Below are 72,089 nucleotides of genomic sequence, written 5' to 3' on the forward strand. Positions count from 1 at the left end.
GCTCATATTAGCATTAAACCTGACTTGAGACTGCATCATATTGCTTCATTCTTAAAGACTTGAAGGATTTCCATATTTTCTACAAGTTAATCTTAGGCAGTATCATGGCTCTTTTTTGTATATGATCAAATCACTTTAATTATGCCCCATTTTTTTCTTGTGATTTGAAAGCATCATGAAAACTTTTATACATGCAGGTTTATCTGTTACTACTATGAAGAATCAAAAAATTCCAAAGCCTTCTAGTTCAGAAAATGTTAGGCCAGATTCTGTAATCACCTATGTTAAAGAACAAAGCTAAAGAGCTAAATCAGGAAGTAGATAATAAAAGACAGATCACATTTAGACAAAGACATGGTTACTTTTTTATTTGAAGAAAAAAAAAGTATGTTTTAATAAATACTGCGGAAACATTGACCAAACAAACATACAAAGTGACTTCAACAGTTTAAAAAATGCAACAAAAGTTCTGCTTTATAACAGTTATAACTTATTTTCTTTTTACAATATTTAAATACAGAAAGCACTCGCCAGCTATTTTGTAATACTGCCCAAAGCATAATGCTGCATCAATCAAAGCATATTATGTTGGTAGAATGTCTGTATTTTATGGGAAATGACTGGAATCGAATTTTCTTGCACAGACAAAACAAAGTGCTTGTAAGACCTAGAACTGAGTGTTGTAATTACCTTAATCTCTCCTGCCACAATTTAAGGGGAGCACAGCTTCAACACTTCAAAAACGAAGCATTATCATGGGAAAGAAAGCTCGTTTTCAACAAGCGCCAACAATAAACAGGTCAGATCTGGTTTCTTCTCTGAAAGAATCTCTAAAAGGAACTGGTCAAAAATATCTGTAAACTATTTTAAATGCTTATTATTTTACATAACAACAGCGACCAAGTGCTGAACACAGACCTTGGCTGCGTCTGTTCAGTGAGGTTTTAGCAATCACACTCTAGAAATGCCCTAGTGTTATGTCAGGACTGAAAGTTTATCATATAATCTTCCACTAGGGATTCTCTAAAGCTTGGTTAAGTGGCATCTTCTCTCATCAATATTCATTTAATGAAAGTGAAATAAACCAACAGATCATCAGATGCTGCCAGTTTTGGAGCTTCAACCCAAAATAATAGTCCTTTTGCTTTGTATTTTTGGTAACTTAATTCCAGACAGCTTTACTCACAAACTGTGCTTTCTGCTACTATTCTTTCCTTCACTCATTATCTTTTCTGGTGAAAACAGTAACTACCTTTTTTCTCTCCTTGGACCATTCTATGACGTCAAACCAAGACACCTTTTATTTGACTTTGCATTTTTATCAACGATGGCAAAAAAAAAAAAATCACACAACTTCTAAACAGCGCACAAAAATATTACATTGAGCAATTTACCACTTTTTAATGACAACCACAATGAAGAACAGAACCATCAGACTGAATAAAAATCGACATTTTTTTTTCCTATTTGATCTATGCGATCTTCGTAGTGCTGGTCTACAAATCTTGCAAGATTGCAAAGGCTTTCCTTAGAACCATCCTACTCAGCTATCTTCAGGAAGGCAAGATTTCAAAGCCTCATAAAGTTTTCCTCTGGATATATCCCATGGGTCCTGATACAATTTCCATTTTAATGATGAGCTAGAAAGAAATTAGATCACATCCTCTAGAAAACTAAATGCTAAGGTCACAGTGCCAGTTCCCCTGTGAGGACGGTATATTAACGTATACTTTTTGTAAAGGAGATTAAAACATTTAAAAATTAAATCAAAGTAGAGATCCATGAATAGATTGTAACAAAAACAAAAACAAAAACAAAAATGCAAGCACCATTCAGAGTGTGGTTTTTCTTCTTGGAGGTACTCGCATCCCCCCTATCTTCCTCTAGCTCATTTGTATCTCTCATTTTTTGGCATATTTTTCAAGTCACACTTCAAAACTCTTCCATGTATTCACTTCTCATCACTTGGTCTACATGCCGAACCTAAGGTCAGGATTCCAAAAAGATGAGTATCCTCTCAAACGCCTCCTAAGCCTCTGGTATACATGACTTTGGCTGTGCACTTCATTTAGACTTCACCTTTTTGTTTGCTGTTGTTTTTTACACTAGATTCCTTTGTCTTCATTAAAGATAATGAAAGATTCACATCACAGTGCAGCTCTTCGCTTTGTCCTTTCGTAAGTCCGTAGCAACTGCCGAGAGTTCTGGTCTGCTAGGCATGTGTGAAATCCGCTTTGTGGCTCTCTGTGATTTGTTCCGCTTAACGTTTTTATTTGTCTTATTTACACATGCCAAGGTGGCAACGTGAAAAATGTCTCTGACGCTATTTTCCGACTGTAAAGCTGAGCATTCGATATAAGTAGCTGCTCCAATCTGTTTGGCCATATTTGCCCCCTGAGAAGCAAAGGAAGGGATTTTAATCAGCAATAAGACTTTGGGGGAAAGTTAGCTAGCATCTTCTAATACCACAAAATAATAACGCATTGCAAAACGTTTGCTGATATGTTAACTGAATTTTCCAAGTGTCACTGCAAAAAAAAAAAAAGTTGTTAAAATGTAAACTGCCTTACTTATTACTTCATAAATATTTGCAGTCAAGAGCCAATCCCTAAGATGCCCAACTCTCATGGCTCATTAGAGGTGTTAGAGCTCTGAATAAATGCTAAAGGCTGATCTTAACAAAGGAAGACCCTGGTTATCAAACACTTAACATGAGGTGATTCAAAGAAGTGTAGAGTGAAGCTAAGGAGGTGATTCATCTTCACTATCAACTGCAAGCAAGAGTTAACTGGTTATTCAGGCTTTCCAGGGTCACAGCAAGCATGGAATGGCCTAGAGAATCTTACTAGTGAAGTAAGTTAGCTGAAGGTCATGAACATAAACTCTGCATTTTCCACACAGCTCTGGCCGTGGCGATGTGGCCTTGAGAACCTGTTCCAGGGCCTCATGGCGCACTTCATTTCTCTTTTCTTGAGGGTAAATGGCATTCAAGACTAGTGACTAGGTTGTACCAAAAACATGGGCAATGAATGAAATTTAAAATCGATTTTGAAATGTATGTGATTGTGTCTTACTTAGGGCCAAAATAAGTTGAGGAAAGGAATAATACTATTGTGACATCTGTTACTTTATGAAACACAAAATATGTAATTTCTAAGTGTGAACCATACCACCAATGTACACAACAATAAGCATGTGCACATCAACCAAACCGACTTATTTAAAATACCAAATTTTTTGCTAATGAGAAATGGAAGACTAAGAAGACTGCAGTATTTAAAATGATGATTCTTAATAAAATTTTGGTATTTCAACCGAACTCTCTTTAGAATCTGGTTGTAGGTTTTATGAGAATGAGCTTTTGAAACTGATTCTCATTTCTAAATACTTGGGGGAAATGCTTACAGAAATGAAGACTCTCTGAAAGATGGTGTTATGGAGTGTTCCACTTTACTGGCAACAGCCTTATTATTGTGCTGCCGACTGTAAAATCAGATTACCTCTCTTAAAGAGTATTACTGATTTTGACCACATTCTCTCTTAAACCTATTTAACTTTAAACCTACTGGGAGTTGCAGAAATATACAAGGTTAGCATAATAACTGTTTATGTACCCAAATATCATGTAATTACACTAATAAATGACAGCATTTTAAATTTCACAACTGACCACTGGGTGAGCCCTTAGAAAAGCAGCTACTTTTTATTTTATTTATTATGAGTGATAGTCCATTTCTTTCACTCTTTCTAAAATCCAGTTTTGCACATGGGCAACATACATACCTGGTCATAGGACACTGGCGTCTGCCTGTGATTGGAGAGCTCTACTAATGTACTAACATCTGTCCGCAGATCAGACTTGCAGCCGACCAACAGCATTTTGGTATTTGGACAAAATTCCTGGATTTCACCTTTCCACTACGAAAGAAAAAAAAAAAAGATTAAAAATGAACAAAGTAACGGTATCCATATCATAAAAACCATTTCTCCACTGGCAGACATTAGAATGAAACTCAAAAAAGATGTTAAAAAAGGAGTGTCCCTTGAGATGAAGAAGCAAAGTTTGCATTTATCTCCTGAACAGATGTGAAGTTTTACAACTTTTTAAGCATTAGAGAATAATTATGTATATTATGATTGATTCTCTCCCTCTGTGACTCATCTGTTGCTACTGAAAGAGACTTGGTAGATGTTGTCCAAAGGTAGCTTCAGTAATGTCTTAATTATTGGTGTGTCTCTTAAAGATAAATGTGTCTTAAGAATAATTATATATCCTAACAAGTGACCACATCCTTCTATGTGTGTGGATCTGATCCTTCTTAACTAGAAAGCTGGGGATAAGGCAGAGGCAACACTAGCACAAGTATGCATTCCCTGATCCCATCATGAAACACTGAAGCATGCCACCACGAGCTGAGGCTCTATTTAAGTACCTGAGATAGTTAATAAAACAGAACATCCTGCCTTGAAGGAGCTTCTGTTCACATGGTTGCATCAACACAGACCATGACATTTGTAAAGGAACATCTCTTGGGTCATCGGGAAGGCAGCCCGTCCTGTAGCTCATATGCCTTCAAGTTAGTTTAAAACTATTTCAATCTATTCCAATTTGTCTAGTTGTTTCATGATCTAACAAGAATTATTAGAACCTTCAGCAATGCCTGGTTTGGAATTCCAACTGTCCTCTTTAAGAACAAGCAAGTGGCTTTTTGTGGCTTCATTTCCTCAAGCTTGAGCTCTGCAACAGCATGGGAGTCAAGGGTTCAGGGCGGTCACAGGAGATCTTTGGCCTTTGAGGGCAGGGCCTAGAGAGGCTGAGATGGGGAAGTGGCGCCTGACTCTTCCCACCCACATTCACAAATATGTAAGTGTTCTACTAAGTACTGTGGCAGTGACAATGATGATTAAGACATAGCTGTGTCTTCTGGAAAGAAATTCACAGAATACTGGGAGTGATGAAGTCATGTATTAAGTATAACACTAGATAAGAGGGACATCCAGCAAGAATAACTTAAAAGATCACTAGAGGAGGCATCTCCAAATCTAGGGGTGTACTTTGGGTAACAAACTCTAGTGCAAACTACACCAGTGGATTCAAAGGAGTAATATACTTTCCATAAGAGCCCATTTTGTCCACTTATTCCTGCCTGCCTTCCTGCCTTCCTTCCTTCCTTCTTTCCTCCCTCCCTTCCTCTCTCCCTCTCTCCCTCTCTCCCTCACTCCTTTCAGAATTATGTAGGAACACCTACCATATGCTAGGTGGCACTGGCATTAGAAGTGGAAGGTGAACTGGAAAAAAAAAAAAAAAGAAATCCTTCCTACTTCAAGTCATTCTAACCTCCTCTTTGATAGTGAAGGACTTAAAGGGTTCCATTAATCAAGACAAACCACAGGGGTTATCATGAGCCTTAAACCTCACAGGAATGTAAAACATACTCATTAATATCTATAAGCCCAACGTCACTATTCATTTGGTCTTAGAAGACAAAAGCAAAATAAAACAGGAGAAAGGCTTTTCATCATAAATTATGCATAGCCTGATACTACATCAAGTAAAATCTCTAGTAAATAAGCAACCCTTTTTATCTCCAGACAGAACTAGACATGTTGTTATGTTGCTCTTCAGCTGTGTAATGACTTTGGCCTCCCTCTGCATGTCTAGCAATTGTTTACAAGCATTAAAGACAGGAAAGGTGTATTCCTGCCTGGATTTGACAAGCATTAGCATTATTTGTGTTAGATATGTATTACTCAAAATTGAAAGGAGCTAAAAAGGAAAAAAGAGCCTTTGATCTATTAAGAAAGTCATATTTTATTGAACTCTGTTTGTAATATTTAGTAGAGACAGAAGGATTATTATACTTCAAATCCTGATTTCACAATGACACACACGCCAAGCAATCAAATATAATAGGGGAATGTAAACTAATAAAAACACACAAAATGCAAATAAATTCCACTAAAAATTAAAACCAAAAAAAACAAAACCAACCTAGCCACACCTGCATGTTTGTCTTTCTCAATCCATACCATACTCAGACTGGGCTGCATGGGTCACCCCTCAGTTGACACTGCCTTGCTCTCAGCCACATCCGGTGTTGAAGCCAGTGTGTGGAGGAGAGGGAGTGCTCCAACAAGGATCTGATTCTGAAACCCCACAGCACACAGGCCAGGGCTGAGAAAATAGCTAGTGGCTAATAAACGCTGATCCATGGACTAACACGGCATGTGTCTTCTACAACTACCTGGAGGCTGAGTCTCGACTGCTGGAGGTCAAGAAACGCCCCTTCCCCCCACTGGCCTCCCTAGTTCCTGTGACCCATCCTGTAATAGATCCTCTTCCTCTTGATCTCCCCCGATTCCTTCCATCCATAGCTTCCTTAGTTAGGTTCCTACGGAACCTGACTTACCTTTGCCTCCATAAACTATGTGTACGTTATAATATATAACATGTTTACAAGCACTGCTTCTATATTACTAGAAAGATACCTGATCATAATTACTAGACAGATACCTGATCATCAGACAATTCATATTGGACACATCCCTATTCCTCCTATACTAGTTCCATTTCTGTTTCTAATAACACCATAACTAAAACACAGCTTCTTTATTAAAATAGGCTTTATTGCATTCCTTTCACTATCTGACTTGAGGTCAAATGTAAATCTGTAAACTAAGATGCAATCTGTTGAGTCACTGAAAGAAGGAAGGAAGACATGAATATGATAGTAATCAAATATAACTGTTTTTAGCTGTACCATTTTCTCCCAAAGGACAAACATGAAGGCCCTTATTTTGTTTCAGAGCTTCATGAAATAAAATTTCAAGCAGGTTCATCATCAAAAAGTGGAAACCCCATTTTGGTGTTAGAGGGTTCTTTCTAGTGTTCAATTACAAACTGTAAGGCAAGGAATTGACTAGAGTCTTTGACCTCCCCAGCAAACCCCACGTTTCTATTTATACATCACCCAGTACTGAAGTGTGTCGTCATTCCCCAGCACTTGCCTTTTTGAGGACACTGTCCAGGGTCTCTGGTCTACTGATGTCAAAGCAAATCAGCACAGCATCCGAATCAGGGTAAGAGAGGGGGCGGACATTGTCATAGTAAGGAGAACCTGAGAAGAAACAAAGATACACAAATTTTCAGATGAGAGTCCCCTTGTCTGTCATGCATTAACTCTACCCTTTCAGGCTAAGTCCTTTGACTGTCACATCATGACCCGACTCCCAGCTTCCCCTAATTCTTGGAAAAGAATTCAAACAGACACACAAAAGCCTGCTTAGAAATATATGATGAATGAAGCCTCACATGTATCTGACATAAATTCAAGAAGAGGGCCAGGATCTTAAGTGAAATCTGTATGGTTCAAAGACTAGGGCCTGAAGTTACCTGCGTAAAGTAGGGAAGCACCTGGGGCCAGGTGGTCTTGAGTGTAAACCTGCCTCCACCACTGAAGAGGGAGGGGGCAAGGTAGCTTTAGGACTCTGTGCCTCTGATTCTTCACTCATAAAATGAAGATGCTGACAACATACATACCTGAGATTAAGTAAACCCGGGCAGTGCCTGACTTTTAGTAAGGGATCAGTACGTATTAACATGGGTATTATGGTTGTATTACCGCTGTTAAAAGCTGAGTGGTAGCAAGAATCATAAACTGAACTACTTCTTGGGAAAGAGACCAAAACTCAAGATCAATTCTGACAGCAGGATGGGGGTGAATGAGGGAGAGAGGAAGAGGGAGGGTTCAACTATGCAAAGAGAAACCACAGTAAACCACATCAGTGTTACCCATCTCTAAGATGTAAGTTTAGATAGGCCACTGACCTTTGAGCTTGCTTATTTTAACTTATCACCAAACCCTATATAGATTTTCTTCCTGTTACAACCAAGAATGTAATAAATGTCATATAGGATCATGTCACTTTTTTACAGAGTCCCATCTCTGAGAGTGACACTGAGGCATGATCCAAGAATCTTAACCTGAATTAAATCCAGGGTACCCTAAAGGTTCAAGGCACCAGCCAATTAATTTAACCACAGAACTCTCTAGTCAATCAAGGAAGTTTCTTCTATTTCTTTAAGAATTCCAAAGGATGGGCAATTACATGAGGCCTATAGTTATGAAATGATTGACTGGAAAACTAAATACAGCCTGCCAAATGCTGCTTGTTTAAGAAATCATTTTCCGTATGCTGACATTTCAGAAGCATCACATGAAAATGATTTTACTAGGCAAATATATACACACATATGTATCTGACCCCAGAGTAGAAAAAGAAAATCTAAACCACCAAACTCTTTTTAAAAGTCTATTTCATTTTGACATCACTTTCCATTTTGAGCAGAAAAACAGGACATGTTGTCCCCCGATAAATCAAAACCTCAATAGGCAAAGTCAGGAAGAGAGACTTAAAAAGCAGCTTTAGAAAAAATATCACTGTTTATATTTCTATCAAAACAACATTTGCTCGGAGGCTGTTCTTGTGATCTAAAAGACACTATAGTCAGCGGGCATCACCCTCTATTCACACAATACACTCTGGGTCCCTGGCATCCGCTGTGGAACCCCAGGCAACAGTGCAGCTTTTTCTCTAGCTCCTTTACAATGGAGAGTGACAACTTCAAGCCACGTGTGTCTGCTAAGCAAGGAAGAAAAGAATGTTACAAGAATCAGGAAGAAAAGTGTGAATAAATAGAGAATTAAGTCAGAGCTGTTCATGAGCTGCAGCAGCTGCCTACCCACATCTGGAACCAGGACCCTGGTAGAGCAGAGGCTGACAGCTGAATGATATTTCCCAGAAGCTTAAAGCGTTTAGAGTTTAAAAAGTCAAGTCATTTTAAGTATGAAGGTATATTAGAATGAGGCTGTCTCTGAAAATGACAAGCCGTGGCTGCCTTTTCAGTCGCTGAAAGTACTCTGAGGTGAAGAGAATAATTCACAAATAGTTCACTCATTTGAACATTCGAAAGGCATCAGAAATGAGATGGTTGAACACTATTTATGGCTACATTAGTATTTCCATATTAGTTCTGAGAAGTTCACACTTTCTCAACTAGAACCTTTCCTGTTTCTGTGTCCAAAGTCTAACTCTAGCACAGCACCTGCTGTAAACATTTGAATGACTCTTTCCAAACAGGCAGTCAGAAAATTCTAGATCATAGAGTGGAGCTCCAAATACTGGACATATAAATGAGAGTTTCCTCTGCTCCTCAAAGTCTGCAAGAGACAACCTGATCCCAGACCCAGGAAGGCAAAGCTGCCAACAGTTAGGATTGTCAGAAACCTAACGAGGCTTCAGAGATCTCCTTTCCCAGAAATCACTCACATTAGGAAAAACCACTCTCTCCCTGTGGAGAGCTTCCAGTACAAGCAGACCTAGTATCCTTAGAGAACTGTTCCAGGTACCTACCAGCTCCTTTCAGGATACGATTTGTATGATGCTAGAGTACTCACTGCTAATTCCAGATGTAATACTGCTCTATGACAATGGAGACCATCTTTTCCAAATAAAAAAATTAGGAAAAGTGATTGAAGAAATACAAAGAGGATAAAAGAGTTTAATTAAAATTGAGACTGCCAGGAAAATCCTGAGGAATGGTTTCAACATTCAGGCCACCGCATGACTGCTGGGAATACCCCTCCCTTTGTGGACTATGTTTCCTGTCCCCCACCCATTTTATGGCCACAAAGGAGATCTGGCTTTGTGCTCAGCCCTGTGTCACCTGCTGGAGACTGCTACCTACTAAAATCAAGTGGGCTGGCTTCTGTGCTTAGTGCATATATCTAAATATCTGCAAAATTTAGACTCTGGCCTGATTTTAAAATGAAACAGAGTTCTCCAGTTAAACCAGATTTTCAGGGAAGTTTGTATCTGCTTTTGTTTTTATCTGGTTAACAGTGTAAGCAAAAATACATATGTAGTGCAAAGGTTTATGAGAAATAAACCACTGTGCTTGTGGAGGTAGACAGGTAATTTTTAAGAGGTTTAACATGATCTAATTAGGGATGACACTTTGATCCCATTCTATTACTTTTGCTAATTAACAGTGCTGCTTTCAGATCAACACGAGTGTCCAAAGGTACTAGTAAACTGATTCCCATATTTCTTAGTTATAAGCATAATTTGACTGCCAATGACAAGAGTAATTTATTTAAAATAACAAGACCATTTATTCACTATATTTTTGATAGGTTAAGTTTATCTTGTCTTAGATAGAAATATCTATTGTCTCTATTTTTTCATAGTGAAAAATATTGATATAGAATTATCAAAGAACTGTCCCACCAGGAAAGATGTAACTCATTAGCTCAGCAGGACTTTCAGGATAAAAAAAAAAAAAGCAAAACAAAAAAACAAAAACACACACACACAAAAACACCTCCTGTGTAACTTTACAGTGTTTACTCTGTGTTTAAGCACTTGGAATTCTTCTTTTTCTTCCCCATAAAGCCCAAGAGACTGCACAAAGGAAGTAAGACAAGCAAAGCTGGAGAGGGCACGGTGGAATCACAGGCATGCGTGAGACAACGCATGCCGAAGAAAAGGAAGAGGAATTCCAGAAATGACTCTGTGAAGCGAGAAGCAATATAGAGGGGCAGAAATGACACCAAAGGAAGGAGCTGAAAGTAAGTGGGTAAAGCAGGAACAATACCTGCCCCTAACTCCTATATCCCTCCAGAAAAGTCTTAAAACACCCTGTGAAGCCAAACAGCAAAAAAAAAAAAAAAAACTTCTATAGGTGTTTTTAAAAGATGCACATGAAAAACTCCCAAGGTGCTAACTGTAGAACTAAACACAGCACAAGCAGGAGGGATCAACATCTTTTACTAAGTATGAAAGTATTCAACTTTAACTGCAGTACGTGGTAGGTATTGATACACATAGAGTATGTGCTCCAGTACCTAAGAATGGACTAAAGTCCAATAACATTTAGGGACTGCGTTTTGCTTGTCAAATGAAACTCTTTTTCAGCATGTGGAATAGGCTTCATGCATATGGAAATTCTCAGATGCAGCATTTCTCTGGTACTATATGAAACTTTAAGCTCACAACCCTATTCCAAGGTCCTTTTTAAGTAAACTGCCACACCTCTGAAGGAAAAACTTTGGGAAACTCTATATTGTAAAGAAACAACTACACTATATATGCAAAATGTGTACCCCCCTCACCCAGAAAATATAGTTGAAAGGCTTTGCTGGGGATAGATTGGAACAAGTGTACACTTGGGGTTCTCTGAGTTGCTCAAGTTTGGCAAACATCATCAAAGTTCTAGAGAGCTTTTGAAATTTCAGATCTACCCATCTTTGTATTCAAGATCATTAATTCCGGGTGACAGCAAAATTTCCAGCCAAAGAATAGTCACAACGTGCCTCACCCAGAAACTAATTCTTCAGACACATACCTGCCTGCTGAAGTCACCTTTTCACAAAGATAGAACACACCATATATGTACATAGTTAAATGTATACGTAAGAAGATTCATGCCCAAAAGAGAGGCTTTATGGAACCTTTTGCAAAGTACCAGTTTAAACACTGTGAGAGGCTTTAGAGGAGTTGGAGAACTGAAAACTCTTCTTGTTGAATATTTCATAAATATAATTTATTTAACTTGAACCTTCATTTGAAAAGCTTCCCTTTCCCCCTTAAGAAATTTTTACCAAGAAGAGTAAGCTACAGCTATTGCATATTTTTGGCAGAGAAAAGTAGATTAACTTTTGGTATTTTTAGTGACCACCATGAGCACATCTGAACGCTGCAGCATGTGAGAGGGCATGATCTGCCCAATTATTACAAGATTGCATTTCCTCATGCCATCTCTAATCAGAGTAAAAGGTTTAAATTAGCAGCAATCTCAAGAATGTGAATCAAGTCTGGGCAGAACTTTTGTATCTGACTCAGTATAAGACTGTTTAGTTCTTGTTTCAAGTAGTCTGCACAACAAATACCATGCCTGCAAATATGCAATAAACACTCCCAGGAAGAATATTTTGTTTATTTCTTCCATGGATTCAGATAATAGGAACTATGAACAGATCTTATAAAATTTTGTGGGCATTTATGTGTTGCTATTAAAATGGAATAAAGATTTTCTATTTCTGGGGGCAATGTAGATACAAAATTAGAAAGTCAGACAGGTAGATATGTTTGGCCTTTAAATAAAGGTTTAGCTTTAAACTCCTAATCTTATCAAGATACTTAAAAATATGTAAGAATCAAAATATTTTACTGACAGTGGAACCATGGTTAAGTCAAGAGCTTTAGGGATAAGAGTATATGTATATGAATATGCCTAAAAGTAAATAGGGATAATGGATTCAAGTTTTTGTTTCATATGATATCTAAGAATCAGATTTCTTGGAGTAGAATCCCATGAGTGAATTCATCTTTCCACAAACTATGTCATCAGGCTCATTTTTCAAAACCAATGTGCACAACACCTGGTCAAACTTCTGAGGCAACTACATTCCGTGTCAATAAAATATCTGCTTTGCCAAGGGAGATTCTGAGAAAGTGGCCAATACGTAGCAACTGAGAAGTCATTTAAAGGACATCAGAAAATGACTGAGCCACGACTAACTCATTTGGCAGAACCCGTCAGGCACCATGAGATAACTGGAGAAAGTATTGGTCCTTGGTGTCATATTTACATGCAAAAGAACTGGATTAATGAGGAAACATCTGGTTATTTCAGGTGGTATCAGAATGACCAATTTGGATGCTTCATTGAAATGTGCAACTTAGCGAGAAACCAGATTGGAAAAAAAACAGCACTAAATGGGGCTAAAAAAAAATCTACAGACAGATGTAGACTTAGAGCATTCATACCACCCCCTCCCCTTTTTAGGAGGTTCCTTGGTTTAAATGGAATTTACTGCATGGTGGACAAATCTCCAAATGCAGTTTTATGTACTGCTTATTGGAAACCACCATACAAACTATCTGTTTTACCTTAACCCAGGTCTCTTACATAAGAGTTTCAGTGTGAAAACTCGTTAAGAATTAAACCTAGTTTTGAAACCCTAAGCTCCAATGGATCATTACGACCTGATGAAATGCTTGGTTTCCTGCAATTTCACAGTTGATATTCAAATCCCATGCTTCTCTGGCTCCTTCATAAATTCTTAGCCTCTTCCTTTCTCCAAGAAGGTTAATTTAAGTTCTAATTCTCAGCTTCCAGAATCTTGTTTTATCTGAGAGCCACAAAATGTAAGCAAGTTTCCACGTGGGAGGAACGTTAAAAACTTCTTAGAACTTAGTCAACTTCTAGAAAGGAAAGGAATTGTGGTGGGCGTCAATGACCATTAAGTCATGAGTTAGGGAGCCTGGGCTACCCATGTGGCCTTCAAGAACTCTTTGGATCTTGTTGTTCCTTGAAAAATCCAGCTTTAGAACCTCCAGGCTCACCTTCCTATAAACAGGTATTACAGCACTAGACAGGAGGAAGTCCTTCTATGTCCTCTGTTTGTCCTGTGGGTATTCAAAGAAGGTTGTCAGGGAAGAAGGATGTCTTTACCCTGTTCAAATCTCAGTCTACAGGCATCTCCTCTCACCTAAACACCTGACACTTAATCTGGGCTTCTCATTTTATTTCTTTTGTTAGCTTGGGGAAGCCTGAATATTTTAAATTTTATTGTCACTCGTGTTTTCACCATGTCTGTCTTATCACATGGTGAAACTGTGAGTACCTAAGAGCAGAAGCTGCTCTCACCCAGCTCTGTACCCCTCCCATAGCATCTATCAGATTGTATTCACACAGAAAGCACTAAACCATGTTTACTGGGTTTATAATCATTTTTATGTCTTGTCTAGATGTGTTCATTTATATGCTAAATCACCAAAAAAAAAAGGGGGGAGGGGGAGAGAGAGAGCAGTGATCTCTTTTTAAGCTGCTTTTCTGGATTAATTATATACTAATCTCCAATACTGCTGAACCATTTCCATCCCTATTAAGAAATATTTCATTAGAGAGCTTGTCACCAAGACCATTCTTCATACTTGATGTATAATAATCTAAATATAACAGCTTAGATAGACTTCTGTTTATAGAGAAGTTTGTCCTCATATTAAGGCCATTAGGTAATTAAGATATTTTTCCTCTCTTTTTCTCTAAGAAATAAAGGATACCACCTTAAGTGTTAATAACGCTAAAAACTAAAATAGGAAACACTAACTTTAGCACTTAGGGCTTAAAAGAAACTTGGATCATGACAAGATTCAAAAGAGTGTTCATGAGGCAATAGCATAGTTATTGTGGGGAATTTTAACAGCTGAATTGAATAGGTTAAAAGTAATAATAAGCCTTAAATAAAATGTGCATTAACTTGCCTTGGTTAAAAAGCTGGAATGAATGATTATTACTCCCTAAATCACATGTGCTGAAATTACACTGCAATCAAATCTCTTAGGAAAAGATACGGTGATCCTTAAATGACTACATTTCTATTATTAGTAGGCATTTGGCTTCATGCTACAAATTACTTCTATGCTTGGCAAGTGTGGCCAATTTTGAAGCACAAGATATTAGAATTACTTTGGTCTTACTTATTACTTCACAAATGAAACTATTACCCATTGTTTGGCAGAAACTCATTGGGTGAAATTTGAAAATCAATGGGAGCATTTCTGCAACTATTAAGAATGTTCATTTTATAATGAAAAATATTTTTTAGGAAAATGAAGAAGTTATGGGCCTTAAAAATTCCTTCTTTTAGATGATTCCTACAGCATTTTTACAAAGGTTTTGTTTACTTTTGTTGGGGGGCTGCAGTACTGTAGCCCTAAGAATCGACTGCAAAATGCCTTTTGTAGTTGCTTTAACTGGTGTGTGCAATGGGGCGGGGTGGGGGGTGGGTGGTAGCTGTTTCCTATCTGAAGAGGATCCAGAGGATCTATAAGCCCTAGGATATCTGACAAAGGAAAAACATTGCAACCAAGTGGAAAAGGGCACTGGGGTTCAAGGACCTGACAAAATTAGGTGCATCATGAGTTGTTAATGAAATACACGCTAAACCAGAAGAGCTTCTTTTTCTCCATTACCCCACCTGAACTGTATGCTTCTTAGGAGCAGGACCATGCTTAATTAACACTGTATCTCTAAGGTCTTAACAGAGGGCCTGTTTATAATGGATGTGGAAAAAAAGGAAGAGATGGATGGAGAAAGGGAGAAAGCAAGGAAATATTAAGTTACTGTGCCTTAAAAAGCAGGAAACTTTTTTTTTTTTTTTTTTTTTTTGGTGCAAAGAGACTTCACATATCCTACTTTCACTTGGTAATCTTTCCCACATCCAAATTGGCAGAGTTTTGCCTATGCATGATCATGACTGCTGGGGGCAAAAGTAGACCCCTTATGAGAAGCTGTCCAACTAAAGAGGCCAGATAAGAGAGGAACTGTTTCTGTCTTCTAAATGGTTGCCCTTCTGCTAGGAGGGTAAACAGGACAGGAAATATCATTCAAAGGACAATGTTCACCCCATCTCTCTCCCTATATAAGAGCAGTCAGGCACACCCAATTTTTCCTATATAAGTCTCTTTCACAGAGTTCTAGGAGGGAAATAAAAAGTGCAATTTATCTGACATTTAGAACTTTACAGACTTGGCTGGGGTCTTTTCTCCAGAGTTAAATTGATGGCCTTTGGAAAAAATAAATATATCAAGAGGCATAAGGCATATGCAATTATTTTTACAATCTGAACTAAATAAATGTTTTAGTGGGCAAAGAAAATGTCAAACATTTACCAAAAAATAATCCTGTCCAGAAATTTGCCATGAAAAGCTGGGAATTAAATGGAAAAATGTTAAAGATCCTTGAAATAATTAGTTGCTGATGCAATGGTTCCTGCTAGATATAAACAACAAATCACCTTTGATGGAAACAGGCTATTCTTAGAATTTAAGTAAGCAGTGCTTGGTGACTGTGTTTAACTAACATTTCACCTCATGAACAACATAATGGAATTCTAAATAATTCCCTTATGCCCCTTTTTTCCATTTGTTTAAATCTAAATTCTAACTAAGATTTCATTACTGGACAATTTTGCAGTACAAAATTTTCTTAATCACATTTTCAAACCTTTATATTTTAGTTAAACATACATAAGTTTTGGTTTCATTAAATAAAAAGACAAGTGATTATTTCACTACAAACTTCATTTCAGATGATTATCTTTAATTCGATGAAAGGCAATGTTTATAAAGTTGCCATTCTTTGTGCACAGGTAATTCAGTGTGAATAAATGTCAGGGAACCTCATCTCCGTGGCAACTATGCATATCATTACTCATTTACTCATTCACCAGATTTTATTGGATAACTGCTGTATGCAAGGCATTGCGCTATGTGTGCAGAGTCTACGAACTGTAGAGTTTTGATTAAATGCATGAAGATACCTGAAGTGGTATTTATCTGCACATACAAGGACAGCCTCCAACTATAAACTGTCCACATTTTGTTTTATGTTCTAGCCTTTATCAAACAATGTGTCTTTTCTCCCCTAGAAGAATCAATTTAGCCCTTTAGGCATCGATTCCAAAATATCCATTGGTGGTCCTGTGACTCTTGAAGCTTGAGATAGGAAATGTATAGCCCAGCATTCCTATAAGCCCACCCATTCCCCCTCCCTGTCCAAATGGGTTTCATTCCCAAATCCACCAGGAAGCCTGGCTCTGCCCAGAACCTGGCTTGCTTTGTAGGCTGTGAAAACCCCAGCACGGGATGCCAGATCCCCTAAGACTAAGAGCTGAAGCCAACCAACATCCTGGGAAACAAAAAGACCTGCCTGTCCAGCCCAATAAAGCCAAGAAGTGTACAGCTGGGAGAGATCCTGCACATCATCTAACTCAGTGTCCTCTTTTTACAGATGATGAAAATGAGACCCAGGGAGGTAGGGGATTTGCACACAGAAATCCATGGTAACCAGGAGCTAAGATCTAAACACAGCTTTGTATCAACGACTGGTTCAGACACACTGCTCCATCCCGTGCCAAAATAATTTTTATCGTGCATTAGGTCCAAACAGGGCTGCCGGTCGGGGCAGGGAGTACTGGTGCTTATTATTGGTACCACACCAGCTGTGCCATCCAGTAGGCATAACAAATACATACCATGATATGTCTGGGAATCAGAGCCCATTAAGTACCAGGCTGTATAATAATTCTGATAGGAACTACTTAAATAAGGAACCACTTGAATTCCGTCTACCAACACCTTCTCCAGAGTTTCGAGTCTGTGTACAATCCCCAACAGAAAACACGGCGGCAAAGTCCTGATTCTGCTGCCCTTGGAATGGCTGAGAAAGAGCCGGACTCCAGGGGGAAACAAAATCAGCCCTTCTCACTGCAGCAGTCGGAGCATCTGGCACCGACCGTGAGAGGCGCTCGCTCGTGCGAGACTTCTCGCTTGCCTTTGTGCTGGGACTGCCTCTGGCGACCCTGTCAGTCTGGTTCCTTCCTCTTGCTCTCTGAATCCCCGTGTCCCTCGGGGCCTCCAGCGGTTCAAGCCTAGGGTTGTGGGAAGCTCACAGAAACACCTCCACGAGGCCACTCCCCGCTGGGTGCGGCTCCACCTCAGGGCCTCCCCGCCTGACGGCAAACCTGTTTGTTGGCACTTGAGCGTTCCTCCTCGCCAGTTTCACCCGGATTTGGCTCGGTCCACCAGCAACTCAGCTCCCTGCTAAATTCCCAGCCCTATGCGCAGGGGCCTTTACCCAGCCTTCCCAGTGGGTCCTGCTTTTCCATAGCCGACACCCTTCTTGGAAACAAACTCGCTGGACACCACTGGTTAGGGCGGCGGGTGCCTATGTCCCAGCCCAAGACCTCAGATGGTGCCCCCCTGCCACTCCCCGGCCTTTGACCGGGCCCAAACCCCTAACTCAGCCGGGGGGCCGGATGCCTTCCCACCGGGAGGGTACCTAGCCCTCCCTACCACCGCGCGCCAGGTAGGTGGGTGGGCGCATGGGAAAGCAATAACCCGGCCTTGAACCTCAGACCCATGAATATAACCCACCGCGGCGCCAATAATTCAAGTAGACTGGAAGGTCAAAGGCGAATAGTGTTGCCCGCGGCCTTGGAGGCAAGCCGAGTGGGGGATGCAATAGATGTCAGGAGGGGCTGGTGTGGTGAAGGGGAAACGGGCGTGATCACCGGGATGGAGTGGGGGAAAAGGGAAAAGCTCGGTACAGGTGGGCATCGAGGCGCCGCGGGCGGCCGGCGGCGCGAAGAGGAGGCCCAGCTGCTGCCCGGCCCATGCGCCACCAGCGCATTCCTGGCTGTAGGCGTCACGGGCGCCGCGGCTGCCTGCGCTCAGTTTCTTTCCCCCAACAGCGACAATTGCACGTAACCGCGTCGCCTCTGGGATTTTCTCCCGCCTCCCATCACCCCCGCGGCGCTCCCCGCCTCCCCGCCAACCAGCAGGTTAGATCTAGGAGGGGCGCCGGCTTTGAGCTGGGTGGTTCCGCCAAGACGCACGCAGCGCCTATGCAACACCCCCCAATATCGGGCCACCTCGGCCGACCCAAGGCGACTTGACCACTGCTCCGGGGGCCGACTGCGCCCGGCCACCTGGCCACTAGTGGCTCCAACCGCGGGGTCACCCGGCGGGCACACAGCGCCCTCCTCTCCCCACTGCCATCTCCTCGTCCACGCTGTCGTCTGCCGCCCCCACCCAGAAGGGATACAATTTTCGCCCAACAGGAACCGTGGGAATCCCCTGGGAGGGGCGCAGGCGGCTTGTAGCGCGCGGTTTCCCGAGACCCGCCGCGCATCTCCCAGCGGCTGGAAACCCGCCCCAAGCGCCACGCGGTCCTCCCACTCTTACCCGAAGTGTCCCACAGGCTCAACTCTATTCTTTGTGTGTCGATTTCAAAACTGGCCGTATAATTCTCAAACACTGTAGGAACGTAATTCTGGATAGACAAAATGGGCAAAAGAGGAAGGAAAGAGGGCAAAGAGGTTATGTTTAAACGCACGACGCCCATTGAACACCCTTCGCCTCCCCGCTCCCCAACTAAGAAAGAAAACCCTCACACATCAGACCACACACTAAGCACATGGACCCTTTCCGAAACCCCTGTCCTACTCCCCACTCAGCCCACCCGGCTCTCACAGACCTGCTGACCCGAATCTCCCAACCCCAGGTTATGCTCACAGGAACGAACAAGTTTCAGGAGCTAACCACCCCATGTGCAGGCGCGTCCCAACCCTAAACGCTTCCAACGCACTTTCCCTTTCTCCGCAGTCTAACCAGGGGAAAGTAGTAAGGGGAGAGAAAGACTTTTTTTTTTTTTTTTTTTTTTTTTTTTTTTTTTTTTTTAAAGGAAAAAGGGATGAAAGCGGGGAAGCCCACCTCGGGACTGGGATCCCACTGGCCGACCCCCTCCTGGAAGCCGCGGCCGGCCACACTCACCTCGGGGAAGCAGTCCTTGGCGAAAACATGGAGCAGCGCAGTTTTTCCACACTGACTGTCTCCCACCACAACTATCTTGCATTTCACGTTCTGATTAGGATCCATGATAGATTTGCTGGATAATTTCTGGCTGGCTCTTCTCTCCTTCATTGATGTTGCCTTATTTTCTCTTGGAACAGGAATTTTCTCTTAAGAAGAAAATATATATATATTTCTCTCTTTATAAAAAGCAGATATAAAAATAAATCGCAAGGCTGATGGGCAACCCCTGAAACGCGGCGCAGACGAGGAGAGCGAGAGGAGCAGGCTGGTTACTCCCCTCCAACAAGTTTTAAGCCTGACTCCTCACCGCGCCTCCCAAGTCCAATTCCGAGCCGACTGCTTTGTTTCACGCTCTCTGCGCGGCTTTATACGCCCGGCCTTCCAATCCTCTTCTTTCTCAATGAGAGGAGGAAACTGATCTGCCTCCTCCCCTTTTATGGAGCCTGGGAGTGAGCGCTGTTGGCGTTGCATGCCGAAAATGTAAGCAGTGCGCCCTCTAGGGTGCCCATTCGGGATCTATTTCAGACCAAGGCTCTTAGACAACATGAAGACCCCAAAGATGCTTTGCTGACAAGTCCACACGGCAAGGTGGGAAACTGGTATCTGTGCATATTGATTTGAACTACAATCCCTTTAAATATAGTTTAATAGGGGCTTATCGGTAGAAGCCTCATGAGCATTTATGAAAATAAAAACATTTCCCACCCAAGTCAAAGGACAGTGATAAAACATAGGAAGCAAATCTTGGGTGGAGAATAGTTGAGTGGTTCTATTTTTTTTTTAATGGTTTGTATCAGGTACATAGGCCATGGACCAATAGATCAGCCTCTTTATTCCAGATGCAAGAACAGGCTTGGCTGGGTCACAGTAGTAGACTGGCTTCTGAAACCTGTCAGTTTCAGTTGTACAGGTGGAGGCAGAAAGGTTTTGAGGGGTAGGTACAGGAGGTGGGAGGGGAGAAGAAAGAGAAGGGGAAGATGCCCATGACTGAGTGACAGAGGCCATTGGAAACTCAACCCTACTGCGCTAGGGACCCAAACACTTGTCAGCTTAGTTGCACCTCCCCACACTTGCAGTGAGGGGACTGGTTGGGGGGGGCAGATTTTGATACTGTTAATTCTTTATCTATAGCCTCCATCTTCCTGGAATCAAAGCACCCTAGACTGGACTGAGAAGGCACAAACATCTTTAGCTGAAAAATAAAAATACAACCCTCCACCCTCTATTCTGTCCTCCTCCACATCCATCTCCCTAGCCCTCCAACTCTTCCCCCCAAGCAAGAATCTTAGAAAGGACCAGAATAGCCCACACATTTGTTCTTTTTCTATGAGAAGTCTTTCTTTTTCTCATCTTCATCTCCTGCACCCCAAATGCTCAGGAGATTTCAATTGTTACAATGTAGTAGCACATTGGCCAAAACCAGCTTACATGGTCCCCTATGGAGACTCCTAGGCTTGTAAATGAGAAGAAGATAAGGTGAAAGCAAACAAATCAGAAAGTTCAACATGGGAAGTGAAAAGGCACAATGAAGAGTGGTCAAAAGCACTGATGTAAGTAGTGGACTGGTAGGGCCCCTGAAGCCCAGGGGACCAGGAATGATGTCCTATTTGGGGCTGAGAAAATTGGAGCCCCCTCAAAGATCATTGACTCAGACTCCATCGGTGGGTCTGTGTTTACACAAGTGGAGGGTTGACCCACAGACAAGCGGGTTGCTGGCGCTGCTAGGGTTCCTAGAGCAGCCTTTGCCAATGTTTGTTCTTCTGAGCTTTAGTTCCCTCCTGACACAAAGGGTGCCATGGCCCAATTAGTGAGGGTGACACTGTACCCACATCACTCACTGAAGATTCACCAAGCACACTAATGTTAACAAACATTTAAAAATCCCAGAGAAAAGCAGACTATTTAACATAGTTTAACGTAGCATTTCCCAAAACTACTTAAACACAGGAAACATTAATCAAATTATTCACATGTTTGTTTACTTGCTTAAAAAGCAATGGGCATAGTAGTTGGGGCAGGAGATCACAAAGAGGTGTATTTGGGTCCCCAACTTCACATTTTCTGTATGACTTTGGATGGATTATTTAGCCTCTCTGAGCCTCAAATTCATCATCTGTAAAATAGGAGTCATAATGGTAATTATGAGGTAATGCAAGTGAAGTTTGCAGAATGGTTTCTGGCACAATAAAGAGTCCTTGACCTGTGTTATAGTTTGCATGTAAAATCTTATTTGCGCTTTTCAGAACTGTTCAATGTGTCCTGAGAAATTCTGGCTTCGCTGGTGGACTCACTAACTGGAGCTGTGTCCATCCTATCTTTTGTCTTATTTTTAACTTAATGAAAGTACCCCTTTCCAGAGATATGATTTGACCTTCCATATTTCGGAATTGATGTAGCTTATATGGTTAAATCACTTTAACAGAAATAATTAAGAATGTTTACGAATTGGCTGATCAATGAATAGGGTAACCATATAATTTATCATCTAAACTGGGATACTTTTGAAAGCAAAAGGGGCACTACCAATGATTGTGGCTGGACAACAGGGGTAAACAGGGTCTATCCCAGGCAAAACAAGATGCATAATCACTTCACCAAAGAATCATCTGGAATCATAGTGGATGACTATTTTTGGAAATCAGGTGACCTGAATTTCCAGGAATCTGCCAGTTGCTGAGCAAAATTTAATGGATGTATAATAGAGTAGAAAAACCAACTGCCTGAAGTCACCAGGATTTGAATCCCTCTAGGGTAAAAATTCTTCCTTTTCCTTTTTAAAATCTCTAGTGTTCAGTGTGAAGTGGATACTTAATATATTTTAAAATTCATCTAACATTTAGTTTAACAATTACTTATTCAGCATCTGCTGTAAACCAGGCACTGTTCTAGGAACTCAGATAGAGCAGTAAACAAGACAGATCTGTTTGCTACTCTCAAAAAGCATACATTCCAGGCAGGAGATAGACAGTAAATAAAGAAGTAAGACCACCCCATGTTTTCTTCATAGAAAACATGGCATGGCATTATTGAAGCATAGTAGGGTAGGGATCAGACCCATGGTCCAGCAGAAGGACGTACACAGATAGTGGAAAGGTTACAGGCTGGAAGGAAAGGTCTTGGTAGGTTTGAGGAACAGAAGAAAGGCCAGAATGACTGGGGCCTGCTGAAGGAGGGAGAGCGTAGGTCGGGGAGCAAAAGGAAGCAGGCAGGGGCTGAATAATTGGCTGTAGAATTTGGATTTCATTCTCAGGGTAATGTGAAGTCAGTCATGGCAGGACTTGGAACAGGGTAGCAGCATGATTACATGAATGAATGAATGAATGAATGACTCCAATTCTTAGTCTGCACTGTCACTCACTAGCTGTGAAACCTTGATGAAACTGCTCATCTTCAATGAGAATATGGGATCCAAGTATACCTAAATTCCTGGAGAAGACTAAAATTTTAGACTGCAATAAAAGGTTTTCCCGTAAGAAACACATTCATTTAGAAAATGTGACGCCTTACCTGGGAGGATCGTATATTACCTAGCGTTCTTCCTTTTGTGATTCTTGCTTGTCTTCCTGTTACTCTCTCCTTTTTCTCGTTTATCCTTAAGACCAACAGAACAGAAAACCAATAATAAATATTTCTGTATGATTTAGTTAATAGAACACATTCAGTTGCCCTAAAAGGTTTGAGTTTAAAAATCATTTTCTTTGTGGCTAACCTTACCAGAGGAAATCTCCCCTCCCATAGAAACTACATACCCTTTGACACAAAAAGGGCTGATTCCAGGCCTGGAGAGAGAACTAATTGAGAAAGAGTCCCCATCTAGTTCCCATCTAGGGATAGCACAAGACTGATAAACAATTGTTTCTGAGATTTGAGTGACTACAAGTCAGGGACTTGGGTTTTAGTCCAGGTTAAACCAATGAACTATCTGTCCTTGGGCGAACACTGACTAAATTCTTTTCCACAGTTTCATCCTTATGTGAGGATGATAACATCTGCCTCCTTTAAGTTGCACAATAGCACTGCTTAAAAAATCACGTGTCCTGCACTTTCCAAAATTATTCTTTAGAAACACACAAAAGGCACCCCCCTTTTCATGTTCAGTGTATTTATGGAGATCTTGGCCCACAGTGGAATATTGTAAGGCATAATCCCAATAGTTTATTCACGGTCACCTGCCTCTCTTCAGACTCCAGCAAAAGTGTCTGAAGGAGCAAGTGCATAATAAGGAGGAAGCACAGGTTTCTTATAGGCATCATCAATGGAGCAGAGAGATGGCTGACATCAAAGCAAGAAAACGTGCAGGATGCCTTCATAGAAGTTATGTCACAAAATATGGATATGAGTCATGGGCATTCTCTTTGAGAATTTAATAAGATGACAGATATTAAATAGTTTCAAATATAGGCATTTCAATACAAAATTAAAGACAAGCGTGTAAACTTGTAAACTGCTCTGTACTGAAAGGTGGCAATTTCACAATTGTCTCTTTTTGGGGTGGTCAGAAGAGGGTGATCACTCAGTCTTATACATCAACAAAATAGGAGGCATTTTTTTTTTGAAGTGAGGAAATGAGGAAAGAACATTCATACAATTTAATGGATTGAACTGGTTATTTAGGAAGAATTTCCTTTCTTGGAAGAGAATCTTTTCCTTTATTTTCTCTTAAAATTATGCCTATTTGCCCTCTCAAGGACACTGCACTAAGTTGTCTAGGCTGTGTGGTAAGAGCACTCCAGTTTGGGTTGAAACATTCAGCCTTGTTTTTTCTCATGAATGCTAACTGCGAATATGCTGCTGTATTGACTTAGTCCTCACTCTTTAGCCAACAGGAAATGACACAACTGTGTGAGTACTGAATAATAAGTCATTGTGAAATTGATCATCCCTTTCTCTGTTTATAGTTAATTTAACAAATAGTCCGTTGCATTCTTTAGAAACCCAGACCACATGATTTTGGTTCTTTGTATTATAGGGCACAAATAACCCTTTCCACCTGCCCCTTCAAATTTCAGATCTTTGATGCCTGATGCCATTTGTTTACACTTCAGTATTTCCTAAGTAAAGAAAACAAACAAACAAAAATATAAAACTATCAGACCCATTGATTACTTTACCTACTAAACACCCAATTATACTTTATGTCAATTTGTCAGTGAGATATGAAAAACATTTAAGGAATTGCCCCTAAGAAAACATTTTTAAGGACGAGTTCTTTATACATTATTCTCTTGAAGCATGTAGTATGTTCCAAAGATACACCTTTTCCAGTATTTTAGGAGTAGTCAAAGGAAAACAGAGATTATTACTGAGCACCAGTTAGAACTTCTTTTGGAGACTGCCAGAGCTTCATTGCCAAGCTGATGAGATGTACTGAGCGGAGTTATTTATGGCTATGTGCGCAGTCAAGTGGCATTTAATATTTTAATCTAATGCTTAAAAGAGAGATTTAAAGATGTCCTATCAAGTTTCTAGAAATATCTTATGTGGAAATTTTTGCCCCTTCTTTTGAAATAACAACAACAAAAAATGTGAAAACTTAGTTGAGGTCAGTGTTAGTTTAATTAAAAAAAGCAGTAATTGTTAGGTCAACCTTATTTTAAAAAACACTTAGTAGCCACTATTTTAATATTATTGAACTCAAAGTGAGGAAACAGAAAACAATGGCTAGGATACCTTGAAGAGAGTCATTAGCTCAGGCAAAGGCAGAGAGTAGATTTTAAAGCATTTAACTCAACATGTTCTGTAGAACAGTAGTTGTCGAATAGGTTTAGGCCACGGGCTACTACTTTGGCTGGCAAAACTAACCAACCAACAAAGAAAAAATACAGATGATCTCTAGGATACCATACTCAGGATGAGAGGGAAGATTGCAAAAATTTTGATGGCAAACCTATAAAGAGACGTCTAAACCTTGCACTCTGTCATATTTATTTAAAAGTCAATATTAGAACTTAAATCCTGAGTAACCTGTGAACAAAGATTATAATGGCTCACTAGCGTTTCCTGGCACTGAATTTGAAAATCATTGCTCTAGACAAGTTTATTATTATTATTATTATTAAGACGGAGTCTCTCTCTGCTGCCCAGGCTGGAGTGCAGTGGTGCAATCTTGGCTCAATGCAAGCTCCGCCTCCTGGGTTCATGCCATTCTCCTGCCTCAGCCTCCCGAGTAGCTGGGACTACAGGCACCCGCCACCACGCCCAGCTAATTTTTTGTATTGTTAGTAGAGACAGGGTTTCACTGTGTTAGCCAAGATGGTCTCGATCTCCTGACCTCGTGATCCGCCCACCTCGGCCTCCCAAAGTGCTGGGATTACAGGCGTGAGCCACTGCACCCGGCCAGTTTATTATTCTTTTGGTGGGCGGAGGGTAATGTTTCCTTTTGACACAACTGATTTGACTTCAGCAGAGCTGATTCAGTAATTCAGATCATAGTTTCAACTAAATTGGTAGCAGCCAACTACACCTACCAATCAGTTTATGACTTACCTGATAAAGACAGTAGAAATGTGACAGCATTGATTCGTTCTTTTTGTCACAGAAATGGGAACAAAATTATTTTATTTTCTTTTAATTATTAAAATACTTTGTTTTTAAATCATTTAAATCATTTTAAATGATTTGGTTAAATTTTGTTTATATCCAGGCTATATAATAAAACCCCAAACCTTATTCTTTCCTTTGAAGAACACCAGTTTCGGGGAAGAGGGCATCATGGAAAATATACCCAAATGCTCAAAATAGCTCAAAATGCTCAAAATAGCACTCAAGAATATCTAAGGTAATGTAGATCCAGATAAGGCTTGCAACCACTTATTTTTGAAAAAGTATGTCAGGGAGAAGAAAAGTATTCTTTCATCAGTGGGCGACAATAATCTTGCGTTCTATAAACATCTGCTAGTCTTGGGGGTGTGCTGTGCCCTTTTCCATCACAAGCTCCTAGTAATGCTGTCTGAAAAGCTGTGTAGACTTAGTCCTCACTGCTTTTTACAGTGCTAGCTGAGGTATTACTTATTGATAACTGTTGGGTATGATTATGAACTGACTGTTAACACCTTCACACTGGCCACATAAGCAGAGGTCAAATGATTCATCACAATCTGACCCTCGCTCTTATCTAAGACATTTCTGTAGATCACATCATTGTTACCAAACCATGGCAGACTGGCCATAGATTAAAGGAATATGAAAGCATTTTGATGCCATTTCTGGTGACTAGGAAGGTATATAAGTTATATGTGAAAAAAATACTACTGTCCTGTGCTTTAAAAGCAAGGAGGAGGTCCTCATACATCAATAATACAATTTATCTTAATTCTAACAGAGCAAAAAGCTATCGTCAGCACATCGTATGAAGCCATTGATCTTAATAAATATTTACTGAGGATTTATGCCAGTACATTTTGTTCAGGCTTATACAGCCTTCATGCTGCCTCTAAAATGCCCCATAGTGCTTCCACACTGTCACAGCTACACTATGGAATCAATCAAATGACTGCTCTCCTGAGTACCCCATGTCATCAAGTCCCACATACAGAAGTCTAAGCTAGTAATAGATGAAGTCACTCATGGCTCTTAACACATTGGCACCAGGGCACATAAGGTGGTTCATGTAGAATTAAGACAGACATATGAAACTGGATTTTGTGGTACATCAGAAATCTTGGCATGGTGAGGAAAGTTAAAAACCAAGAAATGTGAACGCATTGTTTTTATTTAAAAACAAGAATCAAGCATCTTTTTTTTACTAAAAAACAAGAAAGGCAAATATTAGCATTCCAAAAGAGGTTTATTTATTATAAACTACAACGGAAGTCGTTCAACTTTGATGCATTTTCCAAAAAAGCTAACTAGCTGTTGCTCAATTAATATATCTAGGGAACTTTCCAAGAATGGCGCTTTCCAGAAAAGTCTGAAATACATGAATTCATGTTTTAATTTTCCCCCCAGACTTTTCAGTTTGCATTTTCAACAGTCTTGTTGAATGCTTCCCAGCCTGTGTTTCTTGGTCCTCCTTCTTCTCCCCTGCTATTCCCTGCTAAGCCTCTCTCTGTTTATGTGCCTTCTTCACAACACCTGCTTGCAGAAAATTAACATGGAAGGCCTGGAAAACCCTTCCATTTTAATTAACATGGAAGGTGAGGTCAAAAAGCACTGGAAAAAAGAGAATCAGAAGACTTTGCCGTTTTCTGGAGCTCACCTACCTGAGGTTGCCTATGGACTATAAGACACCTTGAGTCCTGAGTCCTCCAAAACTGACTGATGTGGATATAATTTTTCATAGGGCTCTCAAACATTCCCCGGTGAATAAATAAACTCTGGAAACTGCAATTCTAATCATAAAAGTCTCTTTCTGTAACAGCCCAGAATGGCTGGGTCATAGGCTAGGGCATGGGTGCAAGAATAACAGAAATCCTCTGGAGAGCAAATTATTTGAGTAATTCCAGGTCCCCGATGTTCACCGTTCCCATATACACAATAGCCCTGAAGGCCTTCACTACTGTGGAAAAAAAATTAGTTTGCATTAAAATATAAGCAGATTATTAGACTACAAATTCAGTCTTCCAAAGGAAATTTGGGATATAAGCAAGATCTCTACGTTTTCTAAAATTACACAATGACTGCAAAAAATGAGGTTATAATTTGGAGAGTAAAATTTTGCTTGTATCTTGAAAATGTAAATGATCCTTAAATTCCTTCCAGAAAAAGAAAAAGTCAACCTTATTACAATGAGTACAGTAATTGCAAATGAATTTTTGTGCTCATGTCATGGAATAGATGCATGCCAGTTGCATTCAGTGATGCACTGCATTCCACTCTCTGATTTTAAAACCTCTGTAGGGAAGTTGCTGTAAGAAACTGAAATGCAATTTCCTTGCAATAAAATTCTTTCTTAGTCATGACCCAGCCCTAAAGGGTTATGGGCTCGGGCAAGCAGTTGGTTACTCACTCTCTCCTTTCTGGTCTAAATCGGGTTGGAATATGTATCAAAGGAAGCCATAAAGTGGTTGGAGAGATTAAAAAACAACAACAACAATGTTTAGACTGAATGTCTTGACGGTCCATCCATTCACTTCTGCTTTGAAAATGGTGAGTAATTACAGCTGTAAGGGGCATACAGATACAGTGACTTCACGTGGTGTTAGGAATAAGGATATTTGGATTTTAGCCTGAGCTTTCCACTAACAAGCTGTGTGTTCCTGGGCAAATATTTAACCTCTCTGGGTGTCAAGTTCTCCACCTGCACAGTTAGTGGGCTGACCTGGAAGACCTCTGAGATCTTATATGGCTCTCATATGCCATGGGCTATTACTTAGATTGTTTTTTAGCTCAATTGAAATAATTGTATCCTCTATTGCCTGCCTCCCCAAAGCCCACAGCATGCAGGCTCCCAAATGCAAGATTTGGGGCACCTGCTTCATTTTCCTAGGCCCCAGATTTTCTGCAAGCAGTTCTATATTTGGGCTTATGTATTCAACTATATGACATGGTGAGATCATTGGTCAAAAGGCATTGGATTTCTGTCTCATCTAGATATTTATAAGACATTGAAAAAATTCATTCAAATCCATTTCAAAAGAGTAGATTCTAACGTGGGCAAGCAAACTGCTTTCTTCATATGCGCACACACAAATATAACTGCATAAATATGACATATCATACATGCCAGATTTGGGGGTTTGAAGAGTTTCTTTTTATACTTTATGTCATTGAGGTACAGATCCTGAGTGTACCAACAAATGAATTTTGACAAATGTGTATGATCCTGTTATCAATATCCCAAGCAAGACACAAAGCACTGCTCAGAAAGTTTTCTCATGCCCCTTCCTAGTCAAACCGTCTTCTTCCAGGAACAACAATTATTATCCCCACAAATTAGTTTTGCCTATTCTCTTTTCTCTTTTTTTTTTTTTTTTTGAGATGGAGTCTCGCTCTGTCTCCCAGGCTGGAGTGCAGTGGTGCGATCTTGGCTCACCGCAAGCTCCGCCTCCTGGGTTCACGCCATTCTCCTGCTTCAGCGTTCCCAGTAGCCGGGACTACAGGCGCTCGCCACCACGCCTGGCTTAATTTTTTTTTGTATTTTTTAGTAGAGACGGGGTTTCACCGTGTTAACCAGGATGGTCTCGATCTCCTCACCTCATGATCCGCCCGCCTCAGCCTCCCAAAATCCTGGGATTACAGGCGTGAGCCACTGCGCCTGGTCCGGTTTTGCCTATTCTTGAACTGGATGTATTACATAATATAAATATCTTGGGTAGATGCATTCATGTGATTGCATGTATTTTTAGTTTGTTCCTTTTTTGCTGAGTAGTATTTCATTGTGTGAACATACCACAATTTGCTTATCTATGCTTCTGTTGAAAGACATTCGGATTAATTCCAAGTTTTTATGATTACAAATTAAGTGGAGTAACAATTTCTTTACACAACTTTTTGGACATCTTTTTACTTTTGTGTGTAAATACCTAAAATTAGAATTGCTAGGTCAAAGGTTATGTGTATGTTTAACTTTAAGAGAAATTGCCAGTTTTCCAAAGTGGTTATATTATTTTACTTTCCACCAGCAATATGTGAGTAATCCACAGCTCTACCTTTTCTCTGACACTGAGTAGTTTTAATTTTAGGAATTCTAATGGATATATGTTTTTTTGTAGTTTTAATTTGCATTTCCCTAATGTATTTAATATATTTTCATGTGTTCATTGGCTATCATGAATATTTTATCCTGGTATGTGGCTATACTTTTTATTTTTATTAATGTCTTGAATTTTTTTTTTTTTTTTTTTTGAGACAAAGTCTTTTTCTGTTGCCCAGGCTGGAGTACAGTGGCACAATCTTGGCTCACTGCAGCCTTCTGCCTTCCAGGTTCCAGCGATTCTCCTGCCTCAGCCTCCTGGGTGGCTGGGATTACAGGTGCATGTCACCACGCCAGGCTAATTTTTGTATTTTTAGTAGAGTCAGGGTTTCACCGTGTTGGCCAAGCTGGTCTCAAACTCCTGACCTCAGAGGATCCGCCTGCCTCAGCTTCCCAAAGTGCTGGGATTACAGGCATGAGCCACCACGTCTGGCCAATGTCTTGAATTTTGATAAGTCCTGTTTATCCACTTTTCCCTTTATAGTCAGTACTCTTTGCATTTTGTCTATAAATTGTTGCCAGATCATAAGTTCACAAAGATAGTCTCCAGTTGTTTATTTTATAGATTTAACTTTTACATTATGTCTGTAATACTTCTCTGCTTAATTTCTGTGTATAATATAATAAGTTAGTCATATCTCTCACTTTTTCTTGATATGGATATCCACTTTATCCACCCTCTTTTGTCGAAAAAAAAATCATTTTACTAATAAATTTTATTGACAGTTTGTAAAAAAAAAAAAAATCTTGACCATAAATGGATGGGACTGTTTCTGGGCTTTGTATATTGTACCATCAATCTATTAACTAGCCTTCTTTGAATACCACATTCTCTTGATTGCTATAGCATTATACTAAGTCTTGAAATTATGTAGAGTAAGTACTCCCACTTTGTTATTCTTTTGCAAGAGTGTTTTACTGATTCTAGGCCTTTTACATTTCCGTTTAAATTTTAGTTTTAAAAAATATTCCTGCTAGGCATGTGATTGGAATTGCATTGAATCTATAGATTAATTTGAGGACAGTTGGGATATTAACAATATCGAGTCTTGTAATCCATGTATATGGTATATTCCTCCATTTATTTATTATTTTTAATTGAAAAAGCATGTTTATTTGGGTAAAATCAAAGTATTTATCAGTAAAGTCCTCTGAGACGCTCATATAAAAAGACACTATAGACACATAAAATATCATTATTGTTATTATCATCATTAATAGCTAGCCTGGTACTTTAATGATTTCCTTGTTCTCTTTAAAAAATTTTTTTTTTATTTCCATAGGTTTTTGAGGAACAGGTGTGTTTGGTTACATGAGTAAGTTCTTTAGTGGTCACTCCTGATATTTTGGTGCACCCATCACCTGAGCAATATACACTGAACACAATTTGTAGTCTTTTATCCCTCACCTGCCTCCCACCCTTTCCCCTGAGTCCCCAAAGTCCATTGTATCATTTTTATGCCTTTCCATATTCTCAGCAATATTGTGTAGTTTCCAATGTACACATATTTCACATATATTGTTAAATGTACCCCTAAAGTATGTTATGTTTTGTGCTATTGTATTTTAATTTCCAATTGTTGATTGATAGCACATAGAAATAGAATTGATATTTGTATATTTGTCTTGAATTCCCAAACTTTGATCAAATCATGTCATCACTTCTTATCTAGTAGATCTAGTAGATATTATGGGGTTTTTTGGCTTTTCTTGTGGGGGTAGATTCCTTAGGATTTTCTTCATATACAATCATGTCAAAAATGAAAACAACTTTAATTCCTCTTTTCTAACTTTTATGTCTATTGCAATGATTAAGGCAAGTACAATGTTGAATCAAATTAGTGAAATAAACATACTTTTTATTTGTCTTAGTGGAAAATGTTTAGTATTTCACTATTAAGTATAATGTTAGCTGGAGATTTTTCATAAGTTAGCTGGAGATTTTTCATAAATTCCTTTTATCATATTGAGGAAACTATCCTCTATCCCAAGTTCGCTGAGAGTTTGTTTAATTTTGTTAAATGCTCTTTCCATATCTATTGAAATGAACATGGGATTTTTTCCTTTTTGATTTACATACAAAAATCAACAAATTAAAAAGTTTTCTCAAAAAGTTAATGAAATTGGCTGGGTGCGGTGGCTCACGCTTGTAATCCCAGCACTTTGGGAGGCCGAGGCAGGCAGATCATGAGGTCAGGAGATCAAGACCACCCTGGCTAACATGGTGAAACCCTGTCTCTACTAAAAACACACACAAAAAAATTAGCCGGGCGTGGTGGTGGGTGCCTGTAGTCCCAGCTACTCGGGAGGCTCAGGCAGGAGAATGGCGTGAACCTGGGAGGCAGAGCTTGCAGTGAGCCAAGATCACGCCACTGCACTCCAGCCTGGGCGACAGAGCAAGACTCTGTCCCCTCCCCCACAAAAAAAGTTAATAAACCTCTAGCAAGATTAAGAAAAAACAAATCACAAAATATCAAAGTCAAGAATAAAAGAGGAACTACCACACGGATCCTACAGACATTAGAAGGAGAATAAAAAAATATGAGCAGGTCTATACCAACAATTTTGACAACATAGATGATTTACATTGATTGATGTTTGAATGTAAACCAATATTGTATTTTTTTTTTTTTTTGACACAGTCTTGCTCCAGGCTGGAGTGCAGTAGCATGATCTCAGCTCACTGCAACCTCTGCCTCCTGGGTTCAAGTGATTCTCCTGCCTCAGCCTCCCGAGTAGCTGGGATTGCAGGCATGCACCACCACGCCCAGCTAATTTTTGTATTTTTAGTAGAGACGAGGTTTTACCATGTTGGCCAGGCTGGTCTTGAACTCCTTACCTTAGGTGGTCCACCCACCTCGGCTTCTCAAAGTGCTGGGATTACCGGCATGAGCCACCATACCCAGCCCAATATTGTATTAAGATAAGCACTATTTGGTCATGATGTATTGTCCTTTTTATATATTGCAGGAATTTAAGTTACTAATATTTTGTTAGGGATTTTTCTTTGTATGTTAATGGGAAATATTGCCTTGTAAATTCTTTTGTAAGAATTTACAAAAGAATCCCTTTTCAGATTTTGGTATTAGGGTTATATGGCCTCATAAAACTAATTGAGATGTGTGCACTGCCCATCACCACCACCCGCGACCCCTGCCCACCGTCTACTTTCCAGAAAAGTTTGTGTAAGGTTGACTTTTGTTTCTTTGTTCTTAAATGTTTGGTAGAATTCACTCCCAAAGGCACCTGGCCCAGGAGGGTTTTTTTTGTTTTGTTTCTTTTTTTTTTTTTTTTTTTTGTGAGAAGGTTATAAATTACAAGTTCAATTTTTAAAATAGGTACACTATTATACAGATTGTATATTCCTTCTTTCATCACTTTGGAAATTACATTTTTCTTTTTTTTTTCTTTTTTCGAGACAGAGTCTTGCTCTGTCTCCCAGGCTGGAGTACAGTGGTGTGATCTCGGCTCACTGCTACCTTCGCCTCCCAGGTCAAGTGATTCTCCCGCTTCAGCCTCCCGAGTAGCTGGGATTACAGGCATGTGCTGCCACACTTGGCTAATTTTTGTATTTTTAGTAGAGACGGGGTTTCACTATGTTGGCCAGGCTGGTCTTGAACTCCTGACTTCGTGATCCACCTGCCTCGGCCTCCCAAAGTGCTGGGATTACAGGTGTGAGCCACTGCACCTGGCCGGAAATTATATTTTTCAAGGCATCTGTCCTTTTCATCTATATTGTCAACATTGTTGACATAGTGCTGTTCATAATATATATTTTTATTATCCTTCTAATGTCTGCAGGATCTGTAGTGATAGTTCCTCTTTTATTCTTGACATTGATATTTTGTGATTTCTTTATTTTTTCTAAACCTTGCTAGAGGTTTATTAATTTTATTATCTTTTTGAAAAAACTTAATTTGTTGATTTTTGCATTATTTGAGATTAATTCTTTCTGTTCGTATCTTTACTTCCTTTCAATTGCTTAAAATGATTTGCATTTCTTTTTACAGATTTTTAAGGTGGAAGAGATAATTGATTTTAGAAATAACTGTTTTCTAATATAAGCATGAAAAGCTATGAATTTCCTTTTAAGTGCTGTTTTAGCTGCATCTTACAAATTCCAACTTGTTGTATTTTTTATTGCTTAGCTCAAAATATTTTCTAATTTCTTTTGTGATTTCCTCTTTGACCAATGGATTATTTAGAAATATGTTGCTTAGTTTCCAAATATTTGGAAATTTATTGATATCTTTTTATTACTGATTTTTACTTTAATTCTGTTGGGGGTCAGAAAAAATATTCTGTGATTTCCATACTTTAAAATTTATTGGAAGCTTTTAATATTGTCTTTTTTGTTAATTTTTTTTTTTTTTTTTTGAGAGGGAGTCTTGCTCAGTTGCCCAGGCTGGAGTGCAGTGGCGGGATCTCGGCTCACTGCAAGCTCCGCCTCCTGGGTTCCCACCATTCTCCTGCCTCAGCCTCCCGAGTAGCTGGGACTACAGGCGCCCACCACCACACCCAGCTAATTTTTTTGTGTGTGTTTTTAGTAGAGACAGGGTTTCACCATGTTAGCCAGGATGGTCTTGATCTCCTGACCTTGTGATCCACCTGCCTTGGCCTCCCAAAGTGCTGGGATTACAGGTGTGAGCCACTGTGCCCGGCTGTTAATATGACATGTATGCTTGAAAAGGAAGTATATTCTGCATCTCTTGGATAACAGACTAGATAAAAGTCCATTAGATCACATGTTGATGGTGCTGTTCAAATATAATATAATGCTATTAGCTTTAAAAAATTTACTTGTTTTATCGTTTGCTAAAAATGAGGTGTTGAAGTCTCCAATAATGATTGTGAATTTGTCTATTTCTCCCTTTAGTTTTGTCAATTTGTTTTATGTACTTTGAGGCTCTGTTATCAGATGTAAATTTAAATTTACACATTTAAATTTTTTTGAATAAATTCAACCTTTTATTATCATAAAACATTTCTCTTTATCTTGGACATTGACTCTTGTGTGAAGACTACTTTCTCTGATATAAATGTAGTCACAATGGCTTTCTTGTGATAAGTATTTACATGATTTTTTTTTTACTTTTATATTGTTTGTGTCTTTATAATTAAAGTGGATTTCTTACTGATAGCATATAGTTGTCTTGTGTTGTTACCCATTCTGATAATCTCTGTTTGTAAATGGAGTTTTTGAGCTCTTTGTATTTAATGTAGATTGACAGAGTTCAGCTGGCTATAGTTTTTATTGCCTTTTTTCCCCCTTCCACGTGAAGTTTTCTTTTGTCATATATTGTCTAAATAGATTCTTAGGTGTCATACTCTCAGCTTGAGCTGCTTTCTATCTCTCAAGGAAAGGAGATCAATGGAACATATTGCACTAAATAGAAGCAAATAAACTGGGAAGTGGAAAATAAGTCAGTTGGGCACATAGGTTCTAGGGTGGATCACACAATTCATGGTCATTTTAAAGAGAGGACTTATCAGAGGATCAGTGTCAACACTGGTGGTTCTCTTCCAGGGCCAGCACCACCCCTGACAATGCTAAATATTTTCTTTGGTGATTTGTGGGAATAATAATTAAGGGAGTAAATGATGTATTGTTAGATGGAAAGGTTAGCCAATTGTTGTGCAGATCATATACATAATGATATGTTGGAGGAATAATCATTAGTAAACAAAAGGCATGTCAATACGTATATCTTCAGCTGATACATTAAAAAACAAAGTTAAACATTTCAAAGCTCATAAAGATGAGCAAGATTAGCAGAAACAAAACATCTTGAAGTCAACATGGATAATAAAATGATTATTTCACTGCAGGAGTCCAATAATTTGAAAACACTATTTTGAGACTACAATTCAGACACAGTAGTAAAACACGTCAGAATAATGACATTACTTATATACTTAGCACCAGCATACTGTGTCCAGTTCTGGATTCCCTGATTAATGTGGGGGAACTACATAAATTTCAGAGAAGAATTAGAACTTTGATTTTAGATGCACAAGAATAATTACAGATAACTGTCAAAACTTCACATTTAACTGATATTAAGACTCAGAAAGGTTGAAGCAAGTTATTGGAAGCCACATAGTTAATATATGGCAGAATTGTGACTACAGCCTTGACTCTTAATCTCTTGTCTATTGCTCCTTCCAGTTCTCAATGTGAATTAGTAATTCTGAAATTAAAGGAGATGAGAAAATATGCAGGGTAGTAAGATTATTTATTTTAGAAAGAAAATGACAGTACAGATACAATATCTATCATTGTATTAGTCTGTTCTCACGCCGCTATTAAGAAGTACCCGAGGCTGGGTAATTTATAAAGGAAAGATGTTTAATTGACTCACAATTCCACAAGGCTAGGGACGCCTCAGGAAACTTACAATCATGGCGGAAGGGGAAGCAAACACATCCTTCTTCACATGGCAGCAGGAAAGAGAAGTGCCAAGCAAAGGAGGAAGAGCCCCTTATAATACCAACAGATCTCATGAGAACTATCACGAGAACAGCATGGAGTGTAGATAACCACTCCCATAATTAAATTGCTTTCAACTGAATCCCTGTCATGGCACATGGGGATTATCGGAACTACAATTCAAGATGAGATTTGGATGGGGACACAACCAAACTATATCAATTATCAAGCCTATGAAATATTCTAATTTAAAAGATAGTGACTAGACATTCTTTATCTTCTTGAACAAAGAACTTCATTTCCACTGAGGACTAAACAAGAGGAAATGCACAAAAATGTGCAAGAGGCAGAATTTAAGAAAGACATGAAAGAACTATTCCAAATAGGAATTATTACTAAAATTAATATGGTAGCGTATAATATCTGGTCCCCAGAGGTTTGATTCTTTTAAAAATTAGGATATAGTTTCACCTATCTAAGATGGTAAAACTTACAGATAAGAGAAGTAAACAAAATATTTGTTCAAAATCCCTAAAATTTCATACTAGATATTTTTATGTGCTCGTATTTTTTGCTTGTTTCTATTTTTCTTGCAAGATCATTCCAAGAAAGATAAACAAAACGTGAGGCCAATTGAATGTTCTTGGTCTTAGTACTATTTAATGCCATTCCTAGAGTGGGCTGATTTCCTGCTAAGCCTTTATTGTGATATTACTGCTTCTATCTTTTATTGTAAACTACAGAGCTGTGGTGTTAGGTGGGACAATTTACTTAAGCACTCATCTTGGCTGACCAAAATGTGGTCACAAGATTTATTAGAGAGTATGATATTGCTTGTCAATGGCAAATGGAATTTTTGATAAATACTGTAGCAAAATTTTAAATTGTCAGATTGCTAATGATTCAAAATAATAACTTATTATTAGTTTATGGGAGAAATAAGATCCTCATGCCACAAACTACATAAAAAACTCATTAAAGCTAAATTACTTGTAGTGACTTTTGCTTACATGACGGTTTTAAAATGAAAAGCAAATTCAAGTAACATTAAAATCTGTATTACATAATTTAAAAGATATATAAACTGGAACAACTTCAATGATCTTAGAAATTAAAGATTTCTTTTTGTTATTTACTTTTTCCCAGAAAGAGTCCCTACTATTAGTAAAACAATATAGCATCTTTGATAATTAAAAGTAAATTTAAGTTCTTTTATTTTTGTTTTTTTGAGAAGGAGTCTCACTCTGTCACCCAGGCTGGAGTGCAGTGGTGTGATCTCGGCTCACTGCAACCTCTGCCTCCCGGGTTCAAGTGGTTCTCCTGCCTCAGCCTCCAGAGTAGCTGGGACTACAGGTGCATGCCACCACGCCTGGCTAATTTTTTTGTATTTTTAGTAGAGACGGGGTTTCACTATGTTGGCCAGGCTTGTCTCAAACTCCTGACCTCATGATCCACCGCCTCGGCCTCCCAAAGTGCTGGGATTACAGGCGTGAGCCACCAAGCCCCGCCTGAAGTTCTTTTTTAGACAAATACTTTCAACCAAGAAAAATAACTGTGTTTTAGTTCATTTCGAGGTTGATTCTTTTCTATTAGAGTGTTTACAGATAATTCTGACAAAGGTCACACAACAGAAGCATTATTTTTCTTCCAAGAATGCACCTCTGTTAGAGATAATAACAAAATGAGAATCAATGAAGGGAAAAAAATGTTTGTTTTCTTGACTATATGTAGGGTCCATATGTTACCAAATTTATAAAGAACGAAAAACATTCACTCTATAACATCTGGTTGTTTTGGGTGGCATAAGTGTTTTTAAAAATATCTAATATTTTAGTTTTTTTTCCATTGAGGAAATGTGCACCCATTTTAATATATTCTAAAGTATTTTGCTGTGTCATAGAATCTGCAGCATTCATGTTTTCGGCCCAGTCATATCTCCATATAGAGAGAGGAATTATGTGTAGTTGACTGGATAAAAGCTTGAACAATGGAGTGAATATTTGATGGAGAGCTGGTTTCAGATTTTGACTCTTCCTGTGAATGAGCACTGTGGGCGAGTCACTTAACCTTTCTCTTCTTTGTGCTTGTGGACAATGGTTCAATTACATTCTTTTGATTCTGTAACAAGAGAAGTAACATTCATCTCTGACTTACCTAATATCTTTGCTTGTCCCTATGCTTTCTCACTGTGAGAGAGGGCAGAACACCCTGGCAAATTCAGGAAAGCTTGGAGTGACCACATGGCAGCCCTGTAGGATGTCCACAGTATTCTTCCACCCTGCAGGGGATACCTATACCCCTCTCTATTTTGGACAAAATGAATCTTAAGAGATCATCTTTAATGGTTGTAAATAGATGAATATTGCCATTGTTCAGTTTAAAACTACACATGTGATAAACATTATCTGAATATTAATTCCACAATGCCTTATGATAATTAGAACTACACCAGAGTAAGATCTTCCCTCCTACAACCTAATAGAGTGAATTTTTTAAGATGGTACTATTTCCAGACAGTCAAATATTTCAGACAGAATAGCACCAGATCTATTTTGAGGACTCCCATGAACTTCCACAGCATAATATTTTATTTACTTCTGATACTTTTAATAAATATGGAGAATGTCTTAGCTCAGACTGCCATACTAAAATACCACAGACTGCATGGTTTAAACAACAGAAATTAATCTTCTCACAGTTCTAGAGGTTGGAAAATCAAAAACTGAGATCTGGCAAGGTTCAGTTTTTGGTAAGGTCTATCTTCCTTGCTTGTAGTTGGCCACCTTGTTAACGTGTCCTCACATGGCCTGTCCTCTGTGCATGTGCAAGGAGATATTTCTCTCTCTCTTCCTCTTCTTAGAAGCCCACCAGTTTTATTGGATTAGGGCCCCACCCTAGTAACCTCATTTAACCTTAATTACTTCCTAAGGACATTATCTCTAAATATGGTCACATTAGGGGTTAGAGCCTCAACATATGAACTTGGGATAGAGGAGGGCACAGTTCAGTCTATAACAGAAAATAAATATGGAGATTTATTGGCAGTGTCTCAACTGCTGGAATCTTTTTTTTTTTTTTTTTGAGATACAAAATTACTTAAATGTGTAACTAAATGTGACTTGATTTTTAAATTTTGGTAGTGTTTTTAAAGATAAAATACTTTTGTGTCTTTGCCCAGCTTTGACAGACTTTTATATTTACAAAATACATTCAGATATTTCATAGATTAGAAAACAACCTTTGTGACATTACTAGCTTTTGGGTTCAGAAAATCACCATAGCCTTAGAGTGCCTTTATAAGAACTACATGAGGTGCAAGAAACATCAACATGATATAAAGTCAGAGAGATTGAGTTCTGTACCTTCACTATAAAAATTATAAAACCGAGGTGTAAAGAAAGCCACAGGCAAATTAGCAACTAAGGCACTTATGCAACCTTGACCAGCCTTCTGACTCTCAACTTCACCTTGCTTTCGTCAGTACTCCATCCAGCAATCTCTCTTGCTTCTATCCAGGTTTTTTTAAAGTTTAGAATTAAATTTAAAACTCTGCTGCAGGATGCATGCCAACGTAACCTGAGTCTATAGCTGAGCAGATTTTTATGCCTGTGAAGTGGTAGCAAAACTTTGACCTTATACATTGATCCAATAAATCTGAATTTCAAAGTAAATAGAGATTCTTAGGAATTAAAAAGGTCATAAGATGACCTTATTCAAAAGAATTATGTAATAAATATGACATTATTGTTGGCAGGTTTAATGTTCATCAGATGGACTAGAATATTGATAAGATATTGTATAGGTTATTTTATGAAATACATTGATAGCAGTTAAGTAATCAACAATGATTGTCACTTATTCAGTACCTATCAGGAACACAGCATTAAATAGAAAAATGACACAATGACTCTGCTTCCCAAATTGCAGACAACCTTTCAATGGCATTTAAAGTATTTTAAACAAATATGAAACATATTCATTGTCTCATAAACTAAGGATGTTTATAACAAGAGCAACATAATTAAAATTGAAAATAAAATCACAAATATTGTAAAACTAGTGAATATTTTATTATATCCCAAACCATTGTAGTGAAAACTGCCAATTTACTACTCAGTACAAGTCAGACATAGGGGTGAGGTGGAACCAAAGGGAAGGGAAAGAGGGATGCTAAATAAATGCTTGTCCTTTGGGATGCTGAAATCCACCTGATGTTAGCGTATTAATTTGCTTAACCACTGCTGGTCTCTTACCCCAGCCTGAGTGCCTCAGTGAGATAGTAGAGAAAGGCAACTCTCTGCTTTCACAGTGAGTTGTAAAATACTTTTGCTAATAATAGTGTAGATAAGTGCCTGGTTCAGATGGGGTTAGAGCAAGGGCACGGAACATTCCAGCCTTGGGTGGAAAAAAAATCTCAGTGGTGTTACCGAGCCCAAATGTCATATAAACTGCTGAAAAGCAATAATTAAACTTACACCTTTAACTTTGTTAAATCAATTATCTAAAAAGCTCCACCCCTGTGGAAAAAAATAAACCAGTGTGAGTCTGCTGTTGACAACTACAGTGATTACATGGGACATGTGGTTTGAGATTATTTGGATTAAGAACAAATTGTATGTGTGCAGTGTTCAACTACTCAGGAAATATTGTGATTCTTCTAGACATGTTCACTCTTATATGATATCAACTTAGATAAAGCCAAAGGTGTCCCCAGAAGGGCATCAAACCATAGTTTATAGGTCTATGTGTTTATAGGTCTATGTATTTTTTAAAAAAAAATTAATGTGCTTTATTTTAGATCTTTTAAAAATTATTTAATTTTTATTTTATTTTATGGTGATTATTATTTTTCAGAGACAGGGTCTCACTCTGTTACCCAGTCTGGAGTACAATGGCACCACTATAGCCCACTGCAGCCTCAAATTTCTGGGCTCAAGCAATCCTCCCACTTCAGCATCCCAAGTAGGTGGGTAGATAAAATTATAAAGTGCTGAATTATAAAACTTTCCTAAATGCTACTTATAAGGAAAATATTGTCATATAGGGCGAGTAGAGGATAGAATGGACTATATTGAAAACATGAAGATTTTCATAGTCCATGGCAACAAACCTCAATATAGCACCTGTTTAAGAAACCAGAGACCTCATTCAGTCTTGAAGAAAGAAGACTGATGGAAGAAACAGCCATGTGTTAAATTCTGCACCTCCTGTTGAGGTTATGGAGATTGTAAAGAAGAATCTATGACCCTGTGCTTTCCTTTGATTTGTCTAATAAGTGTGCATATATGTATGCACATGTTTGAAGTCTTCCTTTTTCTTACATCTCAGAGTCAGCAACTGCCTCTTTTCTCTATATGGGTTTGTCTTTTAATGTGGATTATAAGATTCTCTAAGACAACACCATACCACTACGCCTGCTGTGATACAAACCTATGATGAGTGCTCAACATATTAGACCAGCCTATCAATGATTAGCCTCCTCTCTGGAAGCAAGAGTGGCATTTACCAATTGATTTTTACCAGACAACTGAAGAGTCATCTTCTTCCTAGGAAAATTGATTATTTTTATCTAGAAGAGATTATTTTTCTAAAGAAGAGTTCACTCTGCGTTTGCTCTGCTGAATTGGCACTAAGAATTATTTAAGTCCAAAACATGACTAGTCTCCAGTCACCTCAAGTTCTGTAGATATACCACACAATTACCTAGAGGCATCTCAATTAAGTGAGCATGACTGTCCCAATTAGGCAAGAGTCCTAACTATTAAATATCATTAGACTTAATTTGATGCCCTGGGAAAACTCTTGATGAAGCCTATCCCACTAAGGGCAGAGCACTGTCTGCTTAAATTCAAAGCAACATGCTCAGGACACACTTCTACACTGAGGTTTATCAAGCCTCAAATAATATAATTGAGGATCACATTCTCCAGGTTTATAGAAACATAAAACATGAATGCTGAAAAGAAATTTGAAAATATTATTGCATTTGACCCTCTTACTTTACAGACGAGGAAATAAAAGCCTGTGAAGTTGTGGTTAATTAGTTCAGAGGAATGAGAGTAGATTTTAAGCCTCCTGACTCTTCCAGCCAAGGGCTCTTTATATGATACTATCATTCATCCTAAGCAATGTCAGCAACTGAGGCACATCTCTAAAGTGATGACCTCTTAACATAGTTATGTTGTTGGCGATGGTACCAAAATCATAAAATTACAATACTTTGAGTTCTAATTAATGTTTTAACCTTAAGGAAGCCAATATTACTGCATCTGATTTTTGTTATTTGTAAATTAGAGATAATTTTGTCTATCTCATGAGGTTGTGAAGATTAAAGAAAATGTTGCATGAAAAGGTGCTTGTAAAAGGTAAAGATTTCTGTAACTATAATGCTAAACTGGAGGTGAAAATTTGTCTTTAGAAGCTTATCTGTGATTTTTGGTTCCAAATGGTAGATCAAGTACATGTGTTTATCTCTCTTCTATCACTCTCCCTCACCCCATGAAACCTCACTAAAATAGTAGTAGAGAATAAAGAAGATAAAACCCCAAACAGTAAAAAAAAAAACAAAAAAGATAGGGGTAGATATCAACAGACAAGAACTTGTAACAGATTTCTGAAGACCAACAGGAAATGAAGGACTGGTGGTGGGTGATGCAGTTGGCCAGTGGACAACACAGCCATGAGTTCACGTGGAGAGATCCATGACCCTGGCTGGAGTTTATCCTCACTTAAGAACTCTGAAAAGGATTAGGCCTCAGAAATGGAAGACACTACTAAAGGTAAAGAAAAAGCTGTGGAAATGACAAAAGAAAATTTAAATTCTGTGTATAATCCAGTTGATCTCCAGTAACAAAATGCCTGGCATCAAGGTATCTACCCACTGCCACTACCACTGCCACTGCAACCACAGCAACCAAAGGACTTTTCTCTAAAGAAGCTGAAGTAACTATTTGGGGGAAATTAGGGTAGATGGTGTGGGAGTTGACAATCCACATCAAAACTCTCTGTACTCTGCCATTTAGGGACACCAAAGCATGATAGCTCATTCCTTGTTAGTTCTTCCTGGAGAGAAGGCTGTTGGTTATGGAGATTATAAAGAAGATCCCTACTTCTATACTATCACCCAGAGTGAAATTTTATGTTGCCTTGTTCATTGATATAATAATAATATTATTCATTAATATAATAATATATATTACTAATATAACAAAGAAAGAAAGTTTTTGTGGAAATCCTATAGCATGAAAGGGAAAGAAATAAATAAAAATATTAACCTCAGAGAAAATAAAAGAATCCAGGAAACAGAAGAGGATAAAACAAAAATCTCTAAATAGTATTCTTAGATATTTTTAAGAAGATGATATTATGTCCATCAAAAAACACAAGGATATGAAAATGGGCAGAGAAAAAGAAAGAGCTTCTGGAATTTAAAAATTATTGCTGAAAGGAAAAGAAAAAACAAAGCAAAATTTATAAAAGAAGTATTTAAGTAGATAAAATCTTTTAGAAAACAGTCAAATGACTGACTATATATGGAAAAGAAAGAAGATATGTGAAAAGATTAAAAAAAGATAACCAATCCGGCAAATATATTATGCAAATAATGAGTTTCAGAAAGAAAGAATAATAAAATCAGATGAGAAGATATATTATCAAAACAAACACATTTCTTGTAGAGAAGGATATAGACATTCGTATTGAAGGAACTCAACAACATCTAATAACATCAGTGAAAACCACATATGTAGGAGCATCTGCTGGAAATTTCAGAACACTTAAGATTAAAAACAAGTCTCTAAAAGCTTCCAGAGAAAATATATGTAAATTTAAGTATCATATATATATATATACACATACACGCAAACACACACACACAGTTGACTCTGAAACAACATGAGGCTTAGGAGCACTGACCTGCATGCAGTCAAAAATCTGCATATAACTTTTCACTCCCCAAAAACTTAACTACTCATAACCTACTGTTGACCAGAAGCCTTACTTACAGTTGATTAACACATATTGTGTATATTATATGTATTATATACTGTATTCTTACAATAAAGTAAGCTATAGAAAAGAAAATATTAAGAATATCATAAGGAAAATATGATTCAAATATTCACTATTCATTAAGTGGAGGTGGATCACCATAAAGATCTTCATCCTTATTATCTTCATATAGAGTAGGCTGAGGAGGAGGAGGAAGAGGAGATTTTGGTCTTGTTGTCTGAGAGATGGCAAAGGCAGAAGAAAATCCACATATAAGTGGACTCATGCAATTCAAAATCATGTTGTTCAAGGGTCAATTGTACATACATATATATACATGTACACATATCTAGATAGATAGATAGATGATAGATAGATACATACATAGATACATAGATAGATACATAGATAGATAGATCACTCTGGATATGATAAGCCAACAAAACAATACCTTCCAAGCTGGAAATGTGATATACAAACCAGCCAAACTATCAAACATGGTATCAGAATAAAACTCTGAAGAGAGACAACCTTCCAAGCAAACTTTCCTAGGAGTTTTTGTTGTTGTTGTTGTTTGTTTGTTTTTTGAGACGGAGTCTCGCTCTGTCACCCAGAGTGACAGAGTGCAGTGGCTCGGGTGCAGTGGTGAGATCTCGGCTCACTGCAGCCTCCGCCTCGTGGGTTGAAGCAATTCTCCTGCCTCAGCCTCCTGCGTAGCTGGGACTACAGGTGCGCACTGCCACGCCCGGCTAATTTTTGTATTTTTAGTTGAGACAGGGTTTCACCATGTTGGCCAGGATGGTCTTGATCTCCTGACCTCACAATCCACCCACCTCGGCCTCCCAAAGTGGTGGGATTTCAGCCGTGAGCCACTGCACCTGGCCTTTCCTAGGAGTTTTTGAGGATATTCTTCGGCAAAAGGAGGGAATGGACAAAGAAAAAGAGGTGGGAACTCAAGTAAATAATCTATCCAAAGCAAGAAAACAGTTGAAGGAAGTCAAAGAAGGACAGCTGCTCAGCAGGCCCACAGAGCAACCAGGACAGAGGGAAGGAGGAAACAACTCTTATAGGATCACTCCGACAAGGGCAGAAATGAAACTACAGAGAATAAATGATAAAGATAGAGTCTGATAACAATTGAAAATATGATAAAAGCAAATGGTTCAAGAACAAAACAAGCAAAAGTATCAATAGAAAAGCTTACACAAAAGGAAATTCCAATGAAAAATTTACAATTGTGCTAATATAAATAACTATTACTGATTTTCAACCTTTAGAAAAAACCTAGAGTCACAGCACAGAAAACTTAACTAGGCTTATAGAATATAAATTTCCCTGTGCTTATAGGATATTATGGGCATGTCAATGTAAGAATGAAATTATAAATGATAGAAATTGGAAGGTTTGTAGCCAGGGAAAAAAGCTGTAGGAGATGGTGGAAATGAGTAATGCCTCAGCTGAGAAAGTGTGGCGTCATAAGATACTGTCTTTGGTTGAATAAGAAATAAAAAATGTAAATATAATTTTTCTTAGAGTTGCAAAGGTAGTGTTTAGAGGAAGCAAAAAAAATGATGTAATTATACTTGGGAGAAGATCAACAGTGGTGGTGGAGAATGTAAATATACTAAATTCTTTTTAAATTCTACAGATAAACCCTAAAATAAACCCTAAACTTAATAAATCAAGTTATAACAGTATAAGCATATTGCTTAGAAATACAGGGTTAACTATCTAAGGAATACAGGAGTTAAAAGTTATTCCTTCATGAGAGATTAGAGAAGGAAGTGATGAAGCAAAAAAGGGGCTGCTCCTTTTTATAATGCACAGTAGTGGACATTGTTGGTTGACTATCCAGCATCTATCCACCCCTTCTTCACTCCTAAGAGAACCCTGATTTTGTTTTTATTCATGGAGCTCAAGGGAGGCCAGTTCTACCTAAAACTCTAAGAATAATCCTACTTCTTTTGATTGGGATGCTGGTTTGCCCAGTGGAATGCAAAAGGAAGAGTTCTGGGGTATGGAAGGGGGTGTTTTTGAGAAAGGTGCCCCTCGCTACTGAGAGAGAACTATAGGGAGATAAGCTCTATCCTCTTCCTGATGGTGTTGCCATATCCAGATAGGTCACCGAGAGCCACTGTAGCGATTTAAGGGTGAGATTCACACTGAGAATAATAAAACAGAGAATTGGAAAGAACTCAGGCTTCCTGACATCTGTGAGCTGCTAAATCAACCAGCCCTGCCCTCCCTTTGGCATACTGTAAACTGAGATCATAATTGCCTATTTTTTTTCTCTGTTGATCAAGTCTTTTGTTCCTTATAGCCAAAAACATCCAAACTGACGTATAAAGTCCTCCTGTATGGCTTGATTTTCTAAAGTACGTGCAAGTATTATATTCGTTAAAAACACTTAAGATAAAAACATCATATTTAATGTTACAAATTTTACTCCAGGCATACAGAGTCCTAGCTCTGCATTTCACATCCTTAAAACATTGTGTTTTAAATGATTATCAAGTGGCAACTAAAGTCATTGCAAAAATTTGTAAAAGTAAAATGAAAGTCTCTGGTTGTCTCTTGTCTCTGCTACAGGAGTCAATAGCCATTGACATTATGCACCTTTCCAGATACTAGCATGCATAGTTTTTGTGATTATGTATTCTACTAAAAAAAATTAAAGCATACTATAGATACTCATCTACAACTTTCTTTTTCATACATTATGTCATAGATACACTTTCTTGTCTATGAACACATAGTCAACTTATTCTTTTTTGTGACTGTACGGAATTCTGCAGATAGGCCACAATTTATTACAGCTGCATCTTATTAATGGATATTTAGCTTGCCTCCAATTTTTCACTAATACAACAACAAAAATGCTACCGGAAGCATTCAGGCACATGCTTTTTCATGCAAGTATTTTTCTAACATTAATTCCAAGATGTCAAATTGCTGGTTCAAAGGATATATGTGTTTTCAGTTTTAATAGACAAAATGGAAAACCTCAACCCCTGAAATGGTTGGTAACATTTTACATGCCCACTAACAATATATGAGTAGCTATTTCCCTGTATCTTTACCAACCACTGATCTTATCGATCTTTTAAAATTTTACTTGATGAAATGGGCAAACATGCTAGTTCACTGTTGTTTTAATTTGACTTTCTCTAATAATTCCCTCTTCTTTTCATATGTTTATTAGTCATTTATGAATTTTATTTGTATCTCTCCATTATTATGACTTTTCTATTTAGCGATTAGTCTTTTTCTTGTTATTGTGTAGTTATTTGTCTCTTTGGGATATTCGTTTTATTATATATGATGCAAGTATTTTTTCCCAGGCTATTGTTTGTGTTAGGTTTTTAATTTATAAGTATTCCAATATTACCCTCCAGGGCTTTAAACACTTGGGTAAGATTATTTATTTGTGTGACCTTTCTCTTTACATTAAAAATAAATCAAAGCAATACCAAGCTACTGAGCAAATTCGTACTGAATGCTCACTCTGTCCAGTAATCACAGAAGACACTAAGGCAAAAAGACAATCCTGATTGCAAACAGCATCCAGTACAAGAAGCAGATAGACCTATAAAGAAACAATTCTACTCCAGTAAGTTTATAACATAATGTACATTGGGAACAAGACAGAAAGAACACCTTAAACTACCTATGGATTATCAGGGAAGAACTCACAGAGAAAAAATAATTTTTATTTCTATGAATTCTTAACTTTTATACACATCGATTTGACTTGACTGTTGCATTCTTAGTATATACCTGTATTGTGTGAATCAAATATAATTCACAACTCCTTCATAGACTTTTCTTTTAAAAAATTGTATTCTCAAAAATTTTAATAAATTCTTTCAAATCTATGTATCTCATTGCCATTAAATTATACATTTTTAAGAAGCAATTGAAGGATGAGTGTTAGGAATGTGAGAAAGATAATTCCTTTGTTTTCTTTTCTTTTCTTTTCTTTTTTTTTTTGTTTTCTCTTTTTTGAGACGGATTCTTCCTCTTGTTGCCCAGGCTGGAGTGCAGTGGCACAATCTCGGCTCACTGCAAGCTCGCCTCCCTTCCATTTTTCTGCCTCAGCCTCCTGAGTAGCTGGGACTACAGGCGCGCAGCACCACACCCAGCTAATTTTTTGTATTTTTAGTAGAGAGGGGTTTCACCATGTTGGCCAGGATGGTCTGGATCTCTTGACCTCGTGATCCGCCCACCTTGGCCTCCCAAAGTGTTGGGATTACAGGCATGAGCCACCACACTCAACCTCTTCTGTTTTCTTAAAGCATTCATTCTAACATTTCTACTCTGATTTTTCAATAATCTGAAATTTTTTCATATTTACAGAAATATGAAACACCTAGCAACTTTCTAGAAATAATTATATTCAATTTTCAAGACTAATTTATAAATTCATGTGATTATGAAAAATAACACTTCTTCCCAATTCCCTACACAGCCTCTTCATCCAAACACACTGACTTTTAAAGAAGGAAAACATGTTAGAATGTTTCTTTTAAATCTTTAATAACTTCCTTTGATCGGCTTCTCCTTTTTTTGACTTTGGCATTTGCCTAGTCTTGCATCATCTATCCCACAGACAACTTAAAATAAAATGGTGAACACACTGCTTATAGTATCTCAGTACCTCTTTCACTGTTTAAGTTATTCAGTAAAATTGGTAGGCTAGCTTACTATCAACAAGAAGCCATGGGGTTTTGAAATACTTGTAACATCCCAGTCCTCAGCCCAGTTCTGTTACTATGACCTTTATAGCATCTGCCATTCTTCTCCACTCATTCCTTACTCAGGTCAGTCTTTTATCAATATTTATCTGCAAAACACAAATTTAGTCTCCAAGCATCTATTACTCCATCCCAATAAAGGCAGGGCATAACCTTTGAATGCCCTGAATTTTCTAATAAAAAAAAAAGTCTAAGTAAATTGGCTCTACCTGTAGTTCTAAGCAATCAGAGATTTGTTTCTAAATAGCTCTGGGGGATTTCACCATATGACTCCTATTAATGGAAATTGTTGAGCTAATATCTCCGTGTGACATTACAAATATTAGCTTCCCGTCAAACTTTGTTTGGAACTTTTCTGTATTTCTTTTACTGTTAGAATAAGAATTGTAAATCTGGAAAGGATTTTCAAGAGCAGTCAATTCAGCCTTCTAATATTACAGCTGAATAAATAGGTTTCTAGGCATTGTTACTGACCGTTAAATGGCTACATTTGAATAATTTAATCCATTGACTTTACAAACTGATGTGGAATTTAGGGAAGATGTTTATAGGAATAATCTACATAAAAGATATGAAGTAGTGAGCAAAATTGGACCATGACCCAGGTTACTGAATTCAGTGCTTCAAAAATTTTCTTTTACCCTATAAGCATTATCATTAATGGTTGTGTCAATATTTAGAAGTTGCCCATTTACAAGATTATATTATGGAGTACATGTTAAGGCTCATCAGAGAAGCCAGCTAAAGGTTCATTATGATTCATGGGGCTAACACGGTAGAATCATCTTTCTAGAGTGTTTTTTTGCCATGGCTACCAAAATGTAAAGTCTTAACATTTCAGTAACGTCATAAAAATTAGATTTTACAAGTTTTAGCTGAGTGGGTTCCTACTGCAGAGGTTATAATAAACTCCTGTTGGATTTTTAGTGAAGTTAAAACAATTCTGAATAGCTTTTGAATAGAAGATGGCCAAGCCACAAGATATGCAAACAGCCTTGCTTGCATCTGGCATGCCAGTGATTCTCCCGCTCTCGTAACGTTTCAGTACTTCTTAGCCATTTGCAGAAATTAGAATTATTTATAGGTTCAGTCAGTTTAATTAGAAAAAATGAGATTCCTGTGTTTCTTTTAGGATTTTTTTTTCAATTTCATTTTTGGTATGGAAGAAATTGGCTTTTTTAAAAAACCTTTTAGTAAGTTTTTATAAATAATATTTTAACACATTACTAGGATTACACAGGCACATGGTGTACTTTGCAAGCTGTTGTTGCCCTTTCAAATGTCTCCTCGGTGGAGAAGCAGCATTTGGCATTCATTCATGCATGATCCAGGATCTTTTGAGTTTATATTTGTGGTGGCCATAGTGACCTAGGTTTTAGCAAAGGCCATACTATTTCAATTGATATCTTTTTTATCTTTGTCTGTTTAGCTTCTATTCCAATTAAGGTAGACTGTTTTGAAAACCAACAGTTTATACAGTTTGTTTCTTCTCAGGAAGGGGCAAATATGTGACTAAGTAAAAGAAATTCATCAGTATTGGTATTACATGTTTAAACCTGAAATTTTCTCAGAAAAGAAGTTCTTTCTTAATGTATATATTTCTATCTGGAAAATTGCTTTTTCATCAAAATTTTTTTTAAGAAATGAATGATCATGTATTTAGATTCACAAATATTACAATTGTACATGTGGGAGTTTCTTGTTTTTTTGTTACTTTAGAGGATTTTAATTTCTCTCATTGCCTACAGAACAAATGACTTTCATTTCCCCATATATTAGGTTTTATCATGGTGGAATGATGATTTAATGATTGCAGCGTAACTATTCATGTTATTTTTACTTTGTACCTCCTCAGGAATGTCTCATTAAATGACATCAAAGCCTGATTCTGCAATTAGAAAAGCGTTTATATTAACTGGATTTTGAAAAGAGAAAAGAACAATAAAACCAACCCCAAATTCTTCAAACAACAAAAGAGGAAACACAGCAACCCCCTTCCCCAAATTTTGGCATTTGTTCACCTCTTTTAACCCTTGCTTTTTTGTAAAATAAAAACTTATTGGAGAAATTGTTGTGAGCAAAAGGTCTTAACTGCAAAAAAAAAAAAAAAATCCTTGTAGGAGTGTTTAAAATAAAATGACAGAGTATATTTATGGAGCCTGGACAATGCATCCTTTTCTCATATTTTCCAGTTTTGTAATGCCTAAGTACTCGTCTAGAATCTGAATTTAGTAATGCCAATATTGGACTCTTTCACATACATTCTATAGAGATATTAGTAAACTCATGACAACCAACTAACCAACCAGGCAAACAAAAACATATTTAGAAACCCAAACTGTAAGGCACAGCTCATGCACACACACAGAAAATTTCATCCCAAGGTACGTGTTAGCTTTGAGGGAAGAATCAGCACTCTAAAGCAGCCCTGCACAGTTAGGAATGAGCGGGCTTCTGGCAGTGCCTTTTAAAAAGGCACAGAGATTTGCATATAGACATATTTCTGGTGCGTCGATGACAGGTGGCTTTTCCCCATCTAAGCAGGATGGATGGAGGGAGTTAGGTACAATGGCTTATAATTTTCAAATACTGTAATTTTTTTATAAAGATGGAAACCATTATTTTTTAAAAGCATGTGGTTTCAATAGTGCATATTTGATTTATGACTAAGAATTCTTTTTCTCCATGCCATGTTAGTACCCTCATGTAATTAAATAGTTTTCTTTTTTGAAACTTAGATTGAACAGAAATCTGTTTTACCAAGGTAGTGAATATGGCTTTGTCAAAATCTCTCTCTGTGTGTTTGTGTGTGTGTATGTTGAAATAAGTGCAGAATTGAGATAATGATGTGGACAACTTGGGTTTACAAAACATAAAAAATATGGAAAAGTAAGACATTTTCTTTCTTGAATTTGAGGTAAAAATCTCTGTCCTTCCTCTACACTTGGCAGGCTGAGAAAAAATGTTGGTCTGAACAACTCAGAGAATCCTTAGTTTCATCTGCACCTCAGTCTTGTCAAAATGACATGGGTGTGTGAGCTTAGTTGGATTTAACTGGATGTGAACCTGAGTACATATTACAAATGCAAATCAAGTCTTCATTTTTTAACCATAAAAGGTATGAACATAAATTCTAAAGCTGATTTTACATGAAATGACGTGGGATAACAATATTACTTCCTTTTGTGGACCTGTTTCTCCTCCCACAGTACGTAAGACTTCTTTACCTCTCTTGAAGCTTGTCAGTGCAAGCCCATCAACATTTACCTGTATAAACTTATAATTAAAAAATATACCCTAATTCTTTAGCAACTAATTCTATTGAGTATTATTCACCCTTTACAAGAAATCCCTTAAAGATCTAAAGAGTGACAGCCTCATTAAATTTTCATTGCCCACCTTGATGCTTTTCCATTTTTGGAAGTATCCTCTCACTTTCTCCTTTACATATAGGAACACAAAAAGAAATTCAAAGGAAGGTACCTTGAAAGAAGAACTTCATTAAACAATTATCAAATTAGAAAATTACATACTTAAATATCACACACATACGTAATAAGATGAGATATGCGTGTGTTTGCATGTTTGTCTGAGGCTATACATATTCTGATATATATATAAATATGCATAATTTTCTCATACAACATAATTATAGAAAATTATGTATCTAACCAATTAGTCATCAGAACAATTTTCTTCATATTTTCTTTCTCCTTAGCTAAAATGGCCTTGATAATCCTACCTTCACCTTCTGCAGTTTCTCTCTCACCCACTGCCTTCCTCTGACTCTCCCCACCATCCTTCACATTTTGTGCCTTCATTGCAGTGCCAGCTCCTTCCTCCTGCTCTGATTCTGTTCACTCTCCCACCCTCTTCCCGAGTCTCAGATACTGGGCAAGACTCCAACTGTTTGTGGGTGGAAAAAACAATTACATAGAAACTCTAATAGAAACAAAGAAGATTCCGTCTGAGGTTGTGAATGGTCCTAGATCACGACTGGTTCTTTCCACCTGTTTATCATTCAGTTGCAAAGAGGAGAATATGGCATCACTCTAAGCAGGATTTAGTTGCCAAAGTGTCCTTCCATGCCAGTCCACTGGCTTACCAAAGGTCCAGTGCAGCCAAAACACTTCCCTTTAAAGCACCACCACAGTCCACAAAAAGGGAGAGACTTCCAGGCCTTGGAGAGAGAGCATTAAGGCTAAGCTCAGCCTTGCAAGTGTGTTCCGGAATGCAAAGCAATACTCGGGGAACTCCAGCTCTGTCCCCACAAGCCTGAGCTCTAAGGAAGGCCATGGGAAATCCCCACCCTCAAGCTTAATGCACTACACTGAAGCTGGCAGGGCCTGCCTCTTCCCCTGCTGCCACTCTCTCTACCCTGGCAAGACCTGCCAGTCTCATATTTTGTCATCAGCTCTCTGAATAGCTACCTTTAGCCTGTCAGAGTGGATGCTGAAGTATTCAAACAGTTCCACCTTGGCTCATGGCATAAAAAGTCAAGGTGGGGTTTTCTCAGAGATTTTCTTTTCCCTCCCCCTCTCCACTTCCCCTGTAAACCCACCGGGGCAAGGTTGAGGCTCCTATGACAGCATTTCTCAACCTTTTTTCTCACCATTGCTCTCAGCCTTTTTAGACATGTTTTTCCTAACACAGTAGTACCAAGTTAACATTTCCCCGTAACAATTTAATAACACAGATGTACTGTATATCTGCTTATGTACGATATGTATATCTGTGTTTTATACATAACACAAGTTAGATGTTTTGACCCCTCCAAGAACCAATATTCACCTCTTGGAAGTGATATCATCCCCACTAAATGCATGGTCTATGGATTTTTTGGTATGGCTAAGGTAAGGCTGACAATGAATTTGGTATAACCAAGGTCCCTAATCTTTAGGCCGCCTACCTGAGATGTTCTTCTGTGCACACCATCCCACTGCACTCTTACAACTCTAGTGTATTTCACTTTGTATCCTCAACATTGGGAAGCATCAGAGATATCCATAGGGTTGCCTGGGTCCAGAGGCAGGGTTGTAGTGGAGATGAGAGTGGTGCAAAAATAACGGGTGTACATTATTGTGGAGTTAACCACCATACTATCCCGAAAGCATTCTCCTGACCTCAGGCCGATTGTTGCCTGGTTCTTTATCTAAATATTTAGGGATACAGAGACATTGCACATCATATGCAGTGTTTATGAAACATTCCCAATATAACAAGGATTGATGATGCGGTGGGCTTATCTGGATTCCCAGCACAGGAAAGTTGGGGGAGAGTGGGGAGCAATGAAATGTTGTGGGCAGACCCAGTGAACAGTGGAGAGACAATAGTCTCAGCATGGTGATAATAGGCATCACTGGCTTTTCTGGAAACCACAGACCATGTGATATGGTTTGGCTCTGTCCCCACCCAAGTCTCATCTTGAATTGTAGTTCCCATAATCCCCATATGTCATGGGAGGAAACCAATGGGAGGTAATTTAATCATGAGAGCAGTTACTCCCACGCTGTTCCCGTGATTGTGTGTTCTCACAAGATCTGATGGTTTTTTAAGGGGCTTTTCCCCCTTTTGCTTTGCACTTCCCTTTCCTGCTGCCATGTGAAAAAGGACATTTTTGCTTTGCCTTCCACTACGATTATAAGTTTCCTAAGGCCTCCCCAGCTCTGTGGAACTGTGAGTCAATTAAGCCTCTTTCTTTATAAATTACCCAGTCTCAGGTATTTCTACATAGCAGTGTGAGAACAAACTAATACCGCAAATTATTACCAGTAGAGTGGGGTGCTGCTATAAGGATACCCGAAAATGAAGCAACTTTGGAACTAGGTAACAGGCAGAGGTTGGAACAGGTTAGAGGACTCAGAAGAAGACAGGAAATGTGGGAAAGTTTGGAACTTCCAAGAGACTTGGAGAGCTCATAAGACAGGAAGATGTGGGAAAGTTTGGAACTTCCTAGAGACTTGTTGAATGGCTTTGACCAAAATCTGACACTGATATGGACAATGAAGTCTAGGCTGAGGTGGTCTCAGATGGAGATGAGGAACTTGTTGGAAATTGGAACAAAGGTGACTCTTGCTGTGCTTTAGCAAACAGACTGGTGGCTTTTTGACCTTGCCCTAAGATCTGTGGAACTTTGAACTTGAGAGAGATGATTTGGGGTACCTGGTGGAAGAAATTTCTAGGCAGCAAAGTGTTCAAGAGGAAGCAGAGCATAAAAGTTTAGAAAATTTGCAGGCTGCTGCTGCAATAGAAAAGAAAAAGCTATTTTCTGGGGAGAAGTTCAAACCTGCTGCAGAAATTTGCATAAGTAACAAGGAGCCGAATGTTAATCACCAAGACAATGGGGAAAATGTCTCCGGTGTATGTCAGAAAACTTCACAGCAGTCCTTCCCATCACAGGCCCGAAAGGCTAGGAGGGAAAAATGGTTTCCTGGGCCAGATCCAGGGCCCCACTACTGTGGGCAGCCTCAGCACTGCATCCTAGCCACTGCAGCCATGGCTAAAAGGGGCCAAGGTACAGCTCAGGACGTTGCATCAGAGAGTGAAAGCCCCCAGCATTGGCAGCTTCCATGTGGTGTTGGTCCTGTGGGTGTGCAGAAGACAAGATTTGAGGTTTGAGAACCTCCACCTAGATTTCAGAGGATGTATAGAAATGCCTGGATGTCCAGGCAGAAGTTTGCTGCAGGGGCAGAGCTCTCATGGAGAACCTCTGCTAGGGCAGTGTGAAAGGGAAATGTGAGGTTGGAGCCCCCACACAGAGTCCCCACTGGGGAACTGCCTGGTGGAGCTGTGAGAAGAGGACCACCGTCTTCCAGGCCCCAGAATGGTAGACCATCTCTTGCATCAGCTTGACCTGGATGTGAGACATGGAATCAAAGGAGATCATTTGGGAACTTTAAGGTTTAATGACTGCCCTATTGGGGTTCAGACTTGCATGGGGACTGTAGCCCCTTTGTTTTGGCCAATTTATCCCATGTGGAACAGGTGTATTTACCCAATGCCTGTTCCCCCATTGTATCTAGAAAGTAATTAACTTGCTTTTGATTTTACAGGATCATAGGTCAAAGGGACTTGCCTTGTCTCAGATGAGACTTTGGTCTTGAACTTTTGAGTCAATGCTGGAATGAGTTAAGACTTTGGAGGACTGTTGGAAAGGCATGATTGTGTTTTGAAATGTGAAGACATGAGATTTGGGAGGGACCAGGGGCAGAATGATACGGTTTGGCTGTGTTCCCAACCAAATCTCATCTCGAATTGTAGTTCCCATAATCCCTACATGTCACAGGAGGGAGCTGGTGGGAGGTAATTTAACCATGGGGGTTGTTACTCTAATGCTGTTCTCGTGATAGTAAGTGAGTTCTCATGAGATCTGGTGGTTTTATAAGGGGCTTTCCCCCCTTTTGCTTGGCACTCCTCCTTGCTACCACCAGGTGAAGAAGGATGTGTTTGCATCTCCTTCCGTAATCCTCTTTCCTTTATAAATTACCCAGTATCAGGTATTTCGTCATGGCAGTGTGAGAACTAACACACCATGCTTCCCTTTAAATATGTCTCCTCCTTGCACTTGGTCTAGAATGCTTCAAGGGATGGATGTGGTCAGAACTGCACTTTAGGAAGCTCAACTACTACTTTTTAAATATATATATTTAATGACTTTTAATTGTCCACAAGGTGAAGTGAATTTTTATTAAACTAGCATTTTAGGACCACCGTAGAATGATCCTACTTACTTATCTGCTACTGGTCTCTGCCCTGCAGTCTATATCCTCATTGTAACAAGAATTCTAAACTAATTATGACTGAAATACAGCTTACATGCCTTTGCTGATGGTACGTTCTCTACATGCAATAATCTTCCCTTCAATTGCCACCTATTCAAATCTTGCCCTTTTTACACATTCACGGTCAGCCTCTAGAAAGTAATTTCTGAATCCAAAGAGATATTAATTCTTCCTCCTTTGAACTCTCATTTCATTTCCTTGTACAAGCACAAAAGAGGAAATCAAATTATAATAAAAGGTAAAATTAGGTGTTTAGCTTCCCCACTAGACTGTAAGTTCACTGAGAACAAGAATTGGAGTACCTGTGAATCTTATTTAGTGTCTAGGGCTCGTACCGAGGACACAGTGAAAGTACTGAATTTCTTGTGTTCCTTCTGTTGTGATGTTGCTTCTGGACAAGAATAGGAAAGAACTTTGCTGGAAACACCAATCTCAGATCATCTCCTCTATGACTGATAACGAGGCTTGAGAAGACTGTAACACTAAAGACTACAGATTTATTTAGATAAGCAGAAGCAAGATATATGTTTCATTGCTGTTGCAGTCTGTCGACAAAAACAGTCAAACTCTAGTAAAATATTTAGAAAGATTTATTCTGAGCACAATATGAGTGACCATGACAAAGCCCTCAGGAGGTCCTGAGAACATGTGCCCAAGGTGGCTGGGGTGCAGCTTTTATATATTTTAGGGAGACATGAGACTTCAATCAAATATACTTAAGAAACACATTGGTTCAGCTGGGTGTGGTGGCTCATGCCTGTAATCCCAGCACTTTGGGAGGCCGAGGTAGGTGGAACACTTGAGGTCAGGAGTTCAAGACCAGCCTGACCAACATGGTGAAACGCTGTCTGTAGTAAACATATTTTTAAAAAAGTTATCTAGACATGGTGGCACGTGCTTGTAGTCCCAGCTACTCAGGAGGCTGAGGCAGGAGAAGTGCTTGAACCTGGGAGGCAGAGGTTGCAGTGAGCCAAGATCACACCACTGCATTCCAACCTGGGTGACAGAACAAGACTCCTTTTTTAAAACAAATAAATAAATAAATAGGTTCCATTCAGAAAGGTGGGACAACTTGAAGCTGGGTGTAAGTTGGGGGTGGAGGGGGGGTTTCCAGCTTACAGGTAGACTTCAAAATTTCCTGGTTGACAATTGGTTGAGTTCATCTAAAGACCTGGGATCAACAGAAAGGAATGTCTAGGTGAAGATAAGAGGTTGTGGAGACCAAAGTTGAATCATGCAGATACAGCCTCCGGGTAGCAGGCTTCAGAGAGGATAGACTGTAAATGCTTCTTATGAGACTTAAGGTCTGTGTTGATGTCGATGCTGGAGAGGTGTAATGAGACATGTCCAACTCCCACTTCCCTTCATGGCCTGAAATGGTCCCTCAGGTTAAATTTTAAAAGAGAGGCCTGCCAAGGAGGAAAGTCTATTCAGATGGTTGAGGGGGCCTTAGAATTTTATTTTTGGTTTACAAGTCTTTTTGTTTTGTTTTGCTTGTTTGCTTTCTTATATTTCCTTGAGGAAAAAGGAGTTGGTAGGACTCATGAACCATGTAACCTAGATGGTTTGTCCTTTTGTATCTTAATAACTCCTTTTAACTACAAAGCTTAAAATAGCCCCTTTAACTGGAGCTAATGGGAATCCTTCACATGGCTTACTGGGCCCAACAACCCAACTCAAAGAATCGTTTTTTCCATCTTTCCATTTTGCTTCGTTTATAAAATTTTGCCAGATGATAGTTTTCTGGGTAATTTCCTTGCTGTCCAATCCTCTCAGATTATTTAAAGTTAAGCAGTGTAGCTGGATGCAAAACTCTAGCTTTTATTATGTGTATAGAAGATAAATGTTATTGTTGTTTGTTTGGGATATTTTTACATTGTTTTCAAAGGGACAGGTCATATCCAAATCAATTGAAAAAAATAAACTTTCTAGGAGACAGTGTTCAGATGAAAGTCACTTTATGCTTGGGATTGAAGAGCAAAGCAGTTGAAATTTGAAGTGTATTGTTTTTTTTTCCCCTTTTGGTAACCATGGGAATAGCAGAGTAACTTATATACAAAGCTTGTGGGAAGGAATAACCTTGGAAATTCTTCTACTGAAGAATTATTTAAACCTTGTTGTGACACATGAATCACTGGGTGGTGCTTTCTGTCAACATTCTTTGCTCTCCTGAACCAGAAAAGCCAGTATCTGCCTGGTTACTGGTGGTGCCACTGCTGCTGGGAAACAGAACTGTGACAGTGGAATTCTTCTGAAATCATTTTGAAATAAGTTGCATGCACTTAGCAAATCCCATATAATATTTTCATCACAGGTATCTTTTGGACATATTATGGATATTCTGCACTATAAAAAATGACATTTTGAACAACTTAATTTTTATTTTTAACTCAGAGAAAGAAAAAATATTTCAAGAAATTATTTTAACACCAGAATACCATCTACGTATTGTATGTGATGGAATATTGTATTTCTTTCAGTTAATTTTAATTCATTATCTTCAGTCTGCATCTCCTAGAGAATATATATATATATATATATATATATATATATATATATATATATATACATATTTCTTTTTTTAATTCAAGTGAATTGAAGTATTCTTTTCTTTTGTGGAAACTATTGCTTTGTATCATACCTTTTCTTCAAAAACAAGATTAAATGTAAAAATATATTAAAGATGTTCTAGAGATTATTAAATTAGGTCTCTGTAATAGTTTTTGCCTATTAAATAGGAAGATGAGGGTCTGAGAAAAATATGGCTAGATCATGCAGTCAAACTAATTTTTTACTTTTCTTATCTGAACATTTTATCAAAAATCATTTTGTATCTTGTTTGCTGGCTGTCATTCTTTGCATAAGAACTTGCACATCACACTTCAGATTACATTTATTGACACAACTTCACTATAAATCATTCCCTGACAATTCCACAAGCACAGTGGCTCACACCTGTAATCCCAGAACTTTGGAAGGCCAAGGTGGGAGGATTACTTGAGGCCAGGAGTTCTGGACCAGTCTGGGCAACATAGCAAGATTCTGTCTCCACCAAAAGCAAACAAACAAAAAACAAAAATAACTTTAAAAATATTTTATACATTAATAGGTTATATTAGCTTTTCCTTCACTGGCTCTTCTATTTTTATCATTCCTTCACCAGCTTCTTTTTTGCTAAAATGCTAATACGTGTTCATCTAAGACAGAATGTTAAACGTCTAAACTCAGAGGGTACCTTTAACCCCACTTTCCCCATGCCCAGAGGCATAGCACATCATCACCTTGTGCTATGATAATCAGGCATAGGAAATCTCCTAATACACACACACACACGTAGAGAGAACATGAGCATGTTGAATTAAGCAAACTAGGAGTTTATATATATGTATTATATAATATTTTATATATGTGTACATATAAATATATACATATATCATACATACATATATATCATATATAAATATACTTTATATATATAGATAGAGAGAGAGCTAAAGAAAGAGCTAATAACTGGCTTTAGTCTTTTGCACTTAGATGTGTCTTATTTCGTTCTCATGTTCAATCTCCTTTAGCCTGAGAAACGTTTTGGCTTGTCTCTTTTGCCCACTCTTGCCCATTCAGCACATTTACATGCATGAGCTGGAGCTACTCGACTTCGGGACCCAGATCCTAGGACCTCACATGTAATCAGGATGTGAATGCAGACATTCATTGCTATTGATTCATCTAGATAATCTTCCATTGTCACTAGTCAGTCATTGCAACACCACTGGGTTTTATGAGTCCACTTTGCCTGTGAATATGGAATATTGGAAAAAGTTTCTACCACCCAAATTTTAAATTGGCCTTGCTTGTTTGCACCACTCACATCAAACTGCAAGAACAGCTGCAGTACCTACAAGACTGTGATTTCCTAGAAGAGGAGACAACCATTGATGCATCATTGTTTGTTGCCCTGTGCTTTGATCAGTGCACAGTGTATTACATATGCCCAGTAACTGACAAATGAAGAGCTTCCTCTCTCCTACCTGGTTTGATAAAAAGCCCTGTTTCTGTAATCACTTGGAAACCACTGTGAGCTTATAACAGGAAGTCTCTAACTTCTACCCTGATTCTATTACAGAAATCACTTCTGGGGTTATGTGAAACAGAAACCCATAAACCATCTATGGAGATGAAGTCATCACAGTGCTGTGTTGGACTTCGTCCTGTGAGTGTGGTGTAGGGAATTGTCTTCTAGGAGCAGGTGGTCATGGTATAGTGTGGGAGGGAAGAAGACAAGAGAAAAAAGACAGTTTTCCGGTACCTGATGTGGCTTTGTCAAAATTCCAAAATAGATCAAGTTCATTTGGGATGTTCTTTCACATTTTATTTTTTTTTATTACTGGCAATTGTCTCTCAAATCATGCTGTGCTTACTTGCTCCCCACTCCCACTCCCTACCTCCACAATGACTTTTTTCTGTTCTATACTTTCACCATAAAATCTCCGCAGGGGTGGGTGATGAGAAAGGCTAAAAGAAGCAGCTGATTTTAATGAGAATGACAGCAGCCTTGACTAAACTAATATCCACTAAGGTTTGAATGACTAATAGCATTATTATTCCTCTGTTATTTGCATTTTGAAGTCTTGGCCCAGAGCGAATTATACCAGTTCCTGCTTTCACAAGTTCCTTTCTCTACATTTATACTCCACATCCAGTGTTTAGAACTGAAAGAGTTGCCACACATCTAAATATTCCTCACAATGTCTGTTCTGAATCAGCATTTTTGCATAAAAGTGAATGTGGGTTCTGTGGAAACAGGGAATTCTGTGAGCCTGAAACTCTGATGAATAGCTTTATGTTTAGAAGTCAGCAATGCTGGTATGTGGGAAAATGTTGCTGTTCAGATCTTTTTGGTCTCCATTTCATCGTCTTTGCAGCTTAAAAAATAATCCAGTGAAAATCTTTGATGGGTAATGTAGCCTCAAACAAGTTTTCTTTATTCTTTTGTGATTCTAGAAATTTGATTATATCAATTAGGAAGGGTTTAAGTTTCTTGAGTGTCTCTAGGGAGTTTCATGTTTTACTCTTCGGTAATTCCCATAAAATTATGAGTATGAACAAGCTTCAGACATCAGAAATCATCACCAGCCTCCTTGAAGGGTCCAAAAGAAAATAATGTTCTTTAGGTAAATAATATGTGATGTAAAAGGAATATATGAACTGCAATGGTATTGTCTTACCTTATTCTCCTTTATAAATAATATATAAATTCATATTACTTACATATTGTGTATATGTTACATGCACACGAACTTACTTGTAGAATTAGATATATATAGCTGAGCAAATACACAAAACAAATACATATTTGTTGTATATATTTATATTTCATATGTGTATGTATGTGTGTATATATATATAAAATGCTACATAGACAAAAATATTGTTATTTCTGAAGTATAATGATCATGTTAACATTAAAAGTTTGAATGTAAATTAATCTCCAGTCCTGTAACCAACTCCAACTCCCAACTCCTCTTCTCAAAAAGGGGCTATGCTGGGAAAAGCTAAACAGCTGTGTGATTGAGAACATCCCCCACTCCCTCCTGTCCTCAGCCATGTACTTTTCATCATTTTTTTGTTTGTTTTTGTTTTCTTTTGATGGAGTCTCGCTCTGTCTCCCAGGCTGGAGTGCAGTGGCGCGATCTCAGCTCACTGCAAATTCTACCTCCCAGGTTCACGCCATTCTCCCGCCTCAGCCTCGCGAGTAGCTGGGACTACAGGTGACCGCCACCACGCCCGGCTAATTTTGTTTTTGTATTTTTAGTAGAGACGGGGTTTCACTGTGTTAGCCAGGATGGTCTTGATCTCCTGACCTCGTGATCTGCCCACTTCGGCCTCCCAAAGTGCAGGGATTACAGGCATGAGCCACCGCACTCGGCCTTAATCAATTTTAAAATAAGACTGTAGTATGAGTTAGTGTATTATCTTGTCTTGTTGACACGTTCTTTCTTGTTCAACTGGCATCCCTTTGAGGTCTGAAACAGCAGACTCTTTTCTATAAGTGTGTTCCTTAGTGTTATTTTTAGTGTTTTCATTTGGTCAACAAATATTTATCAAGGACCTACTTTGTGCAGATACCAAGATGAGGAAGACATCCCTGTCGTCTTCAGTGAGCTCTGCGTCTAGAGAGAGAAGTATTGTCTTCTATTATATTATGTGCATAGAACTATGTATTATGACTATATGTTCATGTTTACAGATTTAGGATTTTTCTGTAAAAGGTATTTATATTCAGATGTATTGAAATGTAAGATAAGTACATTTGTAGATCTTGAACCAAATTTTTTAGAAAGTCACTGTAAAGATAAACAAAAAATAGTGTTTTTATCCTGTGTAGAAAAAAACAAAAATGTGCATTTTTCTGACAATGATTGGTTGAGTTTCCAAATATCTATAGCCTAAGTTACTAAAGTTAAATAGTAAAACAATATATCTTTATAAATTCTTGTGTAACTTTGACTTTATAACTATGTTATTGATCAAATGTGTTTTCCCTTTTCTAGGGAAAAAAAGGCCTTTAAAAATCTCATATAGCTTATTGATGATCAAGTGCCTTGTAGAAAGTAACGTTTTGATGAAGAAAGTGAGAATAAATCAGCAACATATGGATTTCATTTATCTCCAAATGTACAGACTTTTTAAGAAGTTCTGAGGGAAATTCCTGGCAAAATGCTCCTGATTTAGAGTATAAAACATATCTGAAAAATACACAAAAAGGTGGGCAACAGAAAAATTTAATATATGGAGTCTGCAACACGTTGAATTTCTTTCTCACTCAAATATGTCTAGGACCAGTCTGGAAACACACAGCCACATCCTGGAGTGACTAGTCCTTGCTAAAACTTCAATTCTATGTTAAATGCGTGGACTGGCTCAAAAGGCAGCCGGTTATACACGCTTACAATAAGCCTTCTTGAAGAATAAGCCTTCTTGACCAATAACCAGTGAGGTACAATCAACTGTGGATCTCCAGCTAAAACCTAACTCCTTTGTCACCTTCCTTGTCACCCTGAATAATGTAGGATTTCCAACATGTGACTTGGAAAACTCCTTACTAGTGGCTGGGGTTGGTGGGGGGTGGTAGAAATGGAGCATGTGTGCACATGTGTGTGTGTAAAACAGCAAGCAACATATTTTTAGGAATAGGGCACTTGCATCTCAATAATGCATTCTCATACCACTTTTCTGATGTATTTGCATAATTTCACTTACATGTGCAGTGTTACTCAATTGTATACCTCATTAACATGTTATGATAGTCTTCCTGAGAGGTAGGCATGCACATCTCAGCCATTGGAAGGGGATAAGGAGGAGATAAGGGCACCTTCTCCCTCTCACGTAGGGACAGTGGCATTGTTTGTGAGGTTTCTCTCCTTCCTGCTCCACTCTTTTTCACCTGTAGCCCATGTAGGAGTGATTCCAAGCTCTCTGAAAGAGCAGTGAGTCTGTGTATATGTTACATGCACATAAATTTACATGTAGAGTTCCTCAAAGCAGAATAGTTCCACGGTGCTCTTGTAAGCCTCCATGGAACCAAAGTGCATCATCCTTCTTTCCTCCATCACCTTCAAGGCAGGAGGAGGACACTGAGCAGCCTCAGGGATGGATGGATGACTGGAGGAGATGATTCAAAAAACAGACTCGAAAGAGGGCAGTGGCACATGATAGGTGGTCCTCAAGCTTGATTACCTGGAAGACCAGGTAATCAGAAGGTGGCCCAAAGCATGAGGCCCCTGTCTTACGTTCCCCATAGCCTCCAAGTGTTTGATGCTATAGCATTGTGCCCAGAGATGACTCCAGTGGTCTTAACATTGAACTTGAGCCTGAAGCAGAATAGAAATTGGAATCTCTGACATCATTGTCTCTGTGATCCTTGTGAGCAAACTACCTCTTTCTCTGCATGTGGCTCCTCTGAGATCCAGGCTTCCCTGGAGTCCATGAGGTGCAGAGCACCTCCGTGACCACGAAGAACAGATGAACTCTTTTCCACACTCCAGTGGAAGGCTCTCTGTTCAGTCTTCATTTGGGTGAGTATTTTTCTTCAGTAAGTACAGTCAGATCTTCTTGAATCATAACTTAACATTTTTGTAATAATGCCAGGAATTAATCACTTTCTGTTGCTCACATCTTGATTATACATTCTTTCTTCAGAACACTGTAAGGTATCTGATCTTAAATAACAAGGTTTTGGAATTTACAAAACATTTGTTTCATTCTTTTCTCACTCAAAAATAGAGAGGCCTGATTCTTGCGTTGGCCGCATAAAGAGGCTAGCACCACAGTCTTAAAGGTACAGGTGGGAGGAAAGCAAAACTGCATCCCACCCACAGATCTGGATTTTTATTCATCCCAGCTTCCATTCCAGTAGAGGGGGCAATGGTGTCCAAGTCCCTGGAGACTAGCAGAAGACCATGGTAGGTAGATGCCAGGGCTTCATCACCACCATATCAATGGTGGGATCACCATGAGCACCTGGCAGTCAGGCTTCCCATCCCAAATGCTCTAGGACATAGGGATCCATGTATGGCCAGGGAATTCCTGGGCTTGAGCTTCTGGCACCACTGCCCATTGCATCCTAGGGTGATTTTTTCCCAGTTCTCCCTAGTCATCAGCCCCAGGAATGTCTGCAGAGGAATAAACTCCTGGCCTTGGAACAGCATGGTCTCCCAGTCTTGTAAAGAGGACAAAGTTGGAAGGACTACAAGCTTCCCAGCTGTGAGATTCTAGACACACCTGTCACATCTTCTGCCACTTCTCCACCCCTTTCTCTATCAATGGCTCACAACGTTTTTTGAACATGCCCTGTGGAAATTTTGGCCTAGCACAAATACAAACACAAATACTGACCATATATTGTAAACACCAGAATAATAGTTTCAGAAAACATTCCTTACCTTTTTTTTTTTTTTTTTGGTGGGGGGTTGGGAGATGGCATCTCACTCTGTCCCTAGGCTGGAGTGCAGTGGCACGATCTCGGCTCACTGCAACCTCCACCTCCTGGGTTCAAGCGATTCTCCTGCCTCAGCCTCTTGAGTAGCTGGGATTACAGGCATGTATCACCATCCCCAGCTGATTTTTTTATTTTTAGTAGAGACGGGGTGTCACCATGTTGGTCAGGCTGGTCTCGAACTCCAGACCTCGTGATCCGCCCACCTTGGCCTCCCAAAGGGCTGGGATTATGGGTGTGAGCCACTGTGCCTGGCCCATTCCTAATCTTTTTATAGTAACGTACCCTGATATTTTTTTTTTCTTTTTTTCTGTTTTCCTTTGATTCTTGCCATGGCCCACAAAACTGACTTCATGACCTAGAAATGATCACAACCTACAGTTTTAAATGTAGTGCCTTATGGGATGTGGCTTACTTGCACATTAGAAAACATTTAAATAATATTAATAATAAGAGCTGTGATTTATGTAGCACCTACCACATATCAGGTACTGGGCTAGGTGCTTTACACAACTCCTATCATCTTTACAATATCTTTGAAAGGTAGGTGTAATTATACCCATTTTATTTTATTTTATTTATGTTTATTTTTATTTTTTTGAGACAGAGTCTCGCTCTGTCGCCCAGGTTGGAGTGCAGTGGCGCAATCTCTGCTCACTGCAAGCTCCACCTCCTGGGTTCACGCCTTCTCCTGCCTCAGCTTCCTGAGTAGCTGGGACTACAGGCGCCCACCACCACACCTGGCTAATTTGTTGTATTTTTAGTAGAGATGGGGTTTCACCATATTAGCCAGGATGGTCTCGATCTCCTGACCTTGTGATCTGCCCGCCTCAGCTTCCCAAAGTGCTGGGATTACAGGCGTGAGCCACCATGGCTGGCCCTACCCATTTTATAGATGAGATATTCAAGTTTATATAATATAACAATACTTAGATTTTATAATGTAGTACAAATTTTTAAAATATTTCTATTTACAAAAAATGAGTGGGGTTATATACGTGTGTATGTATAAAGATTATATGCATGTGTGTATATATATGTGTATATATATATATGTGTGTGTGCGTGTATATATATATATATATATATAATTTTTTTTCCTGTAAGATAGTGAATGGATTCAGAAGAAGGTAGATTGATTGGCATGGGCAGGAGAGGGCCTCAGGAGAAAAATAATCCAATGAATTTTGTGTAATAACTTATGAAATGATTTTAAGGCTTGGGGAAGTACAGCTATAAAAGAAAAGCCTGTCATGTGTAAAACAGTACAATTTTTGGTAAGGTTAATTTTTTTCTGGAGAAAAAATTTAAAATATTTGTTTTTGTCTCTCTCATAAGATTTCACAAACTATCTTCTATCTTTTGTATGGAAGTGAGTGTGCTGCCTAAACTTGTGTCAACCTACTATCAACAAACCAGGTAAAAATGGAAAAAGGCATCAGAGAGTCATGTTGTTTGATCAACTGGTCTCTAAACACTTCGTTAGGTTGACTATCCTCAACAGGAAATGATTCAAAGGTAGCAACATTGACTGCTTTTGTTTTTGTTCTATTTTGTTATTTAATCTACATGACATCATTGGTGCTAAAGAGTAAATCCCTGGTAATTTGTAAAAGTATTCTGTCCCTCTGGCCACTACAATAATCCCAGGTCCAAAAGCTAGGTTGTGGGGTCACAGAAGGAAGCTGCTCCCTCACTGATGTCCCTAGTGTCTTGCTGGCTCCTGCCTAGCATTCTGTATTTCTGTGCTAGGTTAGATGCTGTCAAATGTGTTGCTTTTTGCCAGCCCAGATACTTGGCATCTATCTACACTGTAAGATTATTGTGCTTTCTAGTTCCATAAAAAAGCCAGCAATTTGCCTGCATCGTTCTCTACACCCTAGAATAAGCCTTCTTGACCAATAATCAGTGAGGTACAATCAACTGTGGATCTCCAGCTAAAACCTAACTCCTTTGTCACCTTCCTTCGTTGATGGAGCTTCCCTTGCTCCCAATCAGAGCCTTGCAATGATAACCAAACTCTACATATCCAATGACAGTCATAAGTCATCAAAAAAATCGGAAGTTATTCACTTTATACAATCTGCTGACCAAAAGCCACGATATCAAATCAGCAGAAATTTTTGATCATTTTCCTCTGCCTTTTTTGAGAAAAAAATAAGTGGGGTGGAAGGAAACCACTTATAATTGAATAGGAAAGAAGTTACATGCTTTTAGGGAACTTTCAACCCTTAATGTGACTTTTGGGAATAACCAAACCATAAAGGCCAATTAAGTTCCAAATGTCTGTGGGGTGTGTCCTGTAACGAGTCAAGAGGTAAATGTCCTGACAGAAGAGCAATACAAAAGAAGAAGCCCCCTACCCTACAGAAATAAAATGCTCTCCAGAAGAGAGTGGTAAAGATTCTTCTTAGAAAAATGGGACCAGCATGGATGCAAGTAAATTGTTGGACATAATGATCTTAATAAAGACACATCCATACAAGAACTTACAAGGAGTTCCCCAAATAATAATTACAGGAGTAAATAGATATCCTATAGCACATCATTAGCAATATTTTTCTAAAAGTCTAATTGTTATTTGTCTAGAATTCCTGCAGTTGTGATAGTGTGGTGATGTGTAGGAGCATACATGTGCTTATTCATCTCAAATTTGCTAGTTCTCTCTCAAGAATAACTTAGAATGGCAGCAATCAGAAAGTTAAAGGATTCTGGACACGTCTTTAATTTTACTTTTTTTGAGCCTCCCTGGAATTATTTTTAAAGAAGGAATGAATCCTTAAATATTCTTTTAAAAATTATTAGTTGTTATGGATACATACTAGTTGTGCATATTTATTGGGTACATGTAATATTTTGACATAAGCATGTAATATTTAATGATCAAATTAGGATAATTGGGGTATTCATGACCTCAAGCATATATTATTTGTGTTAGGAACATCCCAATTACACTTTTTAAGTTATTTTGAAATATATAATAAATTATTCTTAACCATAATTGCCCTATTGTGCCCCCACATGCTAGATCTTATTCCTTCTACCTTTATTTTTGTACCCGTTAATGATTCCCTCTTTATCCCCCCTCCTCACTACGCTTCCAAGCCTCTGGTAACCATCATTCTACTCTCTCTCCCCGTGACTTCAAGTTTTTATTTTTAGCTCTCATATATTAGTGAGAACATGCAATATTTGTCTTTCTGTGCCTGGCTTATGTCACTTAACATAATGAAATCCTATCATTTGCAGCAACATGGATGGAACTAGGGGACCTTATGTAAAATATTTTTATTTGTTTATTATACTGACTTCCTTAAATTAAAAAAATGCTTTTAATTTTTTTACCTAGTAAATCACAGTCTACTGATGGATTACTGTATTAGTCTGTTCTCATACCACTATCAACAAATACCTGAGAACGGGCAATTTATTAAAAAAAAAGAAGTTTAATTGACTCAAGATTCTGCAGGCTGTTTAGGAAGCATGGCAGCTTCAGCTTCTGGGGAGGCATCAGGAAACTTACAATCATGGTGTAAGGTGAAGGGGAAGGTGGCATGTCTTATATGGTAGGAGCGGGAGGAAGAGGAGTGGAGGAGGTCCTACAAAATTTTCAACAACCAGATCTCATAAGAACGGTATCAAGAGAACTACAATAGGGGAATGGTGCTAAACCATTAGCAATTGTCCCCATGTTCCAATTACCTCCCACCAGGCTCCACCTCCAGCACTGGGGATTACAATTCAACATGAGATTTGGGTGGGGACACAGATCATCCAAACCATATCAGCCACAATGCCAGGGGTTAATCCTCTTGTTCCCTTTTCTTGGCCTATGGGAATTCCCTTCTTCTCCATCAGGAACTTACAATGAAAAAACTTCTTCCACTTCTTCTATGACAATTATGACACCAAGTAAACAATAAGTCATCAAATACAAAAAGAGCTGAAATTCCGAAAAAATGTTAAGAGGATATTAAACTTCCATAAGGCCATCTACTCTTGTCAACCTGTGATTAAATAAAATAAATGGTGGCCCTCAACTCCCTGGGACAAAAGATATTTAAAAATAGCTTAGAAATGCTACCCAGACTGGGTACAATAGCTCACATTTGTAATCCCAATGACTTAGGAGGCCGAGGTGAGAAGACTGCTTGAGGCCAGTTCAAGACCACCCTAGACAACATAGTGAGACCCCATTCCACCCCTCAAAAATAATTTTTTTAAGATGGAGCCTCACTCTGTCACCCAGGCTGGAGTGCAGTGGCAAGATCTCAGCTCCCTGCAACCTCCACCTCCCGGGTTCAAGCGATTCTTGTGCCTCAGCCTCCCGAGTAGCTGGGACTACAGGCATGTGCCACCATGCCTGGCTAATTTTTTGTATTTTTAGTAGAGATGAGGTTTCACTGTGTTAGCCAGGATGGTATCGATCTCCTGACCTCGTGATCCACCTGCCTCAGCTTCCCAAAGTGCTGGGATTACAGGCATGAGCCACCGCGCCTGGCCAAAATAAATTTTTAAAAAGAAATGCTATCCAAAGCATGTAGACAATGAGCATTAGGGTTAAATACTCATAGAGGATGGACTCCAGTTTTGATTGGCAAGCCATACCTACACTGACTCTCCCAAAGGATGACTCATTGAAGGTAAAATCTGGATGTTTTCTTGCCAGTGATGGTCTGGAATGGTCCAGAAATTGCCCATCAAAACTCACTTAGGCTCTACATATCTTTGGGCCATTTTTAAAACTTAAAGGGAAGTGTTGTCTTTATTATCTGGATTTTAAGTTCTAAAAGTTAACTCTAGCCATGTGCACATTTTGTCACGTTTCTCATCAACTCCCTCAGGAAAAGTTACATTTTAAGATGGTTGCACGTAGCATGACATCATCCAAAATAAACCGAAGCAGATTTTCTGAACATGCTGCACATGACAACAAATGCTACAAGTTGACTGGTGTCCAACATGGAAAATACTTCAAACATTTGAGAAAAGACATTAAAATTAAAGAAAACAAAAAGCCGGGGTTATTTTCACAGGAAACAAAGAGCACTTACCAAAATCACCATCTTTTGCTTTGCCTTCAGCATTGCTAGGTTTTCAGTCTGTTATTTTGGTCATACTGTCTGTATTTTAGACACAGGATATAAGACAGCCAAAGGCAATATTCCTTACTCACATTACTCATGCAAAGTCTTGTGATGAGCAGCGGCGGAAGTCATGGGATAAACAAAAACAAATCCATGACCCTCAAAACCATGGATTTTAATTATTTCACACAAGTAAAACGTTCCAAACGTGTATGCTGCTATTTCAGTGGACAACAGTACTTGGAACTAAAAGCATTTCTTCCATATGAGAAGTATGGGAAATGTAAATATCCTGGTTTCATTTTCTCCTGATCCTGGGGGATGTTTGGGGGCTAACAGAAATCTTTAGATAGGAAATTCACAAGTGCGAGGTAGATACAATGAGTCTTTCTTTAGTCCATTCTCTCACTGGCTTCACCACTTTGGGCCTCAGTTTCCTTATCTATAATTGAGTGCTGTGAAAAAGACATTATCTAAGATCGTTTTTGCTGTAAATTTTGGGAGTGTACGATCCTTTCAGAACTTCCTCATGAATTCTGTGAGTATGTGACAAACTTCATCTCGCTAAAAGAAGTGCGAGTTTAATTTACTCACTATGCTGTTTGCCTAAGTGTATTAACCTCTGTGCCATGATCTTAGTATTTCCACATTGTAGATGATTCGTCCAGGGATATCATCCAGCCAAATTCCCTGTTTCCATAGAAGGCAACACTGGCAGTATTTGCAGTCTCTCAGGTTTGCACTAACATTTCTTAAAAATGGAGCTGGTATTAGATATTTCACAATCCAATTAAAAAGAATGAGATAATTTTTACAAGTTGTATATCTTCTGCAATTTACATCTCTAAGTGACTGAGCAGTGACTAATGTGAAGGCAAATATTATTTCATTACCTCAGTTTACTTGTTCCACACCTCCAAGATATAAATGACTGATAATGCTTATGAGTTGGTGTTAGTACATTATAGCCCTAA

At 38.6% G+C, this 72,089-nt stretch overlaps 1 protein-coding gene and 1 long non-coding RNA gene across 3 annotated transcripts; one reads left to right on the forward strand and one right to left on the reverse strand.

The window, feature by feature from the left end:
* Positions 1 to 341: 341 nt before the first annotated feature.
* On the reverse strand, positions 342 to 19,862 carry RND3 (Rho family GTPase 3). 2 transcript variants are annotated; one of them, NM_001132475.1, is given in 5 exon segments: positions 345 to 2,394; positions 3,784 to 3,918; positions 7,009 to 7,118; positions 18,817 to 18,904; positions 19,405 to 19,786. In NM_001132475.1, coding segments are annotated over 5 exon segments (735 nt in total). In that variant the 5' UTR covers positions 19,555 to 19,786; the 3' UTR covers positions 345 to 2,142.
* Positions 19,863 to 28,336: 8,474 nt separating this feature from the next.
* LOC103889958 (uncharacterized) lies at positions 28,337 to 51,408 on the forward strand. The gene is made up of 3 exons (XR_654314.3): positions 28,337 to 28,533; positions 41,364 to 41,475; positions 51,108 to 51,408. It is a non-coding gene; the product is annotated as an uncharacterized LOC103889958 (long non-coding RNA).
* Positions 51,409 to 72,089: the final 20,681 nt, after the last annotated feature.

The sequence above is a fragment of the Pongo abelii genome, chromosome 11, assembly GCF_028885655.2.
Source record: "Pongo abelii isolate AG06213 chromosome 11, NHGRI_mPonAbe1-v2.0_pri, whole genome shotgun sequence".
Lineage (NCBI taxonomy): Eukaryota > Metazoa > Chordata > Mammalia > Primates > Hominidae > Pongo > Pongo abelii.

Excerpts from the sequence above, each read along its gene's own strand:
- RND3 (XM_024242936.3), bottom strand. The coding sequence starts at position 19,486 with ATGCAAGATAGTTGTGGTGGGAGACAGTCAGTGTGGAAAAACTGCGCT. Across the intron at positions 7,119-19,404 it reads CCAAGGACTGCTTCCCCGAG|GTTCTCCTTACTATGACAAT; the intron begins GTGAGTGTGGCC and ends GTTTCTTCTCAG. Across the intron at positions 3,919-7,008 it reads TGGACAGTGTCCTCAAAAAG|TGGAAAGGTGAAATCCAGGA; the intron begins GCAAGTGCTGGG and ends TTTCTTTCGTAG.